The sequence below is a fragment of the Lynx canadensis genome, chromosome B1, assembly GCF_007474595.2.
Source record: "Lynx canadensis isolate LIC74 chromosome B1, mLynCan4.pri.v2, whole genome shotgun sequence".
Taxonomy (NCBI): domain Eukaryota; kingdom Metazoa; phylum Chordata; class Mammalia; order Carnivora; family Felidae; genus Lynx; species Lynx canadensis.
The window spans coordinates 4,384,853-4,456,941 of record NC_044306.2 but is presented as its reverse complement, the minus strand read 5'-3'; positions in this window follow the sequence as shown (position 1 = coordinate 4,456,941).

Here is a 72,089-nt window from a genome sequence, read left to right as displayed (position 1 = left end):
TAGAGGCTGCCCATGGTTCCTTGCCACGTGGGGCTTCCCAAAATGGCTCAAAGCCAGGGAGGGAGAGAGAGACTCAGGCAAATAGGGTGCTACGCTATTACATGTGATCACATAATCATGCACAATCACATGTAGTCCATCATTTTACCCTGTTTTATTGGTTAGAAGCAAGACCCAGGCCCTGCCTTCTTCAAGGGGAGGAGAATTATACAAGGGCATAAACACCAGGAGGTGGGGGTCATGGCAGCCATCTTGAGTCTCTCCTCGAAATACGTTAATGTAGAAAGAGCACCATACAGTCAATAAGCAAAGGGTCTGGGACCTGACTAAAATGGACAACAGCTATCAATAGGCATTTTGTAGAAAGAGCAAAAAGAAATATCAAAGGTAGGAAAAGATCCCTAAACTTACTATTGACCCAAAGAATGTGGATTAGATGATGCTGTCCCCTGACCCCGATGCATTTGTGAACCTGCAATTCATACACCTTGTGTCAGCAAGCAGCTAAGCAAACTGTCTGGGCACCGTTGTACATCTAGAAAAAATGACGGGGGGGACACAATTTGGCCCTACCAATCAAAATTCTAACGTATCAGATATTCTAACCCAGAAATGTAGTATATTTTGAGGCACTATCTGCCTGTTCATTTTTAGCCTTCTAACAGTGCAAAATTGGACATAGCCTAAATGCCCATTATCCTAAAGTAGCTAAATAAATTGATCAACACACACACTATATGGCCTATATGAAAGTGTTTCCCTGGTAAAATATTGAGTCAAGAATTCAAAATACCACATACGTTTTGTTTCCATTCTCATGCAGGGGAAAAGCAAGTTACTTCTATGCCCATGTAAAAATATCTGAAAAGATGCATGCATTACAGCAGTGATGTTTACATGTTCGATTTGGGGGATAACTATGTCAGACTTCTCAAAATAAACAATAGGTCTTAAAAAAGGGTTATCTGGAAAAGAAAAAGTGCAAGGAGCTCTGACCAGTCCATTGATGAGAAGAGTAGAGACAGAATGTAAGAGTTTTGAAGTTGAAGTGACCTTCAAGTTTATTGTAATAACTCTGCTTTTAGTTGCATCCAGAGAACTTAAGGGTCTTGGACAAATTCGTAGGGACATTTAAGGCAGAGCTCAGTCTAAGTGAACACTCTTCTCTCCCGGGAGCCCACGTGCCTTCTGATGACCGAACATTCCGGCTCCTCACTCAGGCCCAGCCTGGCTGTGCGGCTCCCTCCCTCCTGCCTCCCCCCACCCTCCCCACCCCCCCATTCTGGTGGAAGGACAGCCAGCACTGAGTGTCGCCGAAGTGATGCTCTGGGGAGACAGAATGGCTGGGAAAGTCCTGGAATTGAGTTTAAAACCTCCCTCAGACCATTCTTCTGGAAGCTGGACTTCTGAATTCCTTTCTTTGAGGTTGCTGAAACATGGCGCTGTGATGCCATTGTGTCAGCTCGCTAATATGTTCTACATCAGTATGATTGGGACGCCATATTTGCCACTGCAGAATATTCAATTCTGAAAACTTAGCACGTTAATTCTACCACACTGAAATATTTATTTGTGGGAGACTGCTCGACTTAATACAATGAGACGATTCCAGGCTCGAGTCGCTTAATGATTAAATTAACTTGAAGTAGGAAATAACTTTACTGAAATGAAAACTAGTTCGTTACTGAGATTGGCAGTTCATGTCATATGATGGAAAAAAAATCCGTCGGAGTTTTCATGTGCTCAGAGGTTCTGGTTTGGAGAAGGTAGCGGTACAGAGATGCTGGGTTTCGTGTGTTTGAAGGCGGCCTCTGGGAAGCTGAGAACTCAGGGTTCTGTTCCCGTGTCTGCCCCTCGTACTGTGTGTCTCGCAAAGTAGGAAACTCTCTGACATGGGGTTTTCTCATCTCTGCAAAAGGGATGTTAACTGGCCTCGATATTATAAGCATTAGATGAATAAGCATATGTAAAAGGCTTCGAACAGTGCCTGGCAGTTACTAATCTTAAATAAATGTTAGCACCTGTTTTATTAGAGCAACTAAAAACATTAGACTATCAATTCAGGATATGACCACAGAAGTAATACCAGAGGAAGCCTTATATTTTGGAGAGAGATTATTTATAAGTGAAGATTCATAATTAATATTTGGATATAATTATCTTCTGTTTATAAGAATCATCCTGAGACTAGTTTCTAGAATTCTTTACGATGTACAAAATGCTTTTACATTCCTTACGTCACTTACAGACATAGAGAAATTACTAAGATTTCTCAGAAAGGTCAAGCACTAATAGGATCAAGGTCATAATTTGACTTTGTGGGTCACATTCAGCCTGAATAATACTCAGTGCTCAGGAAAGCCACTTAGAGGTGTGTTTTATAGTCATTTATGACCAGGAGGCCTTGGACATTTGAAGTGACCATGAGAGGGACAATAAAAGAAAAAATACTAGAACACTTTTCAAAGCAAGACTGCTCTGAAGAGTAAATCTGTCTACACATCATGGTGTATCGGCTGTGAGCATTCCCAACGACAACGTGATGCTTTTGTGTTCTGAAAGAGCTCGAGTATTTTTCGAACTGCTTTGTTTTGCCCAAGAAAAGTAGCTGAGGCTATTTTTTAAAGGAATGTTGGGAATGGGGCAACTTGCTGGTGGAGCCTTGTGAAAACATTGTTAGATTAGCTCTCTATGGGTAATACAGTGAATCTTTCACCTTTCGGAAATTGAAAACCAATGAGTAAAGTTGGAGACTCTGGGTGATTAGAATCTTGAAAACAGGGCCTTAGCCACCGACTTAACCCTTTGTTAGCCCTCTAGCCATGGAACAGTCGATAGTGCTAAGACCATCAGTACATCTGGCCTTTTTCTTCTGGTTCAGGCTTTCCAGTGTAGTATCTCATGACTCATGTATGGTGGACCCTTGAATTGAAAAAACTCCCCATACCTCTTCTGCCTGCTCTAAGTCTCCATACCTGTGTTGAGAGGTTGAAAGGTAGGGGTCTCTGTGTTTGAAAGCTTATGTTGGTGACAAACCTAAATCCCAATGCATGATGTTAGAATCAAATGTTCTTTCCAGGATCACTTGATTGAGATGTTCAGGATAGGCTACTGAGAGAAGTCCAGTGGCCACTGGTGAAATGCAAACTCTTCAAAGTCCGCGATGCCCAGTTTGGCTGTTGAAGCGAATGTCTGTGTCTCTCACACCTGCTGTGGCCAAGTGCATACCAACACTGAAACCTTGTAACCATAGCAACCCTGCAGGTCCTACGGAGGAGGACTCATGAGGTGTCGGTGTTGGGTGTTGGAGCCTCAGTGAATGTGTGCTTAAGCATTTCAGGGTTCCTCCCCTCCTTCGATTGTGCTCCGGGTCGCCGTGCCGTCTCTCCAACAAATGCCAACCCGGAAGCACTTTGTGCTTCTGTGACTTGGCTTTCAAATGGGACCTTGTTAAGAGATGCTCACTCAACATTTCTTCAACAAGTGACCTGAGACCTGGGGTCTGCGTGCCATCTAAGGCAGTAGCTTCAAAGGGATGTGCATTCAGGGGAGTGATTTCAGTGCTGTCTACCTGAATGTGGTCGAGTGAGGAGACTCGAGGTGATCCCAAGGACTCTGAGAATTTAAGTCTTGGAGGCCACTTTTAGGGCCTGGGGAAGAGGAGACATTTTTTCCCCACGTGTGGGAGTCCACAGCCAAGCACTCTCCACTCACAGACCACACTTTCCACTGGCTAAAAGTCTATGTATGGCCTGTGCCATGGAGAGAGGTGCTCAAAGAGTTTGTGATAAGTGGTGCTGTGTTGTTATTAAAGGTGAAACAGGTGTTACCCTTCTCATTCTTTTCAGAGAGTGGAATTTTAAGTTCTAATCTTCTCTTTGAAAAATAGTTCATCCCCTATTTGGCTATTCTGGAAGGAGCTATATGATCAGTTAAATATCTTTAAGAAGTTTCAGTTTAGTTTTTTAGTTTGTTTGTTTACTTATTTATTTATTTACCTATTTTTGAGAGAGAGGGTGAGCAGGAGAGAATGCCAAGAGAATCCCAATCTCCCAAGAGAATCCCAAGAATCCCATGTGGGGCTCGAACCCAGAACCGTGAGATCATGACCTGAGCCGAAACCAAGAGTCAATGTTTAACCGACTGAGCTACCCCGGCGGCCCTGAGTATCTTTTCACTTTAATGAGATAGAAACTAGTTAACAAATAAAAGCCAAACTCTAGTCAACATAAGATAAAAAATTTCAGGACACAAGATTGATGAGCACACGAACCACCTAGAGACTAATACCACTGTGACTGTTGGTAGAAAAAAAATGGTATAAAAATGAGCACCTCGCCAAGGCGTACCGTGCTCAGTTCACGTACAGATGGGAGGCATCTGACAAATTGCAGCATTAGGAGAAAAAGACAACAACAGAGGCCCTCATTCTGCCACTCGACAAACCACTTGATGCTCTAGTGGATTTTCTTTGTTTACAGCTCACTGGCCATGTGTCTCGGCATACCTTTAAGGACAGTTGTGCTAAAGTGGCACTTCAATGAATATTTGATGAAGAAAGAGGTCATTGGAAGAAATAGCTATGTAACCTACCTACCAAATCAAATTTATGTCTAAACTGACGCATTTCCAACAGATCCATGCAGGGCATAGATGGCGCAGGGGTGGGGTTTATTCAAAGGGATAGGAATGTCGAAGCAAACTGCCATCAGAGCTTAATTAGGAGGGAGAGGGTGGTTGTGGATGAGTTTCAGCCCCTGACGCTCTTGTTTTAAAGCTATTTTTAACATTTGGGCAAGTTGAAAGAATCGGTTTGAAGAGTTTTGTCCATATTTAACTTCGTGTATGCAAAGAGCTAAATCAAAACAGTGTGTGTTAGTAGGTAAGCATTATGCATCATTTTACGTATTCTTACCGAAATGATATTTAAGAGATAACTATTTTTTGCCTTTTGTTAAGATGCCTTTGCTAATTTAGTGTAGTATATAATGCGGTGAATAAATATAAGGTGCATTAAAAGAATAGAATATAAGGGGTCACTGTTTGGGGCACTTACCCCACGTATTTGTAGATAAATTGTTACAGGAAAAAAAAATCACAATTTGTGCTGGCCCCATAATGATTAAAAACCAATTGTTGGACTTTCTATTTAGGAAATTCTTACGTGCAACTCAAAAGCTCCATTTCAAACCAAAAAAGGCATAAATGCCCACTGGATTTATGGTTCCTCTTCCAAGCAGATTTTCTCATAACAAATAACTTTTTTTTTGGTTTCAGAGGTGGCTAGTCTGAGCAACACGATTTTAATCCTTCTCCTCAGACTGCTCTGGGCTCCATAAACAGTATCTTCTGTTTCTTTTTTTTCCTTTCCTATTGCAAATAATGTGCACACAGTTTATGACTGTCACAGGATTGTGCATACGCTCTCTCCTGCCGGAGCTTGGGCTGCCCTCTATTGACACAGTACATCAGGTGAAGCCCTGAAGAGTCCAGGGTGGGTCACTGACCTCTGCCTCTATCTGCCTTACTGTACATCACTTTGGAGTAACACCTGTCTCCTTCCGATGCCACACCTGTACGTGGAGATGACAGGTTGGGCGTTCTAGTCCAAGCTCTGCTATATTCTAGTTTTAGGACCTCCAAACCGGGCACTTCAGTTAATTCGTCTGAGAAAGAAGTGATTTGGCTCTTTCCCCTTCCTCCCTGACATCCTGTGACTTCTGTTCTAAGCATAGCAGCAATCAGCTAATCAATATATACTTAGAGGGTTGTAGCAGAGTGGCCTAAATTCAATAGGGCCACTTGCAGCCAGGAGGCAGATGGAATCCGGACTGTGTGTGTGTGTTTGTGTGTGTGTGTGTGTATGTGTGTGTGTGTGAGATTTTTCTTTTTCCTTTCCTCTAACGCACAGAACTCAGTTATCTGCAGTTTCTCTCCTCAAATGACATACAGCAGATACTTCCTTTAATTAGTGTAAGCTGAAATTAATTACTCTCTGAGCCTGTTTCCTCTGATATTTTTTCAACCCATTTGAAAAAATAGAAGTCACCTTGGTGTATTCAAAGCACTGGGTGCCGTGGGTCAACCTTAGTTGTCACCTCGTCAACCCCTAGGTCACACTGACGATCAGCGTTACATGGGTCTTGTCCTTCTGGAAAGGTAAGCGTCTGTTGTATCTTTGGGGTAGACACCTCCTTTTCCAGTTCTGTCACTAAATGTGAATACTTCTAGGAGAGCCGTAGGAAAAGCATCTATTTTCTCTGAGTTCACTTTGTATAATTTTGGAATTAAATATCCGATCTAGTAATTTTTTTTCAAACCACGTTATCCACATTAACATTCAGTATTTATGTGTAACTCTATATAGTTGCAATGTACTTGTAATACTTACCAGCAGACAGCATCTGTGGGAGATAGCTCAATACTGTATCTATTTTATCATCTCATATTTTCCTAACGAGGAACTCAAGTCTCAAAATGTCACCTTCTCTTAGCCACGTGTTTTGGGTTGCAGAATGAAAAGCAGGACATTCTTCTCCAATCTCTGTCTGAATACTAGGTCTCTGAATCGAATCCGTATTTCTCCTTACCTTCCAAACGCTCAATCCTGCTGCCATATAATGAGTGAAACAAATATATATCAATGTTTACTTGTTACACAGCAGAACGGTAGAAGGTTGACTCGGGTCTTTTCCTGAAGAATCACACAGAGTGAATGACCTTGCCTCTCTGCTGATTTTTCTTGAAATCATTTTCCTATGGCGGTCATTCTTCAGCATCTGATGAGGTGCATATCGTGTATGTAGGATCTTCTGAAGTTCTGTCAAAAACTTTAACTGTATCTAGATGCCAAATATGCAAATTGGAAATAATCAAGGGAACCCTTTTAATACTGCAGCTGAATGTTAACTGCCATTCTAGGCCCTCTAGACTGCTCTTGGGAACAAAAGCAAAAACAAAAAGAAAACACAAAAAACCAAAACGAACAAACCTGTCCAGTCAGGAAAATCCAAAACTTCTCTTTGCCTTGGATTTATTTTGTTTTATTTTGTTTGTTTGTTTATTTTAGGGGGAGGGAGAGAGCAAGAGCACAAGTTGGGGAGAGGGGCAAAGGAGAGAGAGAGAGGGAGGGAGGGAGAGAGGGAGAGAGAGGGAGGGAGGGAGAGAGGGGTAGAGGGAGAGAGGGAGGGAGGGAGGGAGTGAGAAAGAGAATCTTAAGCAGGCTCCACACTTAGCACAGAGTCTAATGCAGGGCTCGGTCCCATGACCCTGGGATCATGACCTGAGCCGAAATGAAGAGTCAGACATTCAGCTGACTGAGCCACCCAGGCAACCCTGGATTGCTTCATTGTAAAAATCATTACCCTTTTTGAAAGGTACTATCCCTTTTCCCTTAGGAAACAGACATTGGAGAAAGACCTTTTCTCCAAGCCCGGCTGACTGTGTTGGCTGTCTCATGTTGATATGTCAGCAATAGCCGAGGCTCCTGACTGCCATTTTCAGGTCAGAAGAAGCCAAGCCATTACATAGAACCTTAACTTTTTCTTTTTCAATCTCTGGATGAATAAAAGGTAAATAAATGCACATTCAGCAAGCCTGTCCCCATAAAGGGTTCTGGTTACAGGGCAGGTACCTGTGATGCTATTCTTGGATAGAGCACACATAGAGTCATTTGGAGGAGCTGGGGAGGTACAAAATTAGCGAAGACATTTTCCATCTCAAGTTTGATGAAAGAGACTTTTTGATTCCTCACCACACTGCGCGGGAATAAGCCCTGTGGGTTTCAGTAGTCAGTACGCTCTATGATTTTATACTGGTTTCCAAACTAGCACGTCCCACGGAAGCACCAGATAGACTTCGAGAGCCCAAACTGGGAAAAGTAATGCTCCCGTAGAAGCAAATCGTATTTTCAGTACAAGTAAATCTCACATACATTACTGAAATTAATTCAAATATTGAATTAGCATTATTGAGTATCACCTCCACGTCAAGTCTTGTGCTAGTTGCAGTGGATCCAAAGTGAATGAGGTAAAGTCCCTGCCCTCAAGCATTTTTACATTCCAGTAAGGGTGACGTTCTTTTTTTTCTCAGTAATATCAGAATAGTCAAAAAAGGGATAAAAACAGTAAGATGCTACCCGATATTGGAGCTTCAAAGAAATAATACACATTTCTTGGTACGCTGTTAGATTTAATAACTACAGGATAGCCTGAGTTTCTTACGCTTGCCCAAACATTCTGGATAATTAGGTTTCATGCACTGGTTTGCCTTCTCTGTGACATCTTCGGAAGGATATAAAATATGAAATGATAGGATGATGTCACGCAGCAAGTCCACACGATTTTTTTTATTTTAATTTTTTTTTTTAATTTTAGGTTTTTAACTTAGTGAATCGTCAGCTACGTACAACACCAGTGCTCACCACAAATGTCCTCTTTTAAAAAAATTTTTGTAATGTTTATTTTTGAGAGAGAGAGAGAGAGAGAGAGAGAGACAGAGAGAGACACACAGAGAGAGCATGAGTGGGGGAGGGGCAGAGAGCAAGGGAGACACAGAATCTGAAGCAGGTTCCAGGCTCTGAGCCGTCAGCACAGAGCCCGACGCGGGGCTCGAACTCACGGACCGCAAGATCATGACCTGAGCTGAAGTCGGGTGCCCAACCGACTGAGCCACCCAGGCGCCCCACGAATGTCTCCTTACTGGCCGTCCCCCATCTAGCCCATCCCTCACCCATCTCCTGCTGGTGACCATCAGTTTGTTGTCTATAGTAACGACTCTGTTTCTTGGTTAGTCTTTTTTTCCCCCACATGGTTTTGAGTTTTTGAAAATGACATTCCACACTAGTGAGTTAACTGCACAACGTTTCCAGACTTTCCTCCTAAATTGAATGTAAGTTCCTTCTTCATTCATTGAAGAAACATTTATTCGATTTCAGTTTGGTCCAAGATATTGGGAAGCAAAATTCAGGAGATAGAGTGATGATTAAGGCAACACGTAGCTTCTGACTCCATGGCGCCTATCGTTTAGACAGCTGGAAAGCATGTGTGTAATCACGCGATCTTAGGAACCAAATTCTGTACCTGATGCAGGAATTCTGTATTCAGAGCCCTTGAAAGAGAGTCAGCAGTTCCTCTTTGAGTATTACTTAGTGTCCTGTTCCAGGGTTTTATGATGCCCTGTAGGTAGAGAAAGTAGGTCTCCAGGTACCAACCCCAGGTTAGTAACTCGTAACCTGTAACTTGTGCGTGTGTGCCCTTATTTGTGCCTGAAGAAGCAGCATGTAATAATGTAACTCCCTTATCACATAAGACCTAAAAACATGTGGAAACAGATATTTGTATCTCTTCCCACTTGTTTGTTTGATTTTACCAAGTTCCTTAAGACTCTCTACTTTATTGGCTGTTGCTTTGGGGACACATGTTGATCACTAGATACGTGTTACATGTAAAGTGCATGATGTCTACTCCCAGTGAATTGTTTTACGGAAATCATGTTACAAATAATCACCCCCAAGTATGCCTAAACCAACAAGGGTTTAAAAGCTATTTCTCCTTAAGTAGAAATCAATCACAAGTCAACTTCTCTTTGAATTTTGTGTTTCCACTTACAATAATGGTAATTACCTTAATTTTAGAGGAAATAGAACTTACAAAGTTTGATTATATTGCTACAAAGACTGTGATAATAGAAAATGTTCTTCCAAAAATATTTTCAGTTATGTATGTGTAAGGAAATGAGAATAATACTGTATATTTTGTATGCATGCCTTTGCAATTAGAAATTATAATCTTTGTGTGGTAAGCATAGCTCACTTCTAGATACTTGCCACTCAAGAAATTATGTCAGGTGAAAAGACATCGTTCTTCCTTTCCTTCTTTAGTTTCACAATAATTATGGCAAGTAGCACCTGCCTGCCAACTTTTATTCCAAAGTCTAGGATTATGGAAGTTTGCATTATTATGGTGTTAGAAGACTTCTACGTGATGTGGTGTCCATTTTGATAGTGTTGCTGACATTGATTATTTTGTAAGATCAGAGTTACTTCATGATTCAAGAACGAATGTGGAGGAAATCCATATTGAAATTATTTTCAGAGGTTTATGTAACAATTATTATTAATTGCTTTACTGACTTTTATTATAGATGCCTGATAGCATTAAATCTCACTTCTCAGTGGTGTCATTTTTATGTCACCACATTCTCACGTTTGACCTCAAAACCCCTAGATTATAAAAACTGGAAGAAATATGACCCAGAGACATCACAGACCTAGTACAGAACAAAGTGAAGACAAAGGCTCGTTCAGGTCAGCATAACTTCCTACCCCAGTGCAATTTTGTGTTTGCCCACAAAGAACCATAAAGTATTTATATTCTGTTGAGCACACAGATGTCACAGGGAAACACAAATTTTAAAGTAAATTCAACCTGTCACAAAATAGTTCATTTTGTCATTTTCCTTTGTCACTAAAATATTGAAATAACTTTCTAAAATGTATAATACTTTTATTTTGGGGATTGGAACTAGGATATTATCTTGGTTGCGTGTGTGTGTGTGTGTGTGTGTGTGTGTGTGAGAGAGAGAGAGAGAGAGAGAGAGATTGTTTTGAGATTCTGCATTTGGCAAATAAATACTCCTCTCTGATTTTAATTTTTTTTTTTCAACCTTTATTTTTGGGACAGAGAGAGACAGAGCATGAACGGGGGAGGGGCAGAGAGAGAGGGAGACACAGAATCGGAAACAGGCTCCAGGCTCCGAGCCATCAGCCCAGAGCCTGACGCGGGGCTTGAACTCCCGGACCGCGAGATCGTGACCTGGCTGAAGTCGGACGCTTAACCGACTGCGCCACCCAGGCGCCCCTCCTCTCTGATTTTAAAAATACAAAACAGGGGCACCTGGGTGGCTCCGTCGGTTAAGCGTCTCAATCTCAGCTCAGGTTGTGATCCCAGTTTGTGAGTTCAAGCCCTGCATTGGGCTCTGTCTGTGCTAACAGCATGGAGTCTGCTTGGAATTCTCTCTCTCCCTCTTTCTCTGCCCCTCCCCCCATATGAATAAACTTTAAAAAATAAAAAAAAAAAATACCTAAAGCAGTGACATTTGCTTTGTCACAGAGTCGAAGTTGTAAGTTAAATGGCATTTGTCAGGCTATCTATTTATATCATTTTAAAAATATCTTTTTAATGATATATGAAATAGTGACACAAGTTTTATGTCATTTCATAAAATGGAGTTATTTCTAGCAACAAAATCAAAGCCATTAGTATTTATTGTTCCTAGTGCATGTTGCCCAAAGTTGTCAAGATAAACCTGGCAGGTTTTAAAAGATCTTTTTGTCACATAGGGATAGGATTATAGTGGACGCCCTAAATGACTTGCTACATTTTGTTCATATAGATCATCTTTCAAGAATCATATTTGTAAAGTTGATGAAGATCGAAGTTATCATAAAATTAGCAATAGGAATTGATACATTTTTTGATACTTTTTTTTGGCATCTTTTTGTTCTGGCCTGCTTTATTTTTTAAACGATGTTGAGCCTCTTTTTTTTTTTTAATGTTTATTTATTTACTTGAGAGAGAGAGAGAGAGAGGGAGAGGGAGAGAGAGCGGGGGAAGAGCAGAGACAGAGGGAGACACAGAATCGGAAGCAGGCTCCGGGCTCCGAGCTGTCAGCATAGAGCCCGACGTGGGGCTCGAACCCATAAACTGTGAGATCACGACCTGAGCCGAAGTCCAGTGCCCAAGCAACCGAGCCTCCCAGCTCCCTGTTCTGGCTGCTTTAGTGCGCGTTCCCTTGCATGATTTGCTTCTCCCCACTTGACAGACCAGGGCACTGAGGATCAGAAAGGTTCCCATTCTGCCCAATCCCCAGAGTGAACAAATGGTAGAATCAGAAATAAGATCCCTGTCTGAAGCCCAATTCTGCCACTGCACCGTGCCTCAAACCATAACATAGGACAATTTCTTCTCAACTTTTATAGCATTTTTACATAGTTATTTTTATATTAATTTTATGCAAGACAGAACAGTACTGTTATTTCTGTGCTCAATCATTGAGTATTAAATTGCCTTTACATTTTTAGTTATTGAAGAGATAATTAATATATGTACCGTGTAAAACCTGGTGAATATCTAATATGTACAGCATGCTGTGTATTTCCATCCAGTTTTGACCATAATATAATTAAAAATTAAACCCTCACTTTAGTAGCTATTTAAATCCTTTCTTGGCATGTTAAGGATAACTTAATACCCTACTTGTTTATTTATTTTTATTTTTTATTTTTTATTTTCTTAATGTTTATTTATTTCTGAAGGAGAGAAAGACAGATGTGAGGGGGGTGGAGGGCAGACAGAGAGGGAGACACACAGACTCTGAAGCAGGCTCTCGGCTCTGAACTGTCAGCACAAAGCCTGACGTGGGCCTCAAACTCATGAACTGTGAGATCATGACGTGAGCCGAAGTTGGATGCTTAACCGACTGAGCCACCCAGGTGCCCCAATACCCTACTTGTTTAAACAGAGAGATACAGTTGCTATCTGGAAAAGAGTTTTAAATCAGACTGTTAAAACTCTAGCTAGAAACCTCATTTCTTTTTGCTCCACTAAAAAAATTGAAGTAATAGATTATAGGTCCATAGTATAGATGAGAAAGGTACCATCATAGACCGGAAGCTTCCCTATGACTCCCAATATTACAGACACACCTAGACATCAGTGGTTCAGATTAGAAAAGCATATTTAATAACAGTTCTATGAGTCCTGGAATAAACCCTAGGTTTTTGAGATTAAAGATGAACTGGGCTGTTTTGAAATAAAAAGAACCTCACTTACTAGAGTACAGAGGTAGATAGATGGATAAACAGAGGTTTGGTTTACTTCTACCTCAGTGGAGGGATAGATAGATAAGTAGGTATAAGTTTGCTTCCTCTTAACTCACTTGGATAGATGATACGTGAAAAGACACATTTTCTGTGAACTGCCTCCTAAATGTGGTGTATGCTAATCTGTCCCTATCAGATCTCAGTATGGGTACGTTCCATCTCATCTCATTTGGGGTACAGTAGAGAAGGAAGACCTCATACCAAGAGCTGTATCCTGATACTTAGTCATTGATTATGGAAAATATTTTTGCCACATTCTGAAAATTCCAAAACTTGTCTAACAGAACATTGACTAGGTGAGTGTTATCTTTCGTACAAGTCACTGAGAAAGACGTGACTAGAAAGACTCACGTGCAAACACAAACTCATATGATAAAGGATGTAATAGGGCATGTATGTAAGTCACCTTGGAAGTCAGATCAGGAGCCAGCAGGTCAGCGAGTTGGGCAAAACTTTACAGACACGGTGGTGTTCAGGATGGATTCTGAGCAGTGGTTTTGCAGGAGAAACCATCTCCCTGGTGTAAAACACGAGGTACTGACGTGACCATCTCCCTGGTGTAAAACACGAGGTACTAATGTGCAGAGGCGTGGACGCTTATGAACCATGGTAAGAAGGGATGGGTGCCTGGGTGTGGGAGCGGGAGGTGGTGGAGATCCCAGAGATGGGAGCTTCGTACGCCTCACTGCGTCCTGTGGAAGCCATCGCACCAGCTGGGGAGTGGGAAAACAGGATAAGTTGCCAGGCATCTTTAAGTGAGCGGGAGACATGATCAGGGTTGTTGCAGAAACAAGCCAACACATTGCTGCACCTGGGATGGGTGAATAAAGCAGAGATCCCAAAGTTTCTTGGGCTTGGGCCATCGTTGAGAGGATGTTGGAGATGAGCCTTCAGAGAGGTGAGAAAAGTTGGTTTGATCAGGGAGAATCAGCACAGGATAAGGCAGGGGACATCAGATTTCACGGGCCTTCAAAAATTGGGTATCCTCTTTCTGACATCGTGGGTTGCGTGAGCCCACACTTCTGACAAGGTACCGCCTCAGGGGTAGATGGGCAGCAAAAGCTTTGTGGAGGCAAGGAAGGAAACCGGGCTGAAAGTAGACTTGGGGGAAAATGGAAGGTAAACTCAGTCATTTATCCTCATTCAAAAGACCCGGTCTATGACTATGGACCATGGTCATAGAAATTACTTCCTAGGAGTTCACGTGAAAGTGAACGTTTGAATGTTGTGTGTCCTTGTATCACGTTCTATGGGATCCAAAATTTGTGCTTATGCAATCCTAGCTCAGAAATATGACATTTGTATTTTTCCAGCTTTATGAAAATCACTTCTCCTTTTTCATATTCGAATGGAAATTCATCATGAAACAAATTATATTTCTCGGCTAACCTAAGAACCTAATTTGGCTGGTTTGGTTTATTTGTCAGATTCAATTACACAAAACGATGCCATTTTCAATCTCTGGCCCTGTTACATCTATCTCCCTATCACCTTCCTGTAAGAAAAAAAAATGCACCATTTTCAATTAGGTTGGAAAGTTGAGAATGCTCTGCTCTCACATCTGCAACACAGTACTGTAGGCATATGCATGTCTTTTGAGGTGGGATACTGTTATTTCACCACTTGGATCTTCCTTTCATACTTGTAATCTGACCGCCTTCTCATCTGATTCAACCCCCTTTTGGCAGTGTGATCCCTGTAAGGACCAGAGAAGCCTCATCACTGGTCCACTGATGCTGTATCAGTGAGACGTGCACAGCCTGATTAACATTTGAGCAGCAAGAGTATCCCGGCTGCAGGCTCACTGAAACTGGAGAATGAAATCATTTAAGGCCTGAATGTAGATCTGAAGTTCAGATGCCATTATGTATTAAGCTCTGTCAAAATTAGAAATATTTAATAGGGAATTTCAAATTGCCGTGGGGAAAAAGCATTGTCTTAAGATTTAGATATCATGATGGAATGATTTCATGAGAGAGTGTATATAAAGATGCAAAGTATCTAGTGTGTTCTCTGGCATGATTTAGGCCTAAAATAATCACATTTTAGTAGAGCTCATTTATCAATAGGTGTTATGGGCACAATGGCTTTATCATGACGAAGATTATTACTTTGTTCTCAGAATAGTTGAATAATCTTATGACTAATTGTTCAGCGGAGGGAAAGGTAAAGATGATTGAAGAGGCTAAGGAAAACAGGAGGATTCATAGAAACTCAATTCAAGTATGTCTCAGCCTTAATTTTTTCCTCACTGCTGTGCTGTCTCTGCAAACAAATTAGAAGTAACAACTCTCAGCCTTGAAAATTATTCTCTGAATGCACAGATTCTCTGTCTCCAATTGATTCCCGAAATTTTTTTGAAGACACATTTATCTGCTCAATTATTCCCAATCAATGACTAATTGAACTAGCCATTACCCTCTGGAGAAAACGGTGATGTGTGGTCAATTTCTCTCCCTGCAATAGCATCAAAAGTACAAAATGACATTAAGTAAAATAGCAATTTGTAAAAGGCAAAAATTCTCAAAGGAATCTGCAGCCTTAGATTGCCAATGCTTCCGTCACTTGAGATGGTATTTTTAACCGTGCTTGTGAATAAGGGAAAGATGCTTTTATATAATAAATTCGGTAACTTGAAGGGTTATGTTGACGGTGTACCATAAATTCCTTGGATTTTTACAGTTTAAGTGTAACCGAGTTATTTTTAATCAAGACACATGTTAAATTCAATTCTATAGTTCCTTTTCCCCGTTTTCCCCCCAAAGAAAAATTATTAGAAGGATAATTTCGGGGAACTTAATGATACATTTTTGCTGAGAATGTATTTGCTTTTCTACAAACCTTCTGTTTCTACAGCGTGTGCATGAGACTAGATCTGTCACTTGCAAATGTATTTAATTTGTCCTTGTGGCTCGCACTTATCAACTTCCCTAGAAGGGGCACTGAGGCTTGGGGCTTCCGGTGCCCGCAGCCCCTGTGGGAGCCTTGGGGCGTGTCCCACTGGGGTCTAGAAATGAGAGTTAATTTTCTTAGCTTAATAGATTAACTTGGTCCAAATACCAGAAAATAGTTTCGGAGTCTTTAAGTCTAATTTTGGCAACAGTCGTCTTCAGTTAGAAAGATTTGAATGATCACAAAGTGTCCATCAGTCTGATTTACATTCCAGACGTGATAATCATGGGGAGTTATGTTCACAGACACCTAGGGGCCATTCTCAAGTTGCGTGTAGGCCCTGCTTCAGATTCTCTTTATATCTGTAGACCTGTATGTGTCCTCTGGTTTGCTGTTTGTACTGTAGTGAATGGGTGGATGCATATGTTTCGTCTCAATATCTGTGAAAGCTCGTGAACAACGATTTAAATTCAGACATTTTTCTCACCTAAATCACTATTCATTTTCCTCTAGAAAAATTTAAGAATGCATTCACCTCTGTCATGCAATTTGAGCCTCCCAGTAAACTTCTAGGAGACCTTAGGTCCTGTGTTTCCATTTCACCTTTACAGATGCAGGAGGTGAAATTCAGTCAGCTCTGGGGGAACGCCCAGTTCTCTCATTTGTAAATGAAAACAAAAGGAGACAAAACAATTGAGGCTCAAAGAAGTTTAAGTGGCTTGACTAGGCCACCTGTGTGCTGAAGGGGGGGGGGGGCGTTCTTCTCACCCGGAGTGCTCAGCTCTTCCTCTCACCAAGTCATCTGTGTGCTTGCCAAAATAACCCAACTGGATGAACAACCAACACAGCTAGAGAGGTGCGCCATGTTTGAATTGCTTCAAATGGATTGGACTTTGGTTGAAGTGATACGCAGGAAGCATTTGTAACTATGCTTGACGCACACTAGTTATTTGGTGAATTTTAGCTAATTATTGTCCATGGTAGCTTTATTTAACTTGAAATATTTTTGAAATCCTTACGCCAGGCACCCTTCATATGTTTTGTCTCCGTCAGATTCATAGCTCATGATCTTCTGTATGTTATATAAAAATATTTGAAGGAACACATACTCGCATTCTTATTTATTTGCCCACAGTAGACATTTTGCAGGGCGTTGGAATCGAATAGATTCCTTTTTTAAAGGTAAGCAAAATGCACATTATGGAAGACGGTTTATGAGGTGAAGAAATCACACAAAGCAAAACGAATCAGTAGATAACAAATGGCAGAGTGCAAGGAAGGACTGAAATTAATTTGTCAAGGGCTAGTGTGTTTAAGATCCCTGGTCCCCAAATTCCACTCCATAATAATAAAATAAAACCATCAATGCTATTGAACTAAAGTCAGCAGCAGATGCAAAACTGGTGTCATTGTATAAAGAACATTTTCATTTGCAAACAGCTTTTTGTATGACCAAAAGACAAAGGAGTTTTCATTGTTTAATCTTGGGTTAGGGGCCACAGTGGCCTTTCTAGGACCCAGAGAATGGAGGTCTCTGAGAAGATTTTAAAGAATGTCAGAAAGGCGTCTTTCTGGAAATTCCCGCACAGCTGAGGGCAATTAATTAGTTAATGATGACTTTTTGTGCTGTGTCACTTGCTACCTGTTGATTCATTTTGCTCTGAATTTATTTTTCCCTTTTCTCAACTGTGCATCCTGGCCCCCAGATCTTGGGAAGGAATGAGAAGTTACAGAGAAGACCATGCCCCTTGAATAAAACAAGGAGCAGAACAAAATACTAAACTTAGGAACCAGGAAACGGGTTGTCACAGCTACCTACTTATCAAGATAATAACACATTGATAATCTTCCTATACATCACTAGGATTTGGCAATCTGTAAATTATAGAGCAGTCAGTGTGAGCTCACTCATTCTTTTAATTCTAGAAACTGTAGAGTATAAGCCATTTCCTAGGAACCGAAAAGTGGAAATACTTGTCGGTGTTCTGATAGGTATGTCCCACTGGGTGGCAATGGCCGTGATTAGTGGCAAATTCGATGATTTCATTGCTTATCATTTGGAGATTGCCATGAGAGTCCTGTTTTATTTTTTTTTTAAGTGACCAAAACCAGTTCACAAAGCCGAGTGTGAATTTCTTTTAGACATTTGTGGCTGCACAAAGCAATTTAAACATGAACAGACACTGCGTGTGTCAACTCCCACCGGAGACCCTTAAATACCGGTACATAAATGACAATAATAAATACATAAACTCACAAAAACAAATAGAATGGGATAGGTAAAACAGCAAACAAGGGTGGTTCCTCGTGTTTCTGGAATGTGTTTCCAAGGATTGTGGCTGATTTAGCAAAACAATGAAGAGCCTGCAGGAGGGGACCTTCCTGGGATTTAAGCCTGTGTCCTGGAGAGGCTGGGTAGCTGGGGTTTTGGGTGCTGTGGAATGCAGGGCTGAGGTAGGAACTTGGTGGAAATGGGTATATGGACTGGCTAGATTCTCAGGTCTTCTTGTCTTCCTCTTCCATGCAAGAACACAACACACGTTCTGTCTGGCACCCCGCCCGTTATCCCAGGAAAGTGGAGGTTTATTTTCCAGAGGAAATAAATGACAGCACCTCTGGATTTGGGGACATTAAGAATAGTGAAGGGCCAAGAATTGAGTAATTCAGGTGAGCCTGTTTACACTAAATAGTGGAACCTGTAGTCCTTTTTCTCTATCCTAATTCGAGAACATTGGCAGTCACATTTCTATCTCCCACTGTTATCGGCCGCTCATCATCTTCCCCTTGCACCCTTGAACCCCTCTTCCACCCACTCTGGGCAGGAGCTTCGAGGATTCATCTCTGAATAAATGGGAGTGATGGCAGCAAAATGGCTTATGAATACTGGCATTCGAGGGTGCTTTATCAAAAACCTATCTGAGTATGCCAGAATCCTCCAGTAAACTCATCAGAAATCAGTCTCCACTCACAGCAAGCTGAAAAAGAACTTAACATTTCTATTGCTTTGCATTTCACGGGTTATTTGTAAAAGACTCCAACACACACACACACACACACACACACACACACACACACACCCTCAAAACTAACACAAACAAGTAAAACATATGACAGCACGTCTGTACGTGTATTGAAGTAAACCAAAGAGAACCTTCCAGAATGATTATCAATCCCAGGAGAAAGAAAACTCTTGTATTCATGCAGCAAGAACTGGATGCAATAAAAATGAATGATCAGAAATAAGGAAAAGCTATGTTAACTAACCTGAATTTAAATTAAAAAAAAATATGGTAAATATGCAACATGTCTGCTCCTACTGCTAAAGCCTTAATAAGGATTTCAAGCAACTTAAAAAAAAGAAAAGAAAAAGCTAATGACAATTTTGAATACTGTTGCTGAGTAAGGCAATCAATAGAATAGAAAATGAAAGTCAAAGAAATCTCCCAGATGGTAAATAGATAGTGAAAATCTTAAGTGCAACCAAGCCATGAAGAACAGGAAACAATAGGAAATTAGTAGATTAGTATTATTAAATAAACAATACAAAAGAAAATTCTCAGCACTAAGTGATATAAATTAGCAGATTGAAAATGTTACCTAAATCAGAAAAAAAATCCCAGTTGAAGAAACACACGTTATTATAAACAAACAACAATAGGAAGATATTATATATGTTTTTGGGGGAAAAATTGGGCAGGGGGAAGAGTTGGGGAATCCTAAGAGCACCGGCTTTCTCTGAGCAAGAGTGAGCAGTACATTGACAATGAACAATGCCTTTAAAATTCTGTGAGGAAATCATTTTCAGACCAGTCCAAACAACTCTCACGTACTGGGGTTGAGTCAAGTTACTGGAGGATGTGTTTATTGTGTTAGAAAGACCAGAAGAGGACATTTCAAGAGATCGACAAACCTTTGAGAGGAGTGAGGTACCATGGCACCTCGTACAGAATGCCAAGAGACCCATCAGTCAAGGTTGGAAGGGTTTTATTCTGAAGATGCTAAGAGTCATGTCTTTGGCAGCAACCTAAAAACTGATCAAGTATTGAAGGCATGTGATGACATTGAAATGGATATTTTGAAGATTTTACAGAGCTGTAGAGGTGTTAGGAAGAATTATCACTGGGTCCAGAGAAAAGTATGTGTTCAAAAAGTGAGACATTTATTCACAGAATTTAAAAGTGGTGCAAGATAAGAAAGCAATTATTGGAAGCTCCTTGGATTTATCATCATAATAAGGTAAACACCGAATTTTAATTTTACCAAAAAGTGCGGTACTGTTTTGGAGGAGGAGGAGACAGAAGGACTTCTATAAGATAGTTAAATGCCTCTCTATCACGTTAGGGAGTCAATGTATAATGTAGGCTGAGAACATTATTGAAAAATGTATTGTTAAATTTGAAGAAACGGCTAAATGAATTATTAATAGTTATATTTCAGGATTTGAGGTGCCTTTTAAGATAAGCTTTTATTATATAACTTATAGGTTGCTGCAAATGTATTCAGTTGAGAAAATATTTTTGTCATTTTACAATACATAATCATCCAGCTTCGCTTCCATATGAGAAGCTTGTGTACATTGAGACAAACATTTTTATTTTTAGGAAACTCGGGGACTAAATCAATCCATAATTTATGTTATATGTATATATTTCCATTTTTCTATCTATTCTGTGTGAAGATCACAAGCTATCCTTCAACATATAAACACTTGACTATGCTTTGGTCTTGTGGCTTGAAGAATTATAAATTGGAAGTTCAGCAGAGATTCGTACTTTTCTTCTGTGACTATTGATCCTTAGTACATATTAGTTGCAAAGCAGTTTTTAACTGTGGGAAAGAAAGAGTGAGTTAGAAAGCCTGCCAGCTCCTTCAGATTTACATTTTCACAGTGAGATCTCTTTGTTCTGTTCTAATTAAAATGCCAGGGTACGTCTGTAAGTTACGGACATTGCAAAACCTAGTAAATGTTACGTTCAAGCTTACCCATCCCTTTGGCGCCCTTCATGCAAAGACGGTTTGTATTCCATCCTTGGAGTGAACTAGATGAAACTTTCCTAAGTGAGACAGTGATCTTTAGAAAAAAAATGAAAAAGGGTTTTGGGGACCTAATACATTTCAGAAATACTGGATGTAATATATCCCCCCTAAAAATGTATTCATTACTTGGCATATATTGTTAGAGTCCCACTGTTCTCAATGCTGACGATGCATCTGTCTGCTTTCTAAAGCTTGCATTCTGGTGGGGAAATAAAGGCAATAAACCATCTACATGGCGCAGGACACATGGGCTCATTTTAGTATTTTAGATGAAAGTAAGTGTTATTTTAAAAAGGAAACTGTAGAGCAGGATAAGGGGGATGTTGTGGCAATTCTAATGATGGAGATCATCTCACGGAGAAATTGATGTTTAACAAAGATTTTGCAAAGGTTAGGTATTTAGCTCTATGGATATTTTGGAAAAGAGCATTCTCCGTAGAAGCAGCAGCGAAAACAAGGACCGTCTGCAGATGTCAGGTATATGGCGGTGTTAGGATTTTGATGCTTAGTGCACCAAGAAGCCATTGGAGGACTTTGAACAAAGGTGGACAAGAGGTCTGCTGTGTTGAAGACGATATTCTAAGGAGACGGGGTAGAAGGAAGAAAGCCAGTTAGAAGCCAAATGCTGGTGGGCAGGAGAGCTATGATCATGGTTTGGACCAAGGTGGTTGCAGTGGAGAAGGTGAAAATTGGTCCCACTCTGGGTATGTTTGAAGACAGAACAAACGGAATATCCTGAGGGCATTGCATCCTTGTAAATGTTGAAAAACAAGGCCCTGAGAAGTCCTGCAAGAAACAAACCAATTCCACTTTCACTCAACTTTGCTAAGCATTGACCTTAGAATCTTTTTGAAAAAAACATAACAACTATTACTTTGTGGCACTAACGGTGCAAAAAAATATATTTAGAAATGCTGTCATAGAAACCAAGACAGTTTGTAAAACTAAGCACTGCCTGAACTGTTCTCCAGGTAAAATTGTGTTGCCTTTGATGTGATATATGCTATGTAACATAGCTTGATAGTTTCACCGGAAAAATGCAATTCGGATTTCCCAACTTCATTTTTAATTTTGTAATTGTCATAAGACCTAAGGAGGCAAAGGGCAGATTTTGGGTTTTTTTTTTTTCCCTGAGAATATTCGTTTCTCTTTATTGAATGAACAAGAAGTCAGTAAATTATCTACTTTCTTTGACTAAAGGACATACATTTTTCAGACACTTGTCAAGAGCATAGGATATATTTTCTGCATGAAAGCTCTGGTTTTTTTTTTTTTTCACTTCTAGTTTTAAGAAGGGGAAAATTACTGATGGCTTATAAAAAAAAAGTTTCATTTATTTATTGAGTCACTAAATCTAATTAGGTCTATTATTCTTAAAAACTCCATGGTAACTCACAAAACCCAAAAGACTGATTCACATGGATTCCATACTTGAATACCTTATTATTATTGCAACAGAAGTCAGAACACTGCCTTGCTTCAGAAGCTGTCAGAATTTCTATTCATTTCAAGAGCTTATAAATTAACTATGGGAATATTTCTGGCTATGGTGTGTTTCGTTCTGAAAGCCTTGCTATCTTCAATATCTATTGCCTGTTTCTCTTAATACTTGTAACCTTCATATGGCTTTGTTATGGATTCACATCTTAAAAAACAAACAAACAAAAAAAGGTCCATGGGTCACAGAACTCATTAATTGTGTTTTAAAATAGGCAAATAAGGATCAACCAGGTTAACCTTGAAGTTGATTTTGACAATCAGAAATGTTTCAGAGAATTAAACTGTTAGTATTGATATGTCCAACTTGTGGAATTTTGTTGAGCCCGGTCTTCCAATCTCATGTGGACTGTGTTGGCTATTCGTGAAACGGGTAAAGCGCATAATACGGCAACAGCATGCGAAGAATAGTTGATCTAAAGTAAATTTTGTTTTTTGGGAACTCGGAGTCTACATTTACAAAAGACCTTATGGAAACCCAGAGATCCATTTTATGGATTAAGAAACATCCAGTGCTCACAGCTTTGTAATATCAAATGAATGCTAAGGATTCTCTCTCTTCAACTTCGTGACTTGTACCATCTGTTGACATCACACAATTATGGAAAAATAACATCTTCCTAAGAAGGGAGAGGCAGAAGGAGTACTTCAAGTAAATGACTAAAATAATTCTCCTCGTAGACACTAGCTTTATCAATTTGCACTTCCCTATTTCTAGGGTTGGCAGGGCTGTATGCATGTATTTTCCGATCGAACTATCCACTTGCCTAGCATGTATTTGCCCTTTTCAATTTTCTTTTCAGCTTGAAATTAAGCAGAATGAGCCGTTACAGGGAAGGGGAAGTGGAAAGGAAGCCTGATAAAGAAAGAGAAAAAATCCTAATGGCGAAATTACTTTCCCAGAGTTTTTGGCTAATTTTACCTCTAGAAAGCGAAACATTAATGCATCTCTTCGGTGCATTTTTTTTTCCTTTCACCTGAGGATCTTTTACAAGATTGTTATTTTAAATATTCTATAAAGATCCCCATGTCACATCCATTTTCTTATATAGAACACTAGAAAAGTTGCAAAAAAGTAGTTACCTCTACTTTGATCTGTTTTTCTTTCGTTAAATTATCGAGGGAGTTCAGGAACACAGCAGAGTTTTCTGTTCTATGAGACTTCTGACCATGGTGACTATGGGTTTGTGTATAATTGCTTGAAAACATCAATTTTTAATAAACCTTCAAATTTGCCCTTTGATGCCAAATCCTTTCTTCCTTGTTTAAAAATGATTAGGGCCTTTGAACCTGGTTTGAGGTGAGAATTTCTAGCCTGACTCCAGGACTGCTAACGGCCACATAGTAATATTTGCCTGGGTGGGCAGAACACCTGCCCGGCTTTAGGTCTGCAGATTCCCGTCTTCCAATGGTCTTGAAGAACATTTTTATGTAATGGCCAGATTTCATTGATTTGCATGGTTCCTGGTGATTTATTCCATTCTCAAATTCCCGTCTCTAGCATATCTGGCTGTGGTGCCCAAATGTGTGTCTTTTCCTCTGACTCAGGGGAATATCTCCACTGCATTTCTTGCCCCCACACTCCTCTGCTGCACCCGAGATTGGAATGAGGGGCAGGGTTGGGATGCCCAGGTGGGTGCTTCCCTCCCTGGGGTAAAACACAAATGGGTGTGGGTGAAAGTGGGAGACAATCCTGGTGGAGACAACACTGTTCATCCTTGGTGACGCCCCCATGCTGTGTGTGGACACCTTGGAACAGGTGGGAGGACAGTATCGGAGAAGGTCAAGTGGGAATACGTGTGGAATCTCGGCTCCCTGGAATATTCACTTGGTGTTGACATGATCCCTGTGGGGCATTAGGTTCATTATCTGCTGGTGACTGAATAGAAACATGAACAGTTTGCTTTGTTCAGGTCTTATTTCGTCGCTCTACTCTGCATTTTATCCTGTGACCTAGCGAACACAGATAGAGTTTATATCATCATATCATATGATAAACAGCGTTACGGTTATATTTGAAGTTAATTACATTTAAATCTTTTTTATGGGACTGTATATGGGTCTTTTCTCTAAATTAAAAAAAAAACACATTTTGGGGCGCCTAGTGGCTCAGTTTGTTAGGCATCTGACTTTGGTTCAGGTCATGATCTCGCAGTTCATGAGTTCGAGCCCCGCTTTGGGCTCCGTGCCGACAGCTCAGAGCCTGGAGCTCATTTTGGATTCTGTGTCTCCTTCTCTCTCTGCCTCTTCCACCCCTTCCCTCACTCTTTTTTTTTTTCTCTTTTTTTTTCTCTCACGAGTAAATAAACATTAAAAAGAATTTTGAAATGTTTTATTATAGGTTCCTGAGGGCTGTGAAAGTGATGGACAACCTAATGCAAAAGTAACTTAGGAAAATGAGTTGTTCTTCTGGAGGAGAAGGTACTGAGTTTCATTCAGGCTGATGGCCAGACCACTCTTTACCGGTTAGACCGAGATCCACCCAGATTTGCTGTCGGTCTGCGACAAGTCGCCAAGTCGCAGAGCAGCTTGTCCATAAACACACACCCTGTTCCAGTGATGGTCTGGAACCTTTTGTGTTCTCAAAACAGGTCACCCACTGTAATGTTTATCTAACTTGAGCATCCTTCGGAATCTCCCGGAGGGCTTTTTAAATACATGTTCTGACAACACAAGTAAGAGCAAAACATAAAATGAGTAAGAAGTGAGCAGTTTTGAGTATTACCTTCGTTTAGTAAAATTTAATTATAACTTCAGAGAAGTTAGTTTGTGGTGATTACTGTGCTCATGGCTGACTTGCACAATGTCTAATACTTCCCTGAGCAGGTGGGAGCCCACTCGGGCTCACCACTGGGTCTCCCTGCATCCACAGGGTTTCTGAGATGGTGAATCTGGGGTGTTGCCAGAAAGTTCCATTTCTAACCCTTTCCCCAGTGGTGTTTATCCCGCTGGTCCCGGGCTTCCATTTTCAGAAGCGCTGACAGAGCGGCTGAAGGCCAGAAAAAAAATAGCCTGGGTTTCTCTTCTGAAAATGGACAGGGAAATTCCAGAACAACTGGACAGGACCATGCTGAAAGATATGATCGTTACAGACACAGGGGATCAGTGTTCCCCTGATCCTTCAAATCAGGTATTTTGAAATAAAGTTTCTATGAATTTCGGAAGTGACTGGTTAGTTTGTACACACTTGTCAATTCCAATAGCAAAAGCAGGAGAAAATCAGAATATTCATCTTGAACTTAAATATGGAAAACCGGAGTGATGTCTCCTTGTAATTACTATTAAGGTTGCTATTACCTTGTTGTTTCTCTTATTTCCATAACGTTTGCATAGTTTGTTATAGCTTATAGAGAATGCAAACATACATTAATTGATCTGAGTACCAATTGAGTATTCACATTTGACAGGATTTTGTTCCATGGTGTATTTTTTTAAATGCATAAAAACTCTAAATGGATAAAATGTGCTTCTCATTTAAAAATGGATTCTTTTACCGAAAACAAGTCAGCTGTGGATGAATCGAGGTTTGCCTTATAATTTATTTTCTTATAAGAGGGGATTGGATTCAGTCATTCAAATCAGCAAAGGATGTCAGTCACCCAAATTGTATACAACAGAGAGGGTGCTAGTTGAGAAACCAACAGCTTCCATCAGTCAGGGGGAAAAAAAGAAGCAGTTGTAACTGTAGAGTTACAAATGGAAATATCACCTTTTTTAAATAACAAGCTTCCTTTATTTAAAACCTGTTATTGGCACTTCTGTTATAACACTTATCACACCATATTGTAATTGGTAATTGTTGTTTAAAAATAATTCCTTAAGCCCTGAGCTCCTTGGGTTGGGGATCCTATAAAGTGCTTTCTGTTTGTTTATTTTATTTTCTAACACCAAGTAGAAGGTTCTTAATTGATGTCTGTTTGGACTGGTGCATGTAGGGATGCACGCAGGGAGTAAGTTTATGGAAATGGAGAAAGAAACAAAAAGCTTTGATGCCTCAATTCTTTTTGGCTAAGAGATGGGAAAGATAAAAAATCTTCGTTTATGCTACATTCCTCTTGGTCTTGCTAGTTATTCTTGAGTATGCATTAGATTCAGCAGGGGAGGTTTTTTTTTTTTTTTTTAAGATTTTACTTGTAAGTAATCTCTACCCCCACATTGTGCTGGAACTCACAACCCTGGAGGTCAAGAATGGCCCTCTCTACCACGGAGCCAGCCCAGTGCCCCAGCCGGGGAAGCTTTGTAAATATCAAAATCCTTGGTCCTGGTCCCTGGGCAAACTGATTCAGCAAATCCGCACTTGGCTCCTGGAGTTTGATTTTTAACAAGAACCCCAGATAATGCAGGCAAGTTCATAAGCCATACTTTGGGAAAATTATCGAAGATACATAAACAGAGATAAACTAGCAGGCAAACAGGGCTTGATCCAGATCTGGATACGGCTATAGATAGGTTCAGCATCATGTAAAAATAGTATATTGATCATTCATTCTTGTAAAGATATTAACAGTCAATTCTGATTCCTTCTATGCACTTCTATGAGTATTATCATTTTTTCTTTACTAAATTTTATGACTAGCTAACATTCATTTGTCACTAGTCACCAACAAATGGAGATAAAGGTTGTTAGGGGCATGCTTCAAGTTATATAACTTATCGTAATGAATATACTGGGGTCATCAGTAGATAGCTCATTCTAAGACATTTGTTTTGTGTTTTGAGTGGCGGCATTAATCGTAAAGCTTTCATTTGTTAGGCATGTGGACGACACAGGCACTTCCATAAAAGGTGCTTCATGATTGAGTGTTTGTGAATGGATACTTACAGCAAGTTCAATTTTGAATAGGCATTATACTGTCGGAAAGACTGATTTAGTTAGGCCATTTAGAAAAATATGTTTGAAAATAGGACTGGAGACTCTTCAACAAAGCTCATTAGGAAATGAAAGATTTCCCACCCCCACTATTTTATACCCTGAGAATATTTATACCTGGAGAATTGAATCCCATCAATTCAATTTCCGTTGATATTCCTTGTCTGTTCTGTTTGAATGGATGTTTCTTTTAGGGACTATACATTTTTTTAGCCTTAACAGATGCCCGTATACGAATGGTCACTCTTATCTTACTTGTGCAAAAACTTAAACATGAACGTATGAGTGTAGAATAAGAAAGCCCCTCTGTTCTTGAATTAAAGATTATGAAGTCTGTTAGTATACAGCAATGAATCAAGGCTCAGTACACATTTCATTGCTACAACATTTCTTTGTTACTGTATCACAACCTGCATCAGACAAGCCTAACTGCATATGCTCAGAGTTTTTAAAAGCGTTGATCATTATGTAGATATTTTATAGTTTCTTTAGCATATAATCGATACATTTAAAATAGATAAAATTTCAAGAAGAAATAGAGGACTCTCTTGATAGTCACACAATGAATATTCATTTGAACTTATTCTACCTGGTTTTGCTTCTGATACATTTTATTTTATTTTATTTTATTTTATTTTATTTTATTTTATTATTTTATTTTATTTTATTTTATTTTATTTTATTTTATTTTATTTTATTTTATTTTATGTTAATGTTTATTTATGTATTTTAAGAGAGAGAAAGTACACATGCAAGCATGCCTACAGGGGAGGGGCAGAGAAAGACCAGAGAGAGAATCCTAAGCAGGTTCTGTGCTATCAGTACAGAGCCTGATGTGGGGCTCGATCATGACCTGAGCCAGATCAAGAGTTGGTCACTTAACCGACAGAGCCACCCAGGTGCCCCAACTTCTGATAGATTTTAAAATTCATATTTGAGCTTCTTCTGGAATGCCCATATTAACTATGTTTAAATATAAGTGGAAAACAAAACCAGATTGCCAAATATTTCAAAGTTAAGGAATCAGAATTGTATTAAAGAAAATATTGAAGAATATAGAATTTCAACAACTAGGAAAGAAGTCCTTTAAAATCGTTTCTTTTTAGATACAGGTGTTTGAAGTCCAGTAAGTACTGCCCACTGATATACATTGTTCCGTTTTATAATAATTAAATGCAGAAATGTGGATGTTTCAATCAGTGTGTTTATTCATTTTTTTTCAATACTCAGATTTCACTAAGTGGATTTACTTACATTCCCTAATTAACTTGCTTGGAAAATAAGTGATTGTTCCCTCCCTATGACTATTTGTTATAACTTAAGTTCATTGTATTATCTATAATAACTTAATTTTATCTTAGGAAAAAAAAAACTAAAGCTCTACAGAACTAATCCATTTTTATTTACATTTTGATTATTTTCCAGTATACCAAATAGGTATCTGCTAATCACAAGATATCAGTTTCAGCAATATATTTAATGAAATTAACGCTATCCAAATCCTTTTGGGATCCCTTAATATCACAGCAGTCTCTTTGCGTATGATACTGCATAAAATATATTTTGTCTATATATATTTTCCATACATTGCGTACAATTAAAATCTTCCAGGATATACAGTGTTCAGGAGCTGTTGGGCTCTCAAACTGCTGCCCATTTCAGGTCTGGAGGAATCTAACACTCTCTTCTCATCTATAAATTAAAAAAACTCTAATATTTTATAGCACATTGTATAGTCAGAGTCCTGCAAAGAGTTTATTAACTCCATTGGTCATTCTAAACAGCCTGTGAGCAGGAGAGAACTCTGAAATGTCCTGTAGGAGAGGTTGTAAGACAGGATTGGGGAAGGAGGAAGGGATCATAAACCTTCTTAATAATCTAGAGAGAATCTTCCAGGCAACAGCGTGACCAATTGCTTATTTTCCACTAAAAGTGAGAAAACCACATAAAACACTTCACAACCCCTAAAGTCACTCACCAGTATTCACAGGCATTTGTTCCGCAGATTGGTTGGTTGGTTGGTTGGTTTGCAAAACATGTTGAAGGAGTCACACCTCCAGCACTAGCCTGACTGGAACAATTAAGCAATTAAGTGTAGAAATAGTTAGTGACAGATACATGGTTTATGAAGACTGTCCTTTAAAGACTAAACAATTTTGGACATAGATTAGAGGTCGTTATCGATAATGACACAAGACAGAGAGGACCTCATCCTGGATTAATGTGGACCACTATGGAATATTGTAGACTACCATGAACCAAGACTTAGGACAGTGAGTGATGTAGAAATAAGGAAACCATAAAAGAGGAGTCATAGCAGAAAGATGGGCATTTTTTCAGATACTTCTGTGTAAGTAACTTACCAGTATCTTAGAGGAAGACACAGTGTCTGTTAAAAATTATCCCAAATAGTTTTCTTTCTTTCTTTCTTTCTTTCTTTCTTTCTTTCTTTCTTTCTTTCTTTCTTTCTTTCTTTCTTTCTTTCTTGTATTTTCTGGAGCCTTTTTTTTCATTTTGGTTGAAGTATATATAGAGCCATTCTCTATTAATGGTCTTGTTTTACCATTCCAGTAGACTCTTCAGCTATATACCAAGAGCTGAACTTGAAACAGATACATTGGGTATTGATTTGAGCACGCTGCCTCTGTAATTAATACCATCTTGTTTGAAAGTACATGATACTGGGTTGCCAACTGTTTCATTGTCACTCTGGTCAAAGTAATATGTACATTCTCTTTCCTGAAGTTCTTAGCCATTTTTTAAAAATGATAAACATTACCACAAAATGACATAATATTTCCCTTAAATTCAAGTGATATGTTTTATAGTAATAGATGTTTGCTTAAAAAATTATAAGCGGGGCGCCTGGGTGGCGCAGTCGGTTAAGCGTCCGACTTCAGCCAGGTCACGATCTCGCGGTCCGTGAGTTCGAGCCCCGTGTCAGGCTCTGGGCTGATGGCTCAGAGCCTGGAGCCTGTTTCCGATTCTGTGTCTCCCTCTCTCTCTGCCCCTCCCCCGTTCATGCTCTGTCTCTCTCTGTCCCAAAAATAAATAAAAAACGTTGAAAAAAAAATTAAAAAAAAGTTATAAGCAAAACGGCACATTTAGTAGATTGAGGCTGATTAATTTCCTACTCCGATCGTTTAGCTGTTTTATTTTTCATTCACGTTCAATTGGTATACATATAATATACAGTCTTAAACATATTCTCATAAGTGACATTGACTTTAAATTAAGACTTTTTGCTTAATTTTTAAAAACGTTTCTTTTAAAGACAACTATGAATGTCACACAGTTCAACCATTTACTCACTAATCAGAATAAACAGTAAAATAATGGATATATTTGGGATAAACTACAAATTTTGCATTTTTAGTTGGCTCTGAAATCATCAAATGCTTTTCAGAATACATATGTATGAAGGAGTGTGATGCCCCAATTCTACCTAAAAGTAGCCTATGTTCTAGGACATAGACATATATAAAAATAGTGTTAAATTGTGACACTTCTCTAGGTGTTTCACTGTCTCCTTACTCTTTTCTTCAAGCTGTTTTGCTTTAATTGTAAAAATCTTCATGACAAATTAAAATATTTGTGTTGTTTAAAATACCATAGCAATATAAGATATATAAAGAGAGGTAGATTGGCAGGATGTATGGATAGATAGATAGGGATATAGATCTATCTCTCTATTTTTTTAATGTTTATTTTAGAGACAGAAACAGAGCATGAGAATGGGAGGGGCAGAAAGAGAGGGAGACACAGAATCTAGAGCAGGCTCCAGGCTCTGAGCTGTCAGCATGAGCCTGACACGGGGCTCAAACCCACGAACCGTGAGATCATGACCTGAGCCGAAGTTGGATGCTTAACTGACTGAGCCACCCAGGCGTCCCTGGATGTATCTCATTAAATGTATCATTTCTCCAGATTTTCTCAATATTATTTAAAACACAAATGTAAGGAATATCATAAAAAAACTTTGTCAATTTATTTGAAAATCTGTATAACATGGGCAAATTTCCAAACAAAATTGTAACTTAGCAAAGTAATTCAGTAAAAATCCTGTAGCATTATTTTTTATTTGTTTTTCTTTTTTTATTTTAGAGAGAGAGAGAGAGAGAGGGAGAGAGAGAGCAAGTGAGTGAGAGCAGGGGAGGGGCAGAGAGAGAGAAAGAGAGAATCTCAAGCAGACTCCAAGCTAATCATGGACTTTGGAGTTCACTCCAAAAGTCCCTTGATCCTGTGGGATCATGACCTGAGCCAAAATCAAGAGTTGGACTCACCCAGCTGAGCCACCCAGCTGCCCCTCCTCTAATATTAATTAATATAGGGTTCACCAGCTTTGACCCTGTTGACACTTTGGACCAGATATGTCATGGTTGTTGGGAGGGAGGCACCTGTCAGGGCATTTCAGGATGTTTAGCAGTGTCACTAGGTAACAGCTGTGATATGTGACAACCATAAATGTCTCCAGACGTTGCCACATGTCCCCTGAGAAGCAAAACTGCCCTACATTGAGACACACTGAAATACAGGAAGCAGGAGCCGAACGTTTTCTCACATAGAAAATGTCATCCCCAGATAAGTTTCCAGGTGTTTCACCAAATGTTGAAGGTACAAATGACTGCAATTCTATACAGACAATTCCAAAGAAGTGGAAAAAAGAAACATCAATTTATGAAGCCAAGATAACCTCGATACCAAAAGAGACAGGAGTAGAAGGTGAAAAGAAAAATCCCAAATAATTACCATTTATGAAGGTAGATGCAAAAATCCTGAACAAAGTTGCATGCGAACCGAACACAACGGGATATGAGATGATATTAGGACAAAATTGAGTGTATCCTCAAAATGCAAAAGAGGTTTAATATTAGAACACTGTCACCACTTACCACATGTAGAGATTAAAGTAGCACACAAAAGTCATGATTATTCCAATAGAGGCAGAACAGACGTTTGATAAAATTTTACACTCATTTATGATGAAGACATTTGGCAAAGTAGGGAGAGAAAGGAGCTTCCTTAAAGTGATAAATGATACCAGGCGTTGCTATATAAAGAATATCTAAAAGTATATCTACCAGAAATCTGCAGGAAGCATTATTCTTAATAGAAAAACATGACTTTTTAAATCAGTATTAAAAAAATCACCGTCACTTGTCCTTTTTTTCTTTTTCATTTGTAGTTTATTTTGAGAGAGAGGGGCAGGCAAGGGTTAAAGAAAGAGGGAGAGAGAGAGAGAATCCCAAGCAGGCTCCACGCTGTCAGCCCAGAGCGTGATGCGGGGCTCGATCTTGTGACCCTGAGATCGTGACCTGAGCCGAAATCAAGAGTCGGGCGCTTTAACCAATTGAGCCACTCAGGTGCCCCACTACTGCCTTCTAAACCTTATACCAAATTCCATTCTAGGACAATAAGGAGATATAAAAACACATTCAGTTTTCAGAACTACTTAGGAAAAAAACAGACTATTACTATTCTTAAATGGCATTGCCTACATAGAAAATGCACAAAATTAGGAACTAGTTAATAGAAAAGAGTTGAGCAGCCTAGCAACAAACATCTATCATTCTGTACTTCAACTATAATATAAAATGTAAAAATGTAATTTCAAGACACTATTTGAAATGGCAATGAAACATGAATTACTAGGAATAAATCCTGTAACAGGTTTGTAAGACTAGTATTCAAAAGAGTATAAGACTGACTAATAAAAGTCATTAAAAATAGGGGTGCCTGGGTAGCTCAGTCGGTTGAGTGTCTGATGTTGACTCAGGTCATGATCTCATGGTTCGTGGGTTCGACTCCTGTGTCAGGCTCTGTGCGGACAGCTCAGAGCCTGGTGCCTGCTTCGGATTCTGTGTCTCCCTCGCTCTCTGCCCCTCCCCTGCTCATGCTCTCTCTCTCTCTCTCTCTCTCTCTCTCTCTCAAAAATAAGTAAACATTAAAAAAATTCTTTAAAAATAAAAAATAAATAGAGGCATTGCTGGTGGTATAAAAATGAATACTCAGTATCACAAATATATGAATTCTCTCCCCTCCACCTAGAAGTTCAATGTCATTGTAACCAAAATACCAATAGGAGTCTTTATTAGACCATGACAAGCTGATTTAAAAAAAAAATTGTGAAAGAATAATGTGTCCACAACATCCAGAGAAGAACAACATGAGGAAGAACAAAGCAATATGTTATATGTAAAGTATTTATCATAGAGTTATAATAATTGAAGTATCACATATTTAGGTCGTGGATAGAAGGAGCAATGGATCATAGTAGAGGGTCCATGCATATATGGCTTCATGGATCAACGAAAATAAGAGGAGTCCTTTAATAAAAGGTATTAGGAAAACTCGTTATTCAAGTATAATAATAAATTTCCATTTCAAACCATTCACAGATAATTCCAGATGAAAAGTAAATTTTGAAAAATTTTAGAATAATATAAAAATTAGAGAAAGGCAGAGAGAGAGAGAGAGAGAGAGAGAGAGAGAGAGAGAGAATGAATTCCAACCAGGGTCTGCACTGTCAGCTTGCAAACCAATGCAGGGCTTAATCCCACGAACCATGAGATCATGACCTGAGTCCAAATCAAGAGTCAGATGCTTAACCGACAGCCACCCAGGTGCCCCAGCATAAGAATTTCTTAACTAAAGTTATCAGGGGTGCTAACTACAGCAGAAAAATACAATTAATAAATTACAACTAAGAAGTTCTGTTTATCAAAAGATAACAAAGAACTATAAAACCAGAATAAACCAGCAGTAGATAGTCCCAACAAATGTACCTGACAAGTGATTAGTATGGAATATATAAACAATTATTCCAAGAAAAACAAAAGAAAACTCAGTAGAAAAATATGCAAATATTGCAAATTATTTGCAAATGTGTAAATACTGCCAAAAAAAGTGAAAACAAACATAGTCAATTATTGTATCTAAAATCATAAAAATATTACATCTTAGTAGTGATCAGAATAATAAAAATTATAAAATATAAATAATAAAAATTAAAAAACCTTAGCCACTGCTCAACAAATGCCTGGCAAATGCTATCACCTGAAGAAATAGCAAGTGTTAGAAAATATGTTATTCAGTGGGGGATCATCCACCCTGCTGATAGAAGTAGAAATTGGCACAGCCATTTGGAAAACTAGAGAACAAATTTTATAGTATTAGCAAAAATACTACTGGTAAATCAAACTTCGTATTTTGTTGGTTGATTTATTAGCAGTTAGATTACAAGGGCATCAGTTAGTAGCTTGTCAACATTATATCATATGTGAAGAAAATAAACTATTAAATAGGTATGTATATTGGATCTGTTGTCTTTATTTACTAATGGTTTTTTTTTTAATTTATTTATTTTTGAGACAGAGAGACACAGAGCATGAGTGGTGAGGGGCAGAGAGCGAGGGAGACACAGAATCTCAGGCTCCAGTCTCTTGAACTGTCAGCACAGAGCCTGATGTGGGGCTCGAACTCACAGACCGTGAGATCATGACCTAAGCTGAAGTCAGACGCTTAACCGACTGAGCCACCCAGGCGCCCCGTGGATCTGTTGTCTTTAAAGAAACAATTATATTCCCTAATGACTAAATAAGCCATGACTTTGGTTCAAAATGTTATGTCAGTATCAGTGTATAATTGGAGGCATGCTTTATTTAAATAGGATTATCATCTAATTAATAGCCATACAGTTAACACCATAACATTGGTTTGAAAATTACCATACTGATGTAAGAATCCACGTTTATGTATTTCACCTTTGGCTAGCGTGAGTAAATAATGTGGTTGCTACCTTATTGCTTTGATTTGAATACAGGAATCAGAATCTAGGTATGGAGTAGATTTTGCACATCGTTCCTTAGACGTAGGTACACAATTTAACACTCTATCCGGTTATGTAGATTCAGTAATGCGTTGTGAGGCCAGACTGCAGTCCTAACCCAGGAAAGCTTGGGGGATGGCTGCCATGTTGCATCTGGACAGGGCAGACTCCATGGTGAGCCCCTAGGCAGAAGTCCAGCCTGTCGGAATCTACACACTGCCCAAACCCATCATAATAGTGTCTGATGGCCTCGTGCGTTTGTTATTATGAAGATACTTGGAAATTGTGACTGCAGCAGGTTCAAAACCTTTTCCAAGATTCCAGCAGGTTATACTTTCCGATTGAGGCTAGTAGTTTGGGGAAATCTTTCTTTTTTAATTTTTTTTTCCAACGTGGTTTTTTTTTTTTTTATTTATTTTTTTTTTATTTTTGGGACAGAGAGAGACAGAGCATGAACGGGGGAGGGGCAGAGAGAGAGGGAGACACAGAATCAGAAACAGGCTCCAGGCTCTGAGCCATCAGCCCAGAGCCTGACGCGGGGCTCGAACTCCCGGACGGCGAGATCGTGACCTGGCTAAAGTCGGACGCTTAACCCACTGCGCCACCCAGGCGCCCCAGGGGAAAATCTCTCTTGAGCTGACAAGGTCATGGGCTCAGAGGCAGCAATCCCTGAAAACTCACTGAGATGGGATTAGATCCATAAATGGGACGTGTTGAGCAAAACCAACACAAAGGTGTGCTGAAGGTTGAGTAGCTAAGTTTTCAGCTAACGTAGGTCAAGTTTTGCCTTTAACCCAGTTTGACTCAGAGCCACCTTGAGAAAGCTGGATATGCAAGTGGGCACGCCTTGCCAGCAGCTGTGGTGAGGGTTGTAGTAGACAGGACAAGCCTGATTTTCACAGGAGGACAAGTAGACTTAGCATAAGTCTCTGCTGCTTCTTCGGGTCCATCTTTGTCCCATTGTTTTCATATTCCTTCCCGCAGATTTTCCTAACACTCCCATGTTCTTTTGGAGCGTGCTCTTATTCCGGCTCCTCTGGGATTCCCTGCCAAATAGTACTTCACTTGTGAGTTTCAGTGTCTGATCTTAGAATCTTCAAAATTGGACTCTGCTGCCTATTTAATCTCATCTGTCATTCTTCTCCATTTATTCATCGTTTACTCCATGTAATGTCTACCCCTTGTTATCCCCTCCAAAACCCGTGATCACTTTCCTCTAGCTGTCTTTGTTAATGCCAATTTACCTTGAAAAATCTCCTTTCCTCAAACTCTTTGAAATATTTAAATGTTGCAGTTTGCATTCATCATAAAGAATTTCTTCTCTAGAAGTTTTTTGTGGTTAATCCAGTCTTCATTTATTGCTTTGTACTTGTGCTCAATATTACATAACATTTTCCCCTTGATCTCCATTCATCTTTTATTTTGCTTCTTTTTTTTTTTTTTTAATGACACTGGCACTTCTTAAAAAAATTTTATTTTGGGGGGCGCCTGGGTGGCGCAGTCGGTTAAGCGTCCGACTTCAGCCAGGTCACGATCTCGCGGTCCGTGAGTTCGAGCCCCGCGTCGGGCTCTGGGCTGATGGCTCAGAGCCTGGAGCCTGTTTCCGATTCTGTGCCTCCCTCTCTCTTTGCCCCTCGCCCATTCATGCTCTGTCTCTCTCTGTCCCAAAAATAAATAAACGTTGAAAAAAAAAAATTAAAAAAAAAAAAAAATTTTATTTTGGTACAATACACCCGGCCTACGATTTACCATTTTAATCAGTTTTTATGTGTGCAGTTCAGTAGCATTTAGTATGTCTACACTGTTGTACAACCACTACCTCCGTCCATTGTTAGAACATTTCCATCTTGAAAGATTGAAACTCTGTACTTGTCGTACAATGGTGCTCCACTTTCCCTCCCCCAGCCCCTGTTGATATGAATTTGACTCCTCTAGCTACCTTACATGAGTAAGTACAATCATATGGTATCGGTCTTTTTGTGACTGGCTTATTGAGCTTGGCATAATGTTGTCAATGAGGGACACTTGGATTGCTTTCACCTTGCTGTTGTGAATAATGTTTCTATGAACATGGGTGTACAAATACATCTTTGACACTCTGCTTTTTGTTCTTTTGAGCGTATAGCCAAAAGGGGAATTCCTGGATCTTATCATAAGATTTTTAAATTTTTTGAGAAACCGCCACACTATTTTCCATAGCACCTGTACTGTTTTACATTCCCACCAACAGTGTGTGGATGTTCTAATTTCTCTGCATCCTCACCAACACTTGTTACTTTCTATTTGTTTTGATGATAGTCCTTCTAACGGGTGTGAGGTGATGTCCTATCATGGTTTTAATTGGCATCTCCCTAGTGATTAATGATGCTGAGCGTCTTTCCTTATTCTTGTTGGCTAGCATCACATAAGTTATTGAATTCATATTTCTATTTATTTCTTGTATGTTAGTTCTTTGTTCCTGGGTGGATTGTAAATGCCTACAAGTTAACGATCTCTAATTCAGAATCTCTGATGTCTTCTTTAAATTTTCACAAGTTCTGTGAGGTATTCAGTTGATGAGGATGTCAAGCAATTGTGAAAAGTATATTGAGTAAAAGGGTTTCTGTAACTATGTGGCTAGGGTTTGGGGCACTTTTTGGTGACCGATATAAGTTCTGTCCAAAGTCACTGACAACTAGCTTCCACGTGATCTCCTTTGCAAACTTTGCTTTACCTTAAAGCCCTCACACTGCTGAACCTTCTGAACTTTGTTAGGGCCCTTCTTCTTTCTATAATATTTTGGTCTTTAACTATCATATATATTAAGGATTTCTGAATCTGAATCCCTGGCTGTGTCTCTCTCATGGGGCTTCCCAGAAATTCAGATGCCTGAAACTCAGTGGAATTAAGACTCGAATGTATTTACTCTTTTCCGCCCAAACCTCCTCATGTCTGTCAAGCCTGCCCTTCTGATCTCTCTGGGCTTTTGACCTTATTTTTGACTCCTAATTCTTCTTTACTTATCAGGTAAAATAGCGAGCAACTCTTATCAGTATTCATTCCTTAAGGAATTTTCTCTCTTTCCATGATCAGTATCCTAGTGTGGTTCTCCATAGTCTCAATTCCGTGCTCCTTTAAGGGTCTGTAGCTATTTCTTCTATTTCTGCTGGTACCTTGGCTTTGATTTGCTCAAAAGACTGCTGTAGCCAAACGTTTCTTGCTAAGAGTTCCTTGTGTCATGTCATTTTCTTGAAGAACAACTTTTAAAAGTTCTTTTTTGTCTATCATATCAAGATAGATTCTTCACATATTTCAAGGAGTGACCTATGGACCAGATAGTAGCCAGAGTCTTCAAAGTTCTAGAGAAGATACCTTAGATGACACTGGAGAAATTGCAGAGCCCATTTCTTGCTGGTGGGTATATGGAATATATATACTGGTAATTCATTAGAGGTGTTAATACCTGCAGTTGGTTACAAACAGTGATGATTTTCCAACAAAGGGCTGTTTGGTCTTGGAAAATACATACCTAATGAAGAGCTCACTAACTGGATAGAAATGGAATTAGCTCTTCAGGGTTCCGTCAAATCATGAAATCTGCGGAGTCATGCAAGGGTACCATTTATTCTAAACAATTACTCTCATATCCTATAACTTCTTGACTTGTTTCAGCTCCAGGAAAGCCAAGCTATATGCAGAGTCTTACGAGCCCTTTAATTTCCCTGGAACTTCTTTATTAAGTCATCTTCCTCCTGAATGGATGCCCGCCATCTACATCGCTTCAATATTCAGATCTTTCTAAAGAGCTCTCATAGAATGGCTTGGAAACACGTTTTTCACTCTCTTGGAACTGTTTAACACGTATTATCACATCTTTATTTATGTTCCTGCTTGAAATCCCCTAGCTTTTCCTCTATGTGGGCCATTTCTCCTTAGCTGTGGTTATTAAGGTCAATAATGCCAAGTCTCTGCTAATTGTGTCTGCCATGTTGCCTATCACAATGTGATACGTAGGGCCTCATATGTGCCTATTTGATGGGTAGATTGGGAAAGGCAGCAAAATGCATATTGAAATATTAATCCCTGATGCCTTATTTTGTGGAGGGGGGTCACACTTTTAAATATGTGAGAATTACGAATCCAAGCATTACTTTGATAGTCACGGGAAAACGTTTTTAAAATAATGAATGAACAAATGCAAATGAAAATATCAGAGCTTAGTGAACACCGTCTATGTCCTGCTCACTGATAGGGGTAGCATAAATACTTATGAATTAACCTTGTATGCCATGATAAGAATAACACAAGCAAATGAGCAGTGAGGTGCAAAGAAGATAGCAAGTCCTTCTGTCTGTAGGAGTCAAGTAAGGGTTAAAGAGGAGTTATATTGAATCATTGAGAGGTTTATCCAGGTGGAAGAGGGAAGGAGTGATTTCAGAAAGAGGGAAAAATGAGTAAAATTGTGTATGTGTGTATGCATGATGAAAATAAGTGACTTGAAAAATAAATAGGGGTTATATTATAATTTGCTAGGGGTAGAATATTTAGGGTTTGGGGTGTTAATGGAAAAAAAGAGAAGTAAAGATTTTCAGAATAAATAAATGGCACAATCCTGTTTACCCAGAATGGTATTGAAGAGTATAATGGTTTGAATCCTGCTTTATTGATCATTTAAAAACAATGAATAACACACACACACACACACACACACGTAGATCATGGACTATCTTGTTTGAAGATTTAGTATCATCAAATTAATTCTGGTGGTTTTAATCACCAGGATAAAATGAGGAAATTAATGCCTGGGTGGCTCAGTCGTTAAGTGGCCGACTTCAGCTCAGGTCATGATCTCACGTCTCATGAGTTCGCGCCCTGCATCTGGCTCTGTGCTGACAGCTTAGAGCCTGGAGCCTGCTTCAGATTCTGTGTCCTTCTCTCGCTCTGTCCTTCCCCCTCATGTTCTGTATCTGTCTCTCTCTCAAGAATAAATAAACATTAAAAAATTTCTTTAAAAATGAGAAAATGAAAAAGCCTTTAGATAAGTAACTCATATATGAAGACAACTGAGTTTTGAAGAGACTTAAGCCTTCTGTTAGTGAAATTGTGAGCAATTTATTGTACACCATGGCTTGCAGTGTATCACTGGCACAGAATGGCAGAAGTTTCTTAGCACAAGGAAATGTTTTTATTTTAAACACCATATTGTCATGCTCAAAACGTAAAATATTTATTCGGAATCCCATGCTTTCTAAGAACAATGTACCTTTCAGTCAAAGAACCCATTGCAACAATGCAGTAGCTTAATAATGTTTTTCAATAAATATGTTTCCATTTAACAGAGTTACCAGATTATAACACTTACTCATCAAAAGCTGAGGCCAACGATAAGTACTTAGAACTTAGTTCTAAGGACTAACTCAGAACTTAGAGACAACCCTTTGCTCTACAGTTTCCCCCTCAGCGACTCTTAACTACTCACTCTGTATCTACGGTTGTCTTTCTCAAAGACACTCTGAATAGAGCGGCCATGATAAGTTTCTTAAAATGGAAATTGACCAGTTCATATCTTGCTTAAGAGGCTCCAGTGTCCTTTTGTTTTGCTGCCCAGTGGGCTCTCAGGCTTCTGTGCTGGTCCACCAGCGTTTGTGTGGTGTGGTTTCTGTCTGCTTCTTCAGATTCACTTCTCACCCCCTTCCCCAGCCCTCAGTAAGCTGCAACCGTGTTGGGCTTTCAGTTTTCCCAAACTTCCTTCCCAGCATACCTACTCTGAAAGATTTGCAAGTTTTCCTCTCTTCTTGACATGTGTATTATTCACTTACCAGCCTACGTGCATGCAGATTGCAGCTTGAGTATCCCATGAACAGGTCCTCTGTGCTTTCACCCCACCCTTCCTCTTCAAGCTTCATCCAGGAGTCTGCCCGGCTCCATTGCCTAGCACGGATTCTAACTGTGTGTTCACAAATTGTATGTTTGTGCAAATGTGAATGAAAATATATGTGTTCCCTATGAGACCAAGGGCAGGAAACTTCCCCACCTATTTCAACACGGCGCCCGGAGTACTCACCAAGGATCTCTGTGATGCATTAATTTTCTGAAAAATGTTAGAATATGTTCATCTCTATTATTGGAAGAAAACTCAGTATATATGTGTTACTTGTCCATGGGAGTCAGGCATGGCATGTCGTAAAATTTATAATAATTATAGGCTGGTTGTGTTGGGAAACATTTGGATTTTTTTTTTTTGAAATTTCTAATGTATTAACTCATTGCACGTATGCCATTTTGTGATTAACCTAAGAATCTTTGTTGCTGCTAAAAGGGGCAAAAGTTTAAGCATTTGAAAATTCATGCTTTTTGATCTCTTATTCTCAGTCTTTTTGAAAAACAAAGATTACTTTGGGGAGGATGAATCACAAATGTCAACAGAACGGCTTTCAAAAGCACAGTCAATGAAAACAAAATGTAGAAAAGTCAAGAGCTGATATTAAAGAGAGGCGATGAGCAAATTGGCAGCGATGCTGTTAATATTTTCTTTGCACCATCAGATCAGTGTGGTTTTACTGTTATTCACATTCTTCTTCTGTGTGTGTGTGTGTGTGTGTGTGTGCACACGCGTGCTGTGTGCACATCCTCCCCTCCAGGTCAGATCACACTTATCTGACTCTGCCCAGGCAAAAATGTCAAGACATCATTCATACACCAAAAGAAAGCACTGTTCTATTTTAAATGGGATGAAATAATTCATGCGCTTTTATTTTATATTTCCTTCAGATGCCCCGACACCGCTGAGGTATTTAGAGGACTTTCCTTCTCTTTGTTCTTTATCATGCTGACAGAGGAGGAATTTGGTGCAGTAGGTTACTAACCATCATTTTTGTCACTTTCTGTGCTTTGTAAATCTCTTTTTATCCAACGCATCAGTTCATCTTTTTCCTCAGTGTTACTCATCAGAGGAAAAGAGAAAACTTTGCTCTGAACATTTCAGCCTGTAAAAGTGCCCCGTAAGAACTGACTGCATCAGACACCCACGTGTGTCCTTTTGGCTTTTACAAGAACAAAGAGTGTGGTCATGAACCCATCTAACAGGGAAGAAGGGGCTTACCTATCTGTGCTTACCTTATATTTTGAAGAATTATCTTTTGTTATGAAAACATAAGAGGACCATAATTTGGGCACAAACAGCAAAAATTCATATTGCATGTTTATGTGTTATTGTTATTTAGGTAGTAACTTTTTAAAAACTAATTTCTCTGTGCTTTTAGGGGCAACACACACACACAGGCGATTGTAACATGAGTTTTATCTAGTTCTGTCTATTAACATGGATGTTTACAGAATTCCAGTGAAAGCTGTCATAGTTACAGGCAATGTTGAATAACGTCAGTAACCTACTCTTGAATTAAAATCCATCTACGAGGCCTGTGGTCAAGTGTTGATATATATTAAGTGAGGTGCTCTATACTTAGTTCTACTTAAGGCATTTAAGATATTCTGGCTTCAGGAGCACCTGGGTGGTTCAGTCGGTTAAGTGTCCAACTCTGGAGTTTAGCTCAGATCATGATCTCAGGGTTCATGGGATCGAGCCCCACATTGGGCTGTATGCTGACAGCATGGAGTCTGCTTGGGATTCTTCCCCTCCCTGTCTCTCTGCCCCTTCTCTGCTTGTACTCTCTCTCTCTCTCTCTCTTTCTCTCTCTCTCAAAATAAATAAATAAACATTTAAAAAAGAAAGTATTCTGCCTTCAAACATTTACTTGGAAAGGTGCAGTCTGTAAGCAAGAAGTATAACTGGAAAAGGTGAATAAAATTTAAAAGTCTGTAATGATCATGTACTCTGGACAAAATCCCCTTTCCTTTGTATTTTTTTCTGTTTATATCAACTTCAGCATTTCTGCAGTTTTTAAAAGATGTTATTTCTGCCCACTCTAAAAACCTCAAACAGGCTGATTTATTTATTTATTAAAAATTTTTTTAATCTTTATTTTTGAGAGAGAGAGACAGAGTGTGAGCAGGGGAGGAGCTGAGGGGAGGGAGACCCAGAATCTGAAACAGGCTCCAGGCCCTGAGCTGTTGGCACAGAGCCCAACGCGGGGCCCGAACTCACGAACCGTGAGATCATGATCTGAGCCGAAGTCGGATGCTTAACCGACCGAGCCACCCAGGCGCCCCTAAACAGGCTGATTTATTACTTCACTTTTCCTCTGTCCACATTCACTTATTCACAATCCCGTGCACCCGTTCTGATGATTCACAATCCCATGCGTGTTCTCCAATGCTGCTCTATGTATGGGCGTATTTTAACTAGGCTTTATCATATGGGAATGCGATAAGAGTCCTGCCTTCCAGCTTGTACGTGATTTTTCAGGATGTGGCGGTAGCAAGGAAGATTATCTGAAAGAGGGCAGAAACCATTTTTATGAGTGTAATTACCTGCGCTTCCCGCCTATGATTATTTCAATTTCCCATTGCTGTTTCTTTGATGAAGTCCTCACTCCCTAATGCACTGCACTTTGAGTTCCTATTATTCTTGGCTGTTTTGCTAATTCTTCTGTGAAACTACTGAAAAGGTAGCGCAGGTACTAACTGTTCTACGAGACGGTGCGACATCCAGGAGCAGCCTATTGGAAACGGAAGGTGGCATGAAAATCGCGAGTCCTGCTGCCCATTTGGTGACACTTGAATCCGAATTTAGTAAACAGCAAATCGAACACATTCAAGTTGCTATCCCTATTCTTGTATTTTTCTTTATTAATAGTCACAGCAAAACTTCTGACGTGTTGTTCTTTTCCGTCGAATTACCTTCGGTTCTTTTCTCATTCTTATCTTACGGAGACATGAAAACATTTAGAGCTTGCTTCTTTCGTTGCGATGGCGATATCATCCAGAGAGTTTGCATCTACACGTTCGAGTAGCAGAGTGAAGGGGAAGAGGCTTCAGCCCTAGAGCTGAAAATACTGAAATTAAGAAACAATTTAGAACTGTGTGTAGTTGTATCCATTTTTTCATCTATGCATCCCCCACTTGACTATTTGGCTTAGCTTAGTGGACTCGCGCTTAAAAGACACAGTTTCTGACTTCTGGTAGTTTCCAGTCTCCATTCGGGTACCTGATGTGAGCCAACAGTGACAACACAGAATGGGGGGCGGGCAGAGCTGCACGGTCAGGGGCAGGGTGCAAACAGGAGTGTGTCCCCAACTGCCGACTTCAGCGAAATTTCCCGATGAAAGTTTTGCCTGAGCTCAGTCACGGAAAACGATTATGGCTTGAGGGTAGCTAGCTAACGAGGAAGAAACGTGTGGGGCAAGAATCATTCTGGGTCCACAAAACACATATGGGAAGGCAGAAGTGTGAGGGAGCGTGGCGTACTCAGGGAATTTTAAATCTTTTTATGAGACTGCTTCATGTAGTGAATGTGGAGAGCTGTAAGACATGAACTTGGGTGTGAAGGCATGAGCGTGGTCATAAAGGCAGTCGTGATATGGGGGGCTGAACAATTTAACTGCTACTTGGATGTGTTGATAACCCTACCTTCTAGGTTGGTAGATGATTGATGGATAGATAACTATACTATGGATGATATACATAAATACATAGATATATAAACAGATGGTGGATAGTTGGGAGAAAGAAAGAGATAGAGGTAGATAGAGGTAGATAAACGGAGGTAGGTAGATAGAGGTAGTAGATGGATAGATGAAAGAAGATAGTTGGATATGTGATGCATAGTAAATAAGATACAGATGATCATTAAATACAGGTAGACAGGTTGAGATAAATGGATAATAGATACATGAATACATGAGTATAATCATAAAGACAGACACAGAAAATGATGGTAACTAGCTAGAGAGAAATGGTAAAGAGGTGACAGACAGATGGAGAGACGGGGAGGTGGAAACATAGAGTCTGCACCAAGACTGTGTCCCTTGGTGTCCTGGTGGTGTCCCCACCTCGTTCCTGCTGGGATTCCAATGAGCCCAGTGATTCCAGTGGTTTACATGATGCGGTGGAGGGTTTATGTGAACATAGAGGCTGGGGTTTTTCAGAAATAGCAATAAAAAACATGGAATATCTTCCTGGATTATTACTTTTGCTTGATGGCCCCATAAGAATAATATTTCACATGAAGACAAATAATTGTAAAATTAAGACATAAGGTTGAAAAATATTGTTGCTCTTGATGCAGCTAAGTGTGTGTTGGGCTGTTCAAAACCATCCTTCAGGGGAGCATGTACCCTTCTCCACTGGGGAATGTTTGGAGAAAATGTGGGCGAAGCACTGATGGTGGGCGTAAGGCAGCCTCTTCCGTTTCTCACCACTGTGGCTTTTTCTCAGCAACTCACTTCTGTTTGCTGGTTTCTGCCTTGTCCCCAGTGCTGCTGCCATCAAAGCTACTCAGTGCAGGGACCGTCCCTTCCGCTCACACTGCAGACATCCTGCCCCTTCGTGTTTGTATTTGTTCATTTCAGAAATAACAATCACGTAAAAATAAATGACTGTTGATGTGGTTGTTGCAGTGTGGGAGCAGAGATGAACTTGACATGCTTGTGGCCATTCATGAAGTTTAAACACTGCACAAATGAAACCCCTCATGGAAATACTCCTCTGTTGCTGTTTTTTTTTTTAATTTTTATTTTTTTGAGTAAAATTTGTCTACATTTACGGTGTACCACATGATGATCTCATATACACAAGCATAGCAAAATGATGACTTCAGTCGCGTTAATTAGCATCTCATCTTCACGTGGCTGCAGTTTTTCGTGTGTGATGAGAGCACTTGAAATCTACACTCTTAGCCAAAGTCTAGAATTCACTACCGTATTATTAACTATATTTGTATGCTGCACGTTTGACCTCCAGACTTATCCTACACAGCCCTATCTTTTTGAATGTTTATGTCGAATATTTTTCTCAAATATTGCATGTTTGTATCAAATAGTTTTTATTTGACATAAATGTGTGGCGCTCCCATGCAGGTCCCTTTAGGAAGCAGAGAGGAAGGGCGTCTGTGAATAGCTGTAAGTTACTACATGTTTTCATCAGTGTCCATCCATCCATCCATTCATTTCCCAACATACCTCTGGGGTATCTGATGGATGTGGGCTCTGGCGACGTGCTGTGGAAGTGCTCTGCCTCTGCAAATCCTCTGTATTATTTGTATCAAAATGCAATTTTTTGAAGAGTAACGTTTTTCTCTCTCTCTCGAAGTCACAGAGCAACTGCTGGCATTTAGTCACCTTCTGCACTAGCAGCTCTCTGCTTGTTGCTTTGAAATTCATTTTCTTTATCTTGACACAAAGACCCAAAATATGACTTTTTCCCCAGAGGAACAGACGGTGAGGGGGCAGCAGAAGTTTACGATTACCAAAAAGGGGGATACTATATTTAAACAGCATATTAATACATGCCTCTAACAGCTGGACAGATTGTGTTCCTCCGAGAGAATGTTGCTGTTGCTTTTTTAAAAATTCACCAGTTGCTATCATAACATACTTGGAAAACATGGCTGATGGGAAGGAAGGAAGGAAGGAAGGAAGGAAGGAAGGAAGGAAGGAAAGCAGGATGGATGGGAGGGAGGAGGAGGAGTGAAGGAAGGAATTCCTTCCCTCCTTCCTTCCTTCCTTCCTTCTTCCTCCGTTCTCTCCTTCTTCTTCCTTCCTCTCCTTCTCCTTCCTCCTTTCTTCTCCTCTTCCTTCCCTCTTCCTTTTTTTTGTTGTTCTCTCTTTCCTCTCTCTCCTTCCTCCTCCCTCTTCCTCCCTCCCCGTCTATGCTGGATGAGAACAAATCAAGGCAAGGATTAAAGAGATTATACAATTCCTGCTGCCAAAGAAAGCACTATTCTTTGATTCCTCACTGTGAAAAAGAAAACGCTCTTTTAACTCCTCAGCAAAGGAAAATATTTATAGTATTTTTAAAATTCTGTCTTGAATCCTTGCATTTTGGCTGGATATCTGTGATGTGCCTATAAGGATGTACTTCAGCATGAGGCACCAGTTTTGAGCCATATCAGAAATTAGCATTAGTGTGTTTTAGGGGGATTGAAATGACCTACAGTTGAAGATTTTAGGCTATTGAACAGGGAAGAAGGATTCAGAAACCTTATTAAAGGGGGCACGTTGACGGCTCTGTCGGTTGGGTCTGACTTCCGCTCAGGTCATGATCTTGCAGTTTGTGAGTTTGAGCCCTGCATCGGGCTCTGTGCTGATGGCTCAGAGCCTGCTTCGGATCCTCTGTCTCCCTGCTCATGTGTTCTTTCTCTCTCTCTCTCTCTCTCTCTCTCTCTCTCTCTCCTCTCTCAAAAATAAATAAATAAACATTAACAACAGAAATCTTATTGAATATTTACAAATTGATATTTACATCATTTAAACCAAAGTGGGACTTTAAGGACAGTACCGAAGCCTGCTTGTGTCTGTGTTAGCCCTTGGCATTGCTGGTGTCTGCTGAGAATCCTTCCTGTGACCTCACCGGCTCCCTCTGAAAACACATACAGACGTATCCGCCTGCAAAGCGCTGCTTGCATTTGCCCAAGTGCTTGGACTGTCAGGTTTCTAAGACAAGAGCATACGTGACAAACTGAGGGGTTTTATTTTCAATTAGCTTCTAGCTAAATGCTTTCATTTATATTTTATTTTAATTGAACTAGCTTAATGAGGTAGTATTATTTCTATTCAAGACAACTGCCAGAGATTTTGGAAGCCTCGTATCTTTAGCTCACAGAAGGAACAGACTCATAACGCGGATATCTAGTTTCTGAAATCAGACGTTGGATGCTTTATTTTTTTTTTCTTCTAGAAATATGTCAAGTGTGTAGTTACTTGATACCAAATGTTGCTTTTTAAAATAATTTTATGTAAAAGTTCACTTTTCTAACAGGAGACGAGTTATATTTAAAAGACTTCCTAAAATGAAATGAAGGGAAGAAATTCAAAGTTTACACTTTTAATTATAGAAGAGCTCTCGCTATTGACTTAATGCATCTATCTAAATGCCACTGACATGTGATTGAAAGTTGCAAATTTTCAAGTAAAAATTGCTTTGGTAAATGCAGTCATGCTGGATGTTTCATATGTAACATATTCAATATTAGCAGCATGCATTTTATTTATTAATTCCTGTGTTAAATAATCCCCCAGATTAGTTGTACTTCTAGTGTTTACTCTGGATGTGACTAACTGATGAAGAGAGTGCATGGGTTTTGTTAAATACGCATCCCGAGGGGTCAGAGAACATTTGTAAAACACATATACCCATTTAAACCCACCAGCACGCTCGGGATTTCTGAAAATGTCCTGGAAATATACTGCATTTTCGAGCATCTACAAGCTAAATATTTACAAATGGCTTTCTGAGTTCCGCTCCGCCTTTGCAGGATAGCCATATTCCACTGACTGCTTAGATGAGGAGAAGTGGCAGGGAACAACAAAAATGACCTCTTGGTTAGTTTTAACTTTGTGTTGTCCTTACACAGACATGTCCCTGTTTCCAAGGCACATAGTTTATAGGTATTTGATGATTGCACCGTAAAGCTACCTTATGGCGTGGCAACAAAGGGTCCAGAACTTGCCAGTGAAATCAGCTTGTAGGCTGGACACTTGGCATGGTAACTCCCTCTGTATGAGGACTCGGCATCACACGGGATTGGGAAGGTCTGCTTCTGTGATCCTGGAGCAAAGCAACAGCAGCCTGAGGGGGCTGGACGTTAGTGAGCAGATGCGTCTAATGCAGCGATGACTTTTCTCGGTCCCACAGATATTATATTGGCTAAAATAACTTATGTGGTCTTTGGAGAGGTTTCCTCCTCCTATGTACCAAAGGGAGGGAGGAATCACTTATTTGTGACCAGTAGTAATGTCTGCCATAGAAATGTTCAAGATTGCAGGAAAACCAAATATTCTGGTGAAAAGAAGTCGGCTATCCTCTAATCCACCGGTCTTGCCCCAAATGATTTCATGCAAGACGTAAAGTAAGACAAAAATAGACAAATCATTCCTATAGGCCATGGAAAATAAAGATGTTTCTAGAGTTGCCCGAACCCAAAACCGCTTCCTATGGGACTAATCAACTCAAGGATGTTTGGTGGGAGATTTATTTTTCTCATGCTTTCCCTGGATAACATACTTGTTGTATTGTTATTTTTTTTTAATTTTAAAGTTCAATAAAAGTCTATGAAATTGGGATTCTGTATGATCCTAAGCACTGTCATGGATGGTGGGATACATAAAAGAACCAGACCCCAAATCTAGGAAACTCTAGGAAAATGTAACTAAGGTTAAGATACAGCCTGGCTATGTGATGGTAGCAGATCAGAGAAACGAAAGTTTTGCAAGTGAAATGTTCCTTCTTTCCATATACTGCTATATGTCCACACTTTTCTAGAACCTGTCAACCTTCCTGTATCCAAAATTGACAATTAGCTAGTATTATCCGCAGTTTAAGTGACCTAAAATTTGATACCTGGGGTAAGAAATATTAATATTTCTGGACTTGGCAGGAACTGGTCTTCGGAGAGACAGGTGATAAATGTAATTGTATTCTTATCCTTGCCAATCATAGCGGGGGACCGTAAACTAGATAGAAAATATGCTGGAGTGAGGGATTGGCTTGCTCAGCTCTAAACTCGGCTTCAGTTGCTAACAACTTCCAGCACAGCTGTGCTGTGTAAACTAATAATTAACAGAATGTCAAATTTCTCTTTCAGAGCTCATTTCTCAAAGTCGTGTGTATATGCGATGTGTGTGTATATCCGCACACGTGCTTTTTGCATTAAATCAGTTTTCATATTTGACTGATTAATTAGCATAAAACTTCTCCTCTGGGAAAGAACGTGGTGGCATGTGGCATTTGGGACCATCCTGCCGATTCCCGTGTTTTCCGTGACATGAACCTAGAACCTGAAGCACTGAGATCAAGTGCGCATAAGGTCACGGAAGGCGTGACAGAGACAGGACCGGGGACATCCCTCTCGCTTCCTGTGTCCCCTTCTTCATTCTGCTGCTCGGCTCATAACGTTGATGCGATGTGTGTGTATATCCGCACACGTGCTTTTTGCATTAAATCAGTTTTCATATTTGACTGATTAATTAGCATAAAACTTCTCCTCTGGGAAAGAACGTGGTGGCATGTGGCATTTGGGACCATCCTGCCGATTCCCGTGTTTTCCGTGACATGAACCTAGAACCTGAAGCACTGAGATCAAGTGCGCATAAGGTCACGGAAGGCGTGACAGAGACAGGACCGGGGACATCCCTCTCGCTTCCTGTGTCCCCTTCTTCATTCTGCTGCTCGGCTCATAACGTTGATGCAATGTCAACATGCCTGCCCCCCTCACAGCACACTGTCACCTTAGTTAGGAGGTAAATTGCCTTGTGAAGTAAGACACCCGCTTTAGCAGCTGGAGAATTTAGACATTGCTCTGATGCTGAGTGGCTTTTGCTTAACGTCACAACTAGCACAGACGGTCTTTTTGGCTCTGAGGGAATGTGGTTGTGGCCATGGCTGGTGCCACCTGCCACTGTTTCCTTTGGTTTCCTGGAAGTGACCGGGGCTAGCGGGGGTCCCATTTGTGAGGTCAAGTCTCCAGAGGCAAAATAAGACAGACACTGGTGTTTTACGGGAAATACAAAGAATTAGATGTTTCTTAAGTGAACCAAATGGAAGATGCGAGAAAGAATTAGACCATTTGTAGACCAATGGGTGGACCACACATTGTGATGCGCCCCTCCCTCATCTACACTGAGGGGAGCTTTAGCCAGTACTTTTGAAATACCAAGACAGGATTTGCCTGAAACATCTAAAATATTGTATTTCACAAACTGTACGTAGTTTAGAAATATCTTTGTGAATGAAACCCTTTTTCTCTTCATTTTCTTTTAGAGGGGAGAGAGAGAGTGTGCAAGCAGGAGAGGGGCAGAGAGGATTTTTTTCTTTTTTAATTTCTTTAATGTTTATTTATTTTGAGAGAGAGAGACAGAGCATGAGTGGGGGAGGGATAGAGAGAGAGGGAGATGCAGAATCCGAAGCAGGCCCCAGGCTCTGAGCTGTCAGCACAGAGCTCGATGCGGGGCTCGAACTCATGGACCTTGAGATCATGACCTGAGCTGAGGTCAGATGCTTAATCCACTGAGCCACCCAGTGCCCCAGGGAGAGAGAATCTTAAGCAGGCTCTACACTCAGCAGGGACCCCAACTCCAGACTCGATCCCACGACCCTGGGATCATGACCTGAGCTGAAATCAAGAGTTGGAAGCTCAACTGACTGAGCCCCCTGCAGGCGTCCCATGAATGAGACTCCTTAATTAAAAATGCCTGTTTTGTGTAGGTCTGTCACTTCAAAGAAGTCTTTCAGGAGCTATGTTTGTCTGCTGGGCTGACATGGCAAAGCACCACAGACTGGCTCAGAGAGCAGGCCTTGGTTTCTCCCAGTCCTGGAGGCTGGAAGTCTGAGATCAAGGTGTGTGCAGGGCTGGTTTCCCCTGAGGCTTCTGTCCTTGGCTTGCAGATGGCTGTCTTCTTACTATGTTTCCGCATGGTCTTTTTTCTGGTTCACGTCCCCCCAATGTCCCTTACACTTGTAGTAAGAGTCCTCTAGTATTAGGGCCTTGCCCTGATGATTTCATTTAAATTTAATCACCTCAAGTCCTTATGTCCAAATATAGCCCCATTCTGAGGTTCTGGGAATTAGGACCCCTTCAACAAATTCATTAGTCGCCTTCAACAAATGAATTTTGAGGGGACACAATTCTGCCCAAGTTAAATCTTTAGTAGTAATGAGCACTTGTCAAGCCCTTACTATGTACCGTGAAATTGAAGGGTTTTGGGGGGAGTCTCATTGATGACACAAACCTATAAAGTAGGTATTATAATTGTCATTCTACAGACAGGAAGTTGAAGTGCAGAAAGGCTAGTAACTCTCCCACATCCGTGAATTCATCTAAAATTTGTATTTTGTTGAGATCTATTTGACACATATTTAGGTTTAAGATGTATAAATGTGTTGATTTGATACGCGTATGATAGTGGTTACAGGATTATAGCTTTGTGTTAGTTAATACCTCCATCGTGTTACGTAATTATTGTTTCTTTTTTTTGCGACAAGAACATTTAAGGTCCACTCTCTCTGAGCAACTTTCCAGTATGTGATACAACATTGTTGACTGTAATCACAATGCTATGCACTAGGTTCTCAGAACAAATTCATATCCTAACTGCAGGTTTGTACCCTTTGACCAACATCCCTGCCAACTATCCCACCCTCCATGGCTCTGGTAACCAGCCTTCTCTGTCTTGGTGAGTTTGGTTTTTTTAAGGTTCCATATACAAGTGAGAGCATACAATATTTGTCTTTCTCCGTCTCACCTCTTTCACTTAACAAAATGCCCTGAAATATTTATGAACCCCTACTGTGCCCCAAGAACTGTTCTAGAAATTTGTAGATCGATCACCAAGAAAACAGGTCGAGCACCGACTCTAGTGGTGTCAGAATAGGGAGTAAATTACTAACCAAGTATATCCATAACCGGATGGTGAGGCGTATTCTGCAGAAAAACAAGGTCGATCCTGTGTTCATTGGTGGTCAGGGAAGAGTATTGTGATAAAGTGGTGTTTGAGCTGAGGCCTTAGGGAGGCAGGGGGTGCGCCATTTTGGTTGGCATCTTGGGGAAGATCATTCCAGGCAGTGCATGGGCAAGAGCGAGCCCTGAACAGGAGTAGCTCAGCAGACTTGAGAAAGAGCCAAGAAACCAGGTGGCGAAGCAGAATGAGTTAATGAAAGAGTCTAGAAGAGAGGCCAAGAGATGTGCTGAGGGCATAGTGCGTTGGGGGAAGGATGTTTCTCTTGCCAGAGTGATGTGGGAAGTGATGTGGGAGTTTGAAGTAGATTTGTGTTTGAAAGGACCACTGGAGACATTGCATGGAGAAATCTTGAAAAACTAATTTAATTCTCATGGAAAGACCTGGTCAGTTGGATGATGTTGGGCTCTTTGGTGCATCTTGGTCAGATTCTGGATGTGTATATGGAAGGTAGAGTTTACGTATGTGTGGGTGAGTCTGCATAAGACAGAAATCACATTTGGATCGAAGCTTTTGGTCTGAGTAAATGGACAAGTGTATTTGAGTAGACGTGTTAATTTTACCTTCCAAATCTGTCACATCTGACACTGACTCTGTTGGGTGATCCTGAAGCATAGCTGTGACCGGTAACCACCACCCTGCTCCCATTCGCTCACTCTCTGGAAAGGGGCTAGGAGCAGGGCAGCTGTGTGAGCCCTGGACACCAATTCTTGAGGCTCTCACCTAATTTTCCAGTCTGCCTCAGTGACATTTACTGGAGCCATCTGACAAGGATTCATACTCAGACTAAATAAAATGATGTTTGTTTTTCAAATGATTATTTTTGAGAGAGAGAAAGAGACAGCAAGTTTGGGGATGGGCAGAGAGATAGGGGGACAGAGAATCCCAAGCAGACTCTATGCTGACAGCAGAAAGCCCATCTTGGAGTTCGAACTCACAAACCCTGAGATTGTGACCTGAGCTGAAGTCGGATGCTGAACCGACTGAGCCACCCAGGTGCCCCGACTCTGTCTTTTCTAAGAAAGAAAATAGCATGTTCTGTCACTGAATGTGGCCTTTTATATTTCAATCTGGGTCCAAGTGAATATTTTCAAAGTTCACGAAAGCCGAAATATCTTTATTACACCAAAAAAAAAAAAAAAAAAAAAAAAAAAGAAAGAAAAAACTGGAAACAGCTTAAGGACCATCCGTAGTCAACTATTTAAATAAATTTGGAAACATCTCTGAAGAGTCATACTACTCAGGCATTCAAAAACCTGGGGTTGTGGTAAGTGTGCTGATACACACAAATGGCCTGGAAACATTAAATAACAAAGTAAGTTACAGTATAGATTGTGAAGTCCTCTAGATGGTGTTAACTCTGGGTTAACCGGGACAAAATGAAAATAAAAGCAGAAACAGAAAAATGTCCATCACCACTGTTTTGTGCAGAGACTACAAGGTAAAATGCTTGACTCTAATTCAATATCATCTTTATCGTTTGTGTTTGATTTCCTCCCCTGGACTCATACCACTCCCCACCCCCACCCCCACCCCCGCAAACAAAATGGTTAATTAAAAACACAAAGGGTAGGGTGAGTTCCTGTATTCACACTGAAAAATTATATCCAGTTCTGAGGTCCCAAAGTTTTTCATAGATGTAATTACTGGTGTTATTCTGAGAAGATTATGGTCAAATGTGTAGTTCTCACTAATAGAGAAAATACGGTAAAAGGCACGGAGCTCCTGGTAGAGTCAGAGATAGGATATTATACAAAGTGATGGGCGTTTGATTGCTTCCTTTAGTTAGAACCATCTGATATGTCCATTTATTCGTTTTTTCCACAAGAAAAAATAAATATAATCGTGGCATCCTTCCTCACCCTGCAATTTGAATATTTCAGACTTGATAGGTTTGTCTGTCAGATTTATAAAATAGTACGCTCATGGTTATCAGCATCGATATAACAAAGCGTGAGTTTTCAAAAATTCAAGAACACGTGTCCACTTAAAAGTATTTGTTCTTTTAGCTTGGCTCTGTGAGCTCTCACTTTTGCACTTATTACCTATAAATAAATTGCCGAAATTGTAGTAGGAAAGCAAAATGTAAACCTTTATAAATAAATTGCCGAAATTGTAATAGGAAAACAAAATGTAAACCTTTATAAATAAATTGCTGAAACTGTAATAGGAAAACAAAATGTAAACGTCTTGAAAAATGCATCAAATGCCTAGGGAAATAAAATATAGTAATACTTTATAAGTTGGGGAAAGTGGACGATATCTTTTGGACGTAAGAAATGCCAGAAAGATACACACCTGTTATGTAGGAAGCAAACAAGACCTGGAATCGTTGAGTTTTGTGGCTTTTGTGGTTGATTTAGAAATTATTACAAGTGAATTCTACGGGATATATTTTAAATGCGTACTACAAGTTGCTTTGTCCTTATTTCAGTGCTAAAGAAAAATCAGAATTTAACAAGGAAACACAAATCAGAATTGAAACAGAAATTATATGTCTAGAAATCAGTTCTGACCAAGTCGGCAACCACCTGCTGGTATCCAGAAATGAACCTGGAAACAGAATCATTTCAACCCATTCCTCAAATAAAAACTTGTCCGTGTTGTGATTCTCTGATGAAACCGTGTTAGGATTGGTCTGCTGGTATCCTGGCTCAAGGGTTGGAACCATCAGAAAGATCTATAAGGCCAGCCTGCTGTTGTGTCTTATTAGGCTACAAACTCGAGATCTTGTGTGTTGGTTTTGACATATGAGACCTTCAGGTACATTTGGTAATAACTCCAAAGAATGTATGCGGTCACTGCAGTCATTCATTCATTCATTCATTCTTTCCATAAATATTTCTTGAATATTTTTGTGCAATGTAAATACTATTGTGGATACAAAGATTGTTGGATTTCATAGTAGAGAGGAAGAGATAGTATTTAGAGAGAGAAGATTTGTGTTTATATCCCAGCTCTGTCTTTCACTAGTTGGGGAAATGTTGGGAAGATGACTTTGCTTATGAATCCGAATCTGTAAAAGGAAAATGGTATGACGGATGTGTCAAAAGTTTGAGTGATTCTTAAATGAGACAGTATTTACGGAAGTTCTGTGTAAGTTTTGCAACTATTATTATGTTTGCTGTTCTTTTTATTGAAAATACCGTATTGCTTGTTCTCGGTACAATAAAAATAGAAAAACTTCAAATTCTTAAGAGGAAAACTCATTTTATGTGAATATTCTTAGGTTATTTTGGTGAACATTATCTTTATTTTTATTAAAAAAATTTAGTGTTTTTATTTATTTTTGAAGGAGAGAGAGAGAGACAGAGACAGAGCATGAGCATGAGCAGGGGAGGGGCAGAGAGAGAGCGAGACACAGAATCTGAAGTAGGCTCCAGGCTCCGAGCTGTCAGCACAGCTGACATGTTCTGTCACGACGCAGGGCTCGAACTCACGAATCGTGAGATCATGACCTGAGCCGAAGTCAGCCGCTTAACCGACTGAGCCCCCCAAGTGCCCCATACATTATCCTTTTTTAAAAAAAAATATTTTTACTTTTGGGGAGAGCACAAGCAGGGGAGGAGCAGAGAGGGGGACAGGATCTGAGGCCGGCTCTGTGCTGACAGGCTGACAGCACAGAGCCCTATGTGGGGCTTGAACTCACGAACCGTGAGATCGTGACCTGAGCCAAAGTCAGGCACTCAACCAATTGAGCCACCCAGGTGCCCCAGGGAACATTATCTTACTCACATTATACGAAACTGTCTCTGTAACATTCTTACCATGGTCACATCAATTTAGAACTGACGTAATCAGACCTCAGTCAGTCGTGCATTTATATCGAACCAGGATTGTCAATTCCCCGTACAGGGTAGGAAGTGTGCGTGGATTTTTGTTTGTGTGCCTGAATGCTTTGTTGCATCATCAGAATTGGGAGGGAGGGGGCATGAAGCGTTCAGCATTTTCCCCCATAGAGACTGGGATTTCAAGTAAGCCAAGAGGTAGCAGAGGAAAACAATGAATTCTGTTCTAATTCCAACACTTTCTACAACAATGAAAAGATGACTCAGATTCCAAAGCTGAGGACGACTTACTAAGCTCCTTCCTTTCCCTCTAAAAACACCAAACTGAAGTAACCATTCCAAGTCAGTCAAGTTGGTGTAATGCATATGCTGTATGGACCAGTTGTCCCTATCTCACGTGATGATTACAAAAACCTAATGTTGTAGTTACTAGCTTTGGTTCCAAAATATGAACACAGACTCTCAGAGAAACGGAATGGCTTCCTCAAGGCGTCTTGCCAAGTTCCTGCAATCATCTTGACAGCAAAGCACTGATATGCCCACTGAGCTTTCGCCCTGGATCCGTGAAAGACAATAGATCAGAGAAGAAATCATTCTGGAATACAGAGGATACAGAGAACCAAGTTTTACTGGATAGGAGGTCATAACTGGGAGCTCCATTCTGACCTTTCTAATTTCTCGAGTTAATGGCACTTTCAGAAATAGCAGTCCACCCTTCTAGAAGATGCTAAACCACCAGCTCATGTTACCCTTGAAGAGGCATGAATGCCTCAGGTGTGGAGGGGAAGAAGGAAACAGAAAGTAACGAATGGACAACTGTACCTGTTGTTATGTAACTTTTGAAAGCAAAGCTTTGATGGTCATCCAAAGTTAAAAAAAAATCGTTGTACTATGTGTCGTAAACCACTTATTCTAATTCTCTGCTAGTATAATTTGTATTCCCTTATTTCAAATCCTATTTAAGATAGTTTTCCCAAGTTTAAAAAGTTTTAGAATGGGGCGCCTGGGTGGTTCAGTCGGTTAAGCTGTCGACTCTTACTTTTGGCTCAGGTCATGATCTCACAGTTGGTGCAATCAAGCCCCGTACATTGGACTCTGTGCTCACAGTGCAGAGCCTGCTTGAGATCCTCTCTCGCCCTCTCTCTCCACCCCTCCCCGCTCTCTCTTTCTCTCTCTCTCTCAAAATAAATGAACACTAAAAAAAGTCTTACAGACATGGTTAAGTAGCACCTCCCCCATTTAGTGTAGGTAAATGCTAAGGACTTTGTCGCCATACGTGTGAGTGAGTTAGTAGTTGGCCAATCTTAGGGTGCATGTACACCGATACTTGGAATTGCAGGAAGTTTGAGGAAACCCTTTTGAAACTTGGACAAAGCTCCAGTTAGGACTCCAGCTATAGGACAGGCTTCATAAAGGAAGTATTAGAGCCATTGCCCTATTTTGGAGAAAATACTTAGGATACTTTGTGGTCCTTAAACAGCCCCTGTAAGATTCCGCAATGATTCAGGTATGGCCTTGAGAACACAGAATGCACATAATGTGTAAGGGGAGGATCTATCTGAAGGTCTGTGGGTGCCACAGGACAGTTTTTCAGATTGTACCCTTTTACATGTGGACAAGATATACTGTTCCTCATATTTGTGTATCTTCTCTTCAGAAGTCCATGCATTACTTTTTTTAATGTCTATTTATTTTTGAGACAGAGAGACAGAGCATGAGTTGGGGAGGGGCAGAGAGAGAGGGAGACAGAGAGTCTGAAGCAGGCTCCAGGCTCTGAGCTCTCAGCACAGAGTCTGACATGGGGCTCGAACCCGCTGACCGTGAGATCATGACCTGAGCTGAAGTCCAATTTCGAACTAACTGAGCCACCCAGGCGCCCCTAATAAACACAGTGTGTGCACCTAAATACTGAGAATATAATTTTTTTGGCCAGTAACTTAAGTCAAATTTGAGATGGGAAGAAGACATATGTGTAAGTTATCATATCAAACTATTAAATGTTATTGCTGAATGTCTCTATGACCTTTAATTTCTAAATTTCCTCAGATGAGGGGCGCCCGGGTGGCTCAGTCGGTTAAGCGTCCAACTTCGGCTCAGGTCATGATCTCCCAGTTCGTGGGTTCGAGCCCTGTGTTGGGCTCTGTGCTGTCAGCCCGCTTCGAGCTCTGTGTCTCTCCCTCTCTCCGCCCTTCCCCTGCTCACGCTCTGTCTCTCTCTCTCTCTCAAAAATAAATAATGTTTAAAAAAGTGTTCAAATTTCCTCAGATGCAACATAATTTTGCAAACTCTTTTGGTCATTGTAATCGTACAAAATCAGAAGCATGGGGGGACGGGAAGGGGAGGGGACAGGTTATGGAAGAAGGCTGGAGAGTGGGTGTGTTTGCATGCTGATTTACACTTGCACTCACGATGCAGCTATAGTGCGCGTACCGTGCTGTTAGAGCTGAGGATAGAGTAACACACACACGCACACACGCACACGGCTTCTGCCCTTCTAGAATATGCTATCTGGTGGGAGATATATAAAAGCCAGTGGGCAATTACAGTAAAGTGAATTTTGGGATTAGGGTTGAGAAAGCCCGTTGTTCTGGGTCCGCATTAGAAGGCTAGTTTATTCATGCCAGGGATTCTCCGAAGCCTTTAAATAAGAAGGAAGCTGTGAGATTGGATCTGAGGCAGAGCTGGCGAAGTGCGAGAGGGGCATACGGTTATTCCAGACAGATGTAAAAGTATGTCCGTAGAGCCAGAGGTCTGCTGCTTGCGTGGAATGTTCGATTTAGGATGAGTACAGTCATTCTTGGGGACCCTCCCAGGTGGAATGATCTTCCAATCCTTTATAAAGCCTTCTTTCCCATGGTCTGTGAAACCAAAATGTAAGAATAAAATGGTTGGTGGAGAAGAGCAAATAATTAGAACAACAATGGTAAACAAATTCCCTCTCAAGGTGAGTAAATATCACGTACGTATACGTGTCCACAGACACCCAAGCATTCCTAGAAACACAGCATCACTTCTGTGAGGAATGAATATATTCCGTGAGGATCCTTCTACTCTCTGACTAAAATGCAATGTATTTTTGATTATATACATTGTGCATTAATATGCATCTCCATGTCTGTGTCCATGGTGTAAGAGAATATTTCAATGATATTATTTCAATAATGAATATAAGATTTTCAGTCAATAATTGTTTCAGTAATTATAACGTAAATAGCATACATGTTTATACCCCCCCCCCCCCACACACACCTATACACACCCTGTGCATATGGAAAGTGTAGTGCTGTCAGGGGGCAGTGTACAGAAATTCTTACTTTAAAATGATATTGAGGAGCATATACATCACATCCCACATAAGTTTAATGTAAAACGATAATGATTTGGGGAACACCCGGGAAGATTACACAGAATTTATACCGGAATTTGAAGTACTCTGGGTATATCCTCATTGAATGAATGCGTGTTCAGCCCTCCCTTTCAGAAGGGCTGACTGTAGATGTTGTGTCTGTCGCTTACAGAGATTCCTGATGGAGTGTGAGAGAGGCAATTAGGAGGAGCTGGAAGTTGGCTCTTTCTTACCTTACGTCACACTGACCTCTTTTGAGAGGAGGCCCTGCGTCGCTTCACGCACGAGTGCTAAGAAAAGTGCTCTTGTGGCAGAGATATAGTTTTCAACTGAAAAAATGATTTTTATTAAACTTGATTTTCAAGTTGTGACGGGATTTTTCTATTCTTTGTAGCAGCCTTTCTAGGGTGTTTTCTCTCGAAAGACTTTATTATTGGTTTTCTACTTTTCCCCAGCATGGACTCAGTCACTCAAATCAGGTGATTTCTCAATTATGGAAATGTATTATTCACAGTCAATTTGAGCAGGATTGAGGACAAAAACTATGATTTGTTTAAGGGTTAAGCTCAATTAGCATCAGATTCTCAGGAAAGGCATTGACTCACTATTACAATTACATGTATGAGGTGGGCCTCTGCCTAGTAAGCTACTTTGATTTATCTCAATATTGCCTTCTGTTTGTCATTTCCTTTAATTTCCCCACTTTCCACGTTTGTTACGGATACAAAGTAGTCTGAGCATTGATATTAAACTCTTATGTTATTGCTATAAAATGTTAAACTCTTGGATATCAAATCATTTCATGTTGTGACAGTGTTTTATAAGTGACATGAGGCTAATATAGACTTTCACTTCTCCAAAAAAATAAACAATGCCATGCTTAAATTGCCATAGAATGTCTCATAGAGAATATAATTTGAACTTCAATGTGTTTTTTTTTTTTTTAATTTTGTTTTCAACGTTTATTTATTTTTGGGACAGAGAGAGACAGAGCATGAACGGGGGAGGGGCAGAGAGAGAGGGAGACACAGAATCGGAAACAGGCTCCAGGCTCTGAGCCATCAGCCCAGAGCCCGATGCGGGGCTCGAACTCACGGACCGCGAGATCGTGACCTGGCTGAAGTCGGACGCTTAACCGACTGCGCCACCCAGGCGCCCCTTCAATGTGTTTTTATACTGAAAAATTCAACCCTATATCAACTGTTTCAAAATTATTAGTATATTTATATCTGCTAAAGCCTAAGAACCAGCAGAGTTTTTTAGCAAGTAAGTTCCAGATATAGTGTGGCAGAATTATTCTTATTATATTTTTAGCCAAGGGATTATTTCTGAATTATAGCTATGGCTCAATTACAGTGTCTTTGTATTTCAAGTGTATTTCAACTTTACAAGATTTTAATTTTACATCAGAGACTGTAAATCAGCAAATACATTTACATGTTAGCCTTTCATAAATGAGGTGTAACATGTTACTTAAAAATATATGGGGCGCCTGGGTGGCTCAGTGGGTTGGGCGTCCGACTTCGGCTCAGGTCATGATCTCGCGGTCCATGAGTTCGAGCCCCGCATCGGGCTCTGGGCTGACAGCTCAGAGCCTGGAGCCTGTTTCGGATTCTGTGTCTCCCTCTCTCTCTGACCCTCCCCTGCTTGTGCTCTGTCTTTCTCTGTCTCAAAAATAAATAAGTGTTAAAAAAATTAAAAAAAAATATAAATCATTCTTTCCTCTCTCAAACTATTACCTTGTTATATTCATCCCAGTGTTTCTAGGACTCACCTTATGATTCATACGCTTTTGGTGCCAAAATAGTATTGTGAAGTCATAATAAGCAAAAAAGCCTGAACACACTAAACATGCAAAAATACTAGAATCATCTGACTACCCCTGGTAATTATTTAGTCACCTCTAACACAATTTTACTTATTTTTTACTTAAAAAAATTAATGTTTATTTTTGAGAGAGAGAGACAGAGCATAAGCAGGGGAGGGGCAGAGAGAGAGGGAGACACAGAATCCGAAGCAGGCTCCAGGCTCTGAGCTGTCAGCATAGAGACCACCTGATGTGGGGCTCAAACCCACGACCCTGGAGATCATGACCTGAGCCAAAGTTGGACGCTTAACTGACTGAGCCACCGAGGCACCCCATCACCTTTAATATGCTTTTAAAAACCCACTTTCTGTTGAGTATGTAAAGCTCTATTTTTTTGTTAGGCTTATCCGTGTGCGGTGGTCATTTGAATGCACCCGCTAACACATATACGCATACATGTGCACACACACATTAGAAAACCAGAGGTGCGTGCGTGTGCATGTGCACACGGCTAATGAATGCAAAATTTTTGATGAATTTGTGGAAAATTTATGATCGTATAGTGGATTCAGTTAACTGTAAAAACAATACTGCATAAAGAAAGAACATATTTATCATTTTGAGGTCACCTGACTCAGCTCTGTCTCCCCCTTGGATCTTTTAAAGCACAACGCCACAGCTCTTGTCTAGCTGTTGCAGCGTGGCTTTTTGTGTTTATTTCCCCATCTTTTTCCCAAGAAAGATTTGAGCAGAGGTGTGGACTGTGCAGTGAATTGGAAAATGGGTGAGGAAGTCAAGGCGTGTAGAAAGAAGGACGGGAGGGGGGATGTTCGGTAAGAGGGAGCGCCAACGGTTGCAATGTACTCAGGGGACATTAGTAAGACTCGGAGATTTCCAGCAAAGAAAAACACAAAGACAGTAAGAGATGTGATTTGCAGAGCTCCTAAACACAAAAACAAGTCTTGGAGGGGGGCACCCAGGTACTGTGGGCGGGAGGGAGGGCGGTGAGCCATGCAAGTCCACACCTCTAGGGGGCAGACTCTCCTTTGTCACAGGGCTTCTACTGCAGCGGCACAGGGCACTCGGGCAGTTTCATTCCAAAGGAGTCCTCAAGACGGGTGACCTGTCAGTGCCCATCTCACATGCTACAGGGTCCAGGAATTCTTTTCTCCATTGGAACTCCCACGGCACTCTGGTCCTGTCTTGCAGGACTTTTTCTACTTTGGATTTTAAGGTTATGAATTGTAGATCTGACACCTGTGTTCTGGAGACCTTGCGCCCTCCTGGCCCTCCTTGAGCCTGAACACCTGGGGATGCCTGGCTAAGGGTCTCACACCCCATCAGTGCTTTGTAGGCAACCTGTAGTCAAGAGGTAATGTAACCAAGGGTAGCTATGTAATTTCTTCAAAGTAAAGTTTCTGTTAAATGCATTATCCACTTTTCGGGGTGCCTGGGTGGCTCAGACGGTTAAGCGTCCGACTCTCGGTTTCGGTTCAGGTCATGATCTCACAGTTTCATGAGGTTGAGCCCCACATCAGGCTCTGTGCTGGCAGCACGGACCCTGCTTGGGATTCTCTTTCCCTTGCTCTCTGCCCCTCCCCAACTCATGCTGTCTGTCTCTAAACAAACTTAAAAATTTTTTTAAATAAATGCATTATCCTCTTTTTATATTAGTATAGTACTCAGTTAAGACTCCAGGAATAGTTAGCATCTAGCTGCAGCATTGCTAAAGTATGAACCTGGGACCCCCCCCCTTTTTTTTGGTCACAATGTCACAACAGTTGTATTACTTTAGACGGCTGGCTTAAGTAAAATCATCTATAAAGAAAACTTTTAGATTCTTGATGTAAAATATTTTCATTAGAGGTTATCACTGCAGAGTCTCCAAGATAGGATAACCGGATCTTTAATTTCCCATGATGTTTTTTGTGAGTAGGGGAACATTTGATTTTTACATAGGCTCTTTCTTTCTAGACAGCTGCATTTACTCTTTATGTCTCCAGGAGTAAGAAAATCAAATGTTGCTTGAAAATTGCAAGACATTTTCATTCTTTATTGACAGGGAGTTGACCTCAAGGAAGCGAATGCCACGTTGTCTGTTTCAGTACATGCTAGTTCTCTCACTGATACTTTTTTTCAAAGGTTTGTGCCATAGTTATTGGTGTCATACAAACCCCTCCCACTACAGATCTGCTGATGTGAAAGACAAGTTCTTATTTTGATATTAGCTCATGGCCTTAGAATCCTCACGAGCTATCCTTCTTTTTAGTTTCCTAGTTGTGGTCATCTAAGGAGCTACCTCAAAGTGCTCCCATGGAGAACACTCTACTTTCTTTTATAAAAACATTTTTATGCCCTGAGTTATCTTCCTGACTTCATCAGATGCCTGCTGAATCACCACCTGTCTTGTTGGCATCGGGACATGGTCTGAAGTGCTGGCTTTGCCTTTTCCAGGGCAAATCTAGTCTGTTCTACGAACAACTGTCAACAGGTGTGGCGAGTGCAAGGCTCGGGGCCAGGGATGGTGACTGGCAGAAGCGAAAGGCTTCCTGTAGAATAGGTGACACTTGCAGTTTTCTACATGCTCCCCGTGAAGACCCGCTCCCGCCTGGCGCCTATGGTTTATTGAAAAGATCCAACCAACTCGGAAATAGGCAGGATGCCACTCTGACAGATGGGTCTCAGCATGGCCAAGATGCCAAGTATTCTATGCATCAAGTGTCTCTGCTAAAGGTTTGAGTCTCTGCCAGGATCGTCCAATGGATGTCTGTCTCCAAACCTGGACATGATGTGGATGGCATGATGGTCTCACTGATTCCGCTGCTGCCAGGCATTAACTTCCACTTGTTTAAAGGTCTGGACGGGAAGGCTTGGGGACTAATAACCCAGAGTTAAATGGGATGCAACAGTCATCTAGCTGTTTCTGCTTCCTGCCCTCTATTGGGAGCGTAAGTCCACGAAGTCTCAGAGCCTTGCTCCTTAGTGCCTGTTCTCTCTTTCTTGGAAACTCCAGAAAGTCAATACTTGCTGGTTATGAGGAGAGGAAGATTCCATGCAGATATGTTGTTTATTCTCTACATTTGACAACATAAGTCCTTTGATATGTAAAATGTGGATAGAGTCGGTGATTTTAAGACCATATGGGATACAAATTAGCAACAGATAGCCTTTTACCATTACAATAAATTCATGTAGGAAAATCTGCTTTTGGGGGGGGGGGTGTGGAGTAGGTTTATTATGTTTATGAATATAACTGTCTCTACTATATTTTTTTCTTCTGACAAATCACATTATACATATGTAAGGATAAGCATGCAGATTCCGTATGTTTTTTCACAATTACATCTCTAAGAGCTGACTTGGCACAATCTAGATACAAGGAACTGAATGTGCCTTCAGAATATTTATCGAAATGAAACACAATGGCTGTTGCCTGGTAATTTGACAAGAAGCAGAAAAGGTACTGTCTTCTTTGGATAAAATGTTCTTGTCATATTTTCTTTGATTTGGGATCAGGGTGATGTGACTATTACATGCGCTTCTTGTGATCTCAGTAGGGTTATATGAAATAGCAATGAGTCAAACTCACAGATTGTCTACAGGTTCATCGCACGGTACTTGCCATATGTTGTTATAAGGTGTGAACTTACTTAGGCAGCCACATAAACTGGGCAAGTGTATCGTGCTCTTGAACATGAGAACATCTAATCTGTATTATTTGTTGCCATGATGGAGTTCATCACTATGGATTAGCCTCCCAACAGAGGATCTTCTGGAAAACTTACAGAAGGAAAAGGAGACTATTCCATTTATATTTTGCAATATTGTTAAATGAAATATTTCTTTTCCCCCAATGCAAACATTCATATGTATCCCTCTAAAGATTTTTAAGGCAAATTATCAAATCTACAATACTGTAGATCTCATTATTTAAAACATTGGTGGGGGGAGGCTTCTTTAACTTCACTGAAGAAACTATTCAGGAAGTCAACTCTAATATCATCCATAGTTTTACAGCCTTTCTCTTTGCCTGATGTAGGTTCATATATCAGTTGTCTCCTCAGGAAATGCTTTTAAGAAAATATGTGAAATAATAATTGCAGAATTTATAGTTTAAAATCTTAATTGGATACAATTAATTAGTGCCCTGTTTTTAATAGATTCCTTTGGTGATCATGTTAATTGGAAGGATGCACAGTAATTGGGTCCTATTCAAACTATAATATCCCTACAGCTGTTGGCTGGAGAAGCTCTTCTAGTTACGAAGCCCCAAAGAATATGGTGGAAAGATTGGCATGCAGTTTGACAGTTGTGCTCATAATTCTGGAAACACATGGACTATTCCCTCGCTCACAGATTTGTCAGTGGATCTCCCTAAGATGAATTACAGTCAGGAAAACTATGAAATTGGAATTCTAATCTGCAAAATATATACATGGTAGACCTGAAAAAATCTTGGCCCAGCAGCAAAGGCTGCAAAGCAGCTGGGGTGGAAGCTGATGAAGTAAGCTGGAGATGTGGAGCTTGGTGACGTGTCCCTACAGACTTCTAGGAGGGCGGGCTTTTGTTTCAAGTAGGACTGCTGGGATAGCTTTCATTCTCAATTTCATGCTGATGGACAACAGGTCATCCATGAATTTCAGTAAAGAAATCTTTGTTGAGTGTCTCTGTAGGCGCTCTACTAGGCACTGGGGAAAACAAGGAAAAGAAATGGCCCCAACCCCCCAGAAACATTTCCAGGAAGAGAAGTGAGGGTGTAAACAAATATTGAAAGTAATTACAGTAAAATATGACAAAGGGTGACGGTAGAGCTCAGACTTCTGTGGGATTAAAGGAAAGGAAACAGCCAACATCACCTGTGAGAGTGGGGAATGTTCCCTACGAACATTCCCTGTGCATGCAAAGGTCACTTCTTACCTGAACCAAAGAGTCCAGGAAGCCTTTCTCTGCTCCCCCTTACAGTTCTAAAACAGCAACTAGTGTTTTATGTCATGTGGGCTGTAAGCCTTTCAGACTAATTGAAATTCAGTAGTGGTTATCCTATTTTTCATGGACCAAACAAACCCAAACACTGCCATCACCACCACCAACAAAACAATGCTAAACTCTTTGGTACTTGACCTAAGTATAGCAGGTGCTTAGCAGGGAAACAAAGGAAGAATAGAATAGTAAGGAGAGCAGTGGAGAATGTGGATGCAGGCACCCCAGTGAAACCACCGTACTTGGGATTGAGTCACTGGGTATGAGGGCGCCAACATTATCGTTCCTTGTGTTTGAAAGAGTTTTCTCTAGAGCTCTCTTGCTGTTCTCACTTTGCTCCTATAAGCAAAGCTCCTATCTTTGCTACTAAGGCATTGACCTCCGTGACTCCATGCGTGTTCTTGAAAAATACTGGGAAAATATTTCCAAATTCAATAAATTCTTCCCTCTTCTTTTACTTGACCATGATTCCCACAACATCATTGCAATACAATCCACTGCCTGTCTATGTTCTTCCAAATATCAGTGTTGGGTCTGAAAGAAAACTCCACTAGTCTCCACGAGAGAAGTTTTCTCATTGTAAACATTGTGGGTTTTTTTTCCTTTGAAGGTATGTTGAGTGCTAGAAAAGTGCAAGTTTCAAAATTAGAAAGAACTGGCCTAGGAATTTTTCTTTGACTTACTATGTAATTTCTGGCAAGTTTGACACTTTCTCTGGGCCTCAAACTTTACAAATACAGCTAACTCTGTATCCTGGCTGAGAATTTGATTTCAGATGGGGTGCTCAACAGAGGCCTGGCACATTGGAGGCATTCAAACAGTGTTAGATATATCCATTCTTATGGTTGACTTAATATTGCTTTCTTCTCTTCTCTTGTTATATAGTCAAAGGAGGGTTTGTTTCCCCTGGTACCTCTTGTTCAATCAGGGCAAAGCAAATTTTTAGGAATTAACTGACTTAAATTCCAATGGAATCATGTGGTCTGTGAGACTCATTTGTATGAGTATTCCAAGTAGCAATAATATCTCCCACAAATTGATATGTGATGCATCTGACATTGCGAACATGATTATAAATACAGTGTTGTTTTAATCACAACAGTCCTATCAAGACTGAATTATAATAGTTCAGAGTTATCAAATGTGGTCATCAAAAGTGGTCAGGGTAGGATTTGACATGTTTCCATCGAATGTCAAAGTCTAGGCTCTGCCCACAACAGTGCACTTACAGTGTTGATAAAGAAAAAAGAAAAACCAAAAATCTATAAATTATTAACAAAACTCCTGTTCCTTCAAATTAGAGTGGGGTGATGGTATAACCAAGTTTACTGATAGTTAGGAGACCATAGAAACTCACTTTAGAAATCTCAGGTTATTTCAAAAATATCTTCAAATGTAGTGTTGTCTGAGTGGAGAACTGATCAGATAATCATGACTTCTCAAAAATAAGTTTATTTTTTCACATGTATATGATATATACACACATGTATCTTATATTGTATTTTTATGGCTTTATAGTTAAGAATTTTTAAAAGTTTCATCTATGTTCATAGTTACTTTTTTAAAAATGAAAAAAATTAAGTTTAGAGAGAGGAAAAGAGAGAGAACATGAGCAGGGGAGGGGAAGAAAGAGGGAGAAAGAGAAGATCCCAAGAAGGCTCTGTGCTGTTGGTGCCCGACGTGGCGCTCAAATTCACAAACCATGGGATCATGACCTGAGCTGAAACCAAGAGTTGGACGCTTAACTGAATGAGCCACCCAGGCGCCCCTAATTTTTTTTTTCAAGAGAGAGACTGCAAGCAGAGGAGAAGGGCAAAGAGAGCGGGGGAGGGAGGATTGTAAGCAGGCTCCAGGCTCAGTGCAGAGCCCATCGTGGGGCTCCAACCCATGACCCTGGGATCGCGATCTGAGCCACCATCAAGAGTAGGACGTTCAACTGACGGAGCCACCCGGGTGCCCGCATAGTGACTTTTTGTTCAAACCATATGCCTGCATATAAATAGGTATAGTAACATCCAGGAACCCATAACTTTATTTTAAACATAAAACCAGTTCTTAAGCATTGTTAGTCATTGAATCGTTGCGAGACTATCCCTCTATGCATTCAGCGAAGACACCTGACCAGAGAGTTAGAAGATGTGGGCAGTGTGCAGGGCCGTGATTCTCTGCAGGGTAGTGGAACAACTCAGCTGATGGAACAACTTCTGAGGCCCGCTCCCACCCAGGCTCTCCGATGCCATGACACCAGGACTCTGTTACAAGGTTGGGGACTTCCGGGTCAATGTGCATGTAGGGGTGGGTCGTGGGAGGACGACGGAGGTGATTTTTCCCTCCCTTGGAGATGGGTTTTCTAGGTGGGGCTTAAGTTAGTGCAGCGAAAATGTGCTACGACAGTGCTCGGGTGTGGAATTTCTGTAATGGCCTTATCAGCGTGCCTCAGAGGTGGTGATGTCAAACTCATTCAGCGACTTGAGGACACCCCCTGAGATCTAGTGAGCGAACCCCCAATTTCGCAGGGACGTAGTTGGACACTTCCGCTTGAGAACCTGAAGAAAGTCCCCCCACGGTTTGCCAGCACCTTCCCAGGATTGATTCCTTCTCAGGATGGTTATAGGAACTTGTTATTTCAGCCCATTAAGATAGACTTTGAGCGGGTTATTTGTTCTATATATTATATTAACATCTCCGCCCAGGACTCAAAGTGCATTTGTCAGTTGCGACATCTACAGAAGGAGGTAAAACACAGGTGTCAGTAGTGAAGGTTCGCAGTGACTTCACATTAAGGTCAAATACTACAGAGAGTTAACAGTGAGGTATAGACCTGCGTTACTACCTCTATTACTCACATGACATCGTGAACGTGTGTTCCTGGGACCTGGATAAATATGCTTTGTCAGAGGCTGAGGGACTTTCCTCCCATATCGTGAAACCATCAACAGCATTTTCCCTGGTGATTGTGAAAACCAGCGTCACCAGTGACAATGGAGGTCACTTGGCACTGATGAGCAGCACAGAATTTGAGAAAACAAGGATCTTTAATTGGCGTTTGTCAATGACATGAATATGCTTTCCCATCTAATGAGAGAAGTATTTCCTGTTAGGGTATCACAGAGGGCAGTTCCCCTTCCCACCTCACAGGAAATCCTAAAACACTTTCAACACTGACAGAAAGCTTGATAGCATTTTATAAATGGAGGGATATATGGGGACAGTTCACGGCTGTGGGTGGTTCCAGTTAAGGTGGAAACAAACAGCTACATTTCCCAAGATGGGTACAAAATAAATTGTAAATATGTCTAATACTGTGTTATATCAGACTAAATTTGCCTAAGTTATTATAGATACCATATATATTATAATATGTAAGTCATTATATGTTACATATTAAAAATATATGATGATATACTTATAATTTGTTATATACATTTATATTTCGACTATAAAGTATATAGATATTAAGTTGTATACATTTAAATTACATGCATGCATATTTTATTATATATGTTTAAATAATATATATGATTAAGTTATACACACACACACACACACACACACACATATATATGTATGTTTAAACTTCCATTTTATGTTCCACAACCTTTCTCTTGATCCGGGAATTTGGCAATACTATGATGAGGATATATACATGTGTATAATAGAAAATGTCACAAGAAGTCATGATAATCCTTATGAGGATTTTGTTTCTAAATTTCTGAAAAGTTTTTACAGGTCAACTAGCCTCAAATCTTTACCAAGTCAAGAAAATGGAAGGCTGGAGAGCTTATGGGATTTTTCAATTTAGGGAAATGACATTTTCAATTATGAATCCCTTGATGGAGTAGAGCAGCAAAGGATCATCTGTTAGACTCTGGAAACTCTCCACTTCAGCAAATGACCAAAAATGACTGGGTAATGGGTTAACTTAGAGATGAAATAAAGCCCGAATCAAAATCACAGATGAGAAATCAAATAGAACTTTTTTTTTCAGAGATGTGTTTGAATAGTACTCCCAGGATTTCATTGCTTATGACATTTAAAAGCTGAGTGTATAGAGCACTAAAATACACTGTAGGGAACCATCCTATGCTGGCAGAAAAAAAATGTTCAAGAGATTCAAAAGGTCCCTGCTATTTTTAATTTCTACTCGAACACTACCTTAGAGTGAGTAATACCTTTGCGAAGTCTACTATGTTAGTTGATACGGTGGCACAGCTCCTCGGCTGTAAGAAACATCAGACCATCTCTGAGAAGTTCGCTTGCGTGGTCTCTTCCATTGCAAAATGACCATCTCTAGCATAGAAAGGTGGTGATTTAAAATAATTACTGACATGTGTCTTAATGTCGGTCTTTCCATTACATGTTACTGGAACCATCACAAATCACGACTTGAGGGGCACCTGGATGGCTCAGGCGGTTCTAAGTGTCTGACTTCGGCTCAGGTCATGATCTCATGGTTCGTGGGTTCGAGCCCCACATCGGACTCTGTGCTGACAGCTCCGAGTCTGGAGTTTCGGCTCAGGTCATGATCTCATGGTTCGTGGGTTCCAGCCCCGCATCTGGCTCTGCACTGACAGTGTGCGGTGTGTTCAGGATTCTCTCTCTCCTGTTTCTTTCTGCCTCTCTCTCTCTCTCTCTCTCTCTCTCTCAAAAATAAACATTAAAAAAAATCAGTTTCTCATTGCAGATTAGAAATACATTATTTTGCTTCCAAATATCTTCTCATGTAACAAGCTGATGTTTACAGGTAGTTTTGATTCTCACCCGATAGACTGTGAGCCACTAAACAGGTCTTCTCCTTGACTTATTTGCACAACTTTAGACAAAATAGCTCATAAATAAAGATGGGCATCTCCACAGTTTGCACAATGCTTCACCATCGTATATGGTATCATTCTTAAGGGGAAGAGAAATCACTTGGAGGTAGCTTTAAAAACACGCACCTTCAGGAATAGAAACCACAGATGTACGCTTAAGAGCTAAGTATAAAAATGGTCATTTTATCCATAAAGTGATTGCTAAATGGAAATCAAACAGTCAGTTGCAATTCACTCCGGGGAATCAAGATTCACACTCTGAGTGAGGCCATGAGGCCGGGTTAGTCACAGAAACACAGTGTTTTTTAATTAAATCATGAGTCTTCCTGAGGGAATATTGCATTAAAATCCAAGCAGATCAGAAATAATGGCAGAATCTACATCCCCAGTCCTTGGTAAAGTCATTACATTAGTCTGCTGATGATCAGGAGGGAGGCATTTCAAATTACGGCAGCACTTTTACAGAGTAGATAATTATGGCAAGTTATGAATGACAGAAATTACTGCAGCTACAGTTTCCTTTTTTTGTCTTTGCTGCTGTTTTGCATCCATTATAGAGTTTCTTTTTATAGCTTCCTTAGTTATCTGTAGTTAATTAACATCAATAAATGACAGAAAATGTTATATAGTACTTTGATTGCATTTTTATCTTTTCTGTTTCTTTTTTTTAATGTGAGGGTTCTATCCTTAATGACTTTTTTTAATATATATAATTTACTGTCAAATTGGTTTCAATACAACACCCAGTGCTCATCCCAACAGGTGGCCTGCCTCCTCAATGCCCATCACCCACTCCCC